Below are 72,089 nucleotides of genomic sequence, written 5' to 3' on the forward strand. Positions count from 1 at the left end.
TCATACTCATAAATTGAGTTAGATGAGGTACAGATAGAGTTAGTTGAATTTTTAGATTGCTACATGTGATCGTGGTTGGTCATTTTGGATGTGTTTGTTTCGGCTGATCAATTTCTGGATTTACTTCATATCCATATAGGTGTAAATACTTTTGGTATTATTCAAATATGCATCGAGGGGATAGTTTTGGATCGGTACGTGTGTGGGTAGATGAATGGTTTTGTTGATAGAAGTTTTGGAAATGTATTTTTTGAAACTATTCATATTGGGTTGACAAAATTATGTTGCTTATATTATTTTGGAAGTGTCCATATGAGTTGACTGTTAGAATTATGTTGCTTAGGTTGTATATATTGACAATGTTAAAGAAGTTAAGTTTTTATAAAGAGATATTGGTGGTTTTTTGTTGATATATAAGTTTTTCAATGCGTGTATATTGTTTATTTAATTGATGAATGTATGTCACATATATATCAAATGTGGTTGTTGGATCAAAATTCAGGAGCAATTATATGTAAAAACATAAACATTGTAGATTTTTTTAAAAAATCACAAACAAATTTCTTCATTTTTTTAAATGTCAAGTTCACAAAATTATTTGACGTTTTTTCCTTATCAAGAATGTCAAGAATGCCCATATTCTTGACATTTCAAAAATGTCAAGCGTCTATATTTCTTGACTTTTTTATGTGTCAAGTTCACAAAATTTCTTGACCTTTTTTCCATGTCAAGAATGCTTATATTCTTGACATTTCAAACATGTTAAGTGTCTGTGTTTCTTGACTTTTTTAAATGTCAAGTGTCACTTATCTTGACGTTTTTAAAATGTCAAGAAAATCGACATTCTTGACGCTGGATTCTTTGACCTTTTTAAAAACGTCAAGAAAAGTCATCTTGACATTTAAAAAACGTCAAGAAACACTGCTTTTTTAGTAGTGAAATCATTCAAGAGATAAGAGACATGCCTTCAAATATGGTTTCAAAGTTTGATAAGTATTGGAAGAAAATTCATAGGGTAATGGCCATAGTTGCCGTTTTAGATCCACATCACAAATTCAAATTGATTAAGTCTTACTTTCTTATAATTTATGGAGACACTGTTTTTCTTGAGGTGAAAAGGATTAAAAAAATTGTTAGATTTGGAAACAGAATATCAGCTGAAGCATTAAGGTGAAGGTGATGATTATTGCTCTAAACAAGTAGGAGTATCACAGAATATAGATTTGATGGTTTTAATGATTATGGCTTGTTTGTATCAAATTCCAATAATATGAATGAGAAACAACAGTTTGATGCATATTTGGATGAATCTGTCTTACCCCTATCATCTGATTTTGACATTCTGGGTTGGTGGAAATTGAATGGGTCTATCCCATTTTACAAGAAATTTGAAGAGACATATTAGCCAACCCGCGATCTAGTGTTGCATCAGAGTTTGTTTTTAGTACCTGTGGTAGGATTGTAAGCTCAAGTCGTAACAAACTTCATCTGAAGACGATAGGCTTTAATATTCGCTCAAAATTGGATTGCAATTTTAACACGTATGTTAGTTTGTTCATTTTGTTTTACCTCTTTTTAGCATTTAATATGTTAACTAATATTTTCTTTTATTATAAATATGTGACAATATAAGGTACTAGCATGGGAAAAGAAATAGTTAAACATTTAGCAATTATTTTAGAAGATGCAGACGATTATGATGATGGGATAGTGACTGAGGTATGCTCAAGGATTAACATTATTTTCTTGACACTTTTTAAAGCTTGTTGTCTAGTTCTTTTTCTTTGTTGTGACATTGTTTGTTAATTATATTTTAAATGTAGGAATAATACTCACAATTAAGAATGGGATGATGTCAAGAAAGAAGAAAATTTTGAATGTAAAGTCATCGGTGAAGAGAGAAAGGCGAGCAATTCATATATTTTAAATGTATAAGACGTTTTCCTTTAATTGACTTCCAATTTTTATTCAAACTTTCTTTAATTTAAGTCGTAAGCTTATTTAATGGATTTGCAAGATTCTACATTATGTTTATTTCATAGATTAGTCTATTAATTTTTGTTTATTTTTTGTGGACTAGTCAAATTTTAAATAAAATCACTCGAATTAAAAAGAAATGAGGAATCTCCGCGGGAAATTAATAGGGAAATTCTCGCGGGAAACGGGGAATGGATCCCTGCAAGGGCCCTATTTCCCCGACGATAAATCCTCGCAAGAAATTAATAGGGGAATCCTCATGGAAAAACGAGAATGGGTCCCTACGGGGACCTTGTTTCCTCGACGATGAATTCCCGTAGGAAATTAATAGGGGAATCCTCATGGGAAAATGGGGAATGGGTCCCTACGGGGACCCTGTTTCCCTGACTAGGAATCCTCGCTGTCAAATGGCGGAGATGGGGTGAATTTTCCCCACGAGGCCGGGGATGGAGGATCTCCCCACCTCGCCCCAGCCCCATTGTCAACCATAGAGATAAGATTTGAATTTTGGAATTAAAATATATCTTGAAATTTAATTTAGGTGATATTTGGATTCTTTTTAAATAACGTTATTTTAATAATTATTAACAAAAATAGGGTGGTAGAAACTATGTAAAAAATAGGTGTTGTAATCGTGTACCCGTACACGATTACAACTAAATCGTGTACTGGGTACATGACTACCTGTGACCGTGCGCAAACTGCCACATGGACAGTCGTTGACCAGGTAATCGTGGACGGGGTCCATGATTACCCTAAGTTGTGTACCAGATACACGACTTAGTGATCCTTACACCCGTGCCCTTCCTCTTCTTCCTCTCATCCAAAACGTTTATTCCTTTTTCTTCCTCTTGCTGCCACCGATCGCCATCTCGCCGCCATTCGCCGTTTCCAATCTTGTTGTTGCTGCCACCTCCGTGAGTCTATCTACCTTGTGCCGTCGTGAGCCGATCTACCCTTTTTCATCATCCGCCCTAGGTAAAACTTTATATATTTTTTTTTCTAATATATGAATTTGTATATTTGGGCTTTTAAAATTTGTTTATTTGGGTTGATTTATAGATTTATTGATTTGATTTTATATAATTGTTTATAAAATTGTATACTTGGGCTGATTTATGTATAGATTTGTTTATATGATTTATGTATACTTTATAGATAGATTTATGTATGATTTGGGCTGATTTATTTATATGATCTGGGCTGATTTATGTATAGATTTATGTATACTTTATAGATTTGACCTGATTTAAATGTATTAGATTTGGGTTGATTTTATTATTTTGTTGATTTAAGAAAATATTTGGATTTCTTTGAAAATAATAAACAATTTTTTTTTGTCGTATTAACATATTATTTTTCAATTATAACAATTGAATTTTTTAAAATAAATATGCCGATGCGAAGATTTAGTTAGTTATTCTTGAACCTGGAAATGATGGAGATAGTGATATTGACATTGAACTTGATGGATTATTTGGAAATGATAGAAGTGAGGAACAAGATCTTGAGTTGGTACCGTCAGACATTTTCACCCAAATAGATTGAAAAATTACTAATTCAACATGTGAACGAAGGTCAACTTTAGAGGAAAGGAGTATATGTGTAGATAATTCTAGTTTAATACAGAAAGAATGTCATTTAATACTAAAGAAGATTTACAACTTGTTGTAAAAAAAATACTGCGTGATAGAACACTATGAGATTATTGTTGGAATCAAATCAAGATATCTGGTATGTGAGATGCAAACAGTGGAAGGATGGTTGTGATTGGAGGTTACGGGCATGTCGGCATAAAACTCATGAGATGTTCAAAATTACCAAACTTGTAATTGTATTTTTTATGTACTTGTGTTTTAATGTAATTGTATTTTTAATGTAATTATATTTTTATTTATTTACTTGTGTCTTTAATGTAAAGGTGTTATTGAATAAATCTATTGTTTGAATAGAAATCCAATAAACCTAAAAGTCCCTTGACTATTGGATGAGTACTTGAACTTTATGTGGAGACATAAAGGTGGATTAGGTTCGAGTAAATAATCAAAATGATCTATAATATATGGATAAGGTTGGGTAACTTATTCTGGTAACACTATTGGATGCGGGCTCTGTAGTTGTTACAAAGAATTGTAAAGTGCTACAAACGAAGTGATCCTAATTTGTTCATGTTGGACATGAGAAGTGGGGATGTCCTTATGCAAAAGAGTTTGTACAAGATCAGACCACAAAATGAGTCACTCTGACTTAATATCGCAGTTTACTGTTTAAAACTGACTATTTCAAAGCGATGACCTAGGTAACTTGATCTTAATCCTGAGCTAACTATGGACTTTTATCTGGAATTACCCTTAGATTTACATAGGTGAGGGTTGGCTCAACAGCACTGGCTCAATAAGACTCCCATTTTAGGGGTAAGACCGAATAGATAGCTGGGGACATAGGTGCAAGAGGGAATTCACTCCTACCCGCTTTAAGGATAGTAGAGAGGTTGTTCTGATTCAGGGGCTTGAACAAGGGATCCCCCCCTCTCATGAGAGAGACTCGGTTTTGTGATTGGATCAAAAAACAATTGTTCATTAGGGGATCAGTGGGGACTTAAGGAATAAGATGTAATTTCGGGGTAAAACAAAGATTTGAACCAGACGTTATTACGAACAACCTGTGAAGGGTTAACTTATATCATGGTTATATCGAGTAAACATAATATATCTACAGTGAAGGAGTTCAACTATAGGCTTTAGTGGAGTGACCCATTAGTTAATGAAAGAGGGTTAGATCGGTTTAATGAGTTTAGCCGATTAATCTCGGATCGTTGGAGCTTATGATCTGTAGGTCCAAAGGTCCCCCTACTAGCTCGAAAATGGATTAGCTCTAGAGTACCGTGATAAGTTAATTTGAAACATTCAAATTATAATAAAATGGAATTGGAGAAAATATATTTAAATATATGAAGATGAATTTGTGTAAAAATAATTTAATATTGGATATTAAATTAATTAGAATTATTTAAATTGTTTAAATAATTATTTATTAATTTTATTAGAAAATTAATTTGTAAAATTAATAAATTTTGATTTTAGAAATAAAATATGATTTTAAAATCAATTTTAGATTTTGGAAATAGAAAAATTACCCAAAAAGGAAAAAAAGTGTTTTTCCATCTTCATCTTTAATAGTAGCTCACTAGATACCCACCTCTTCCTTCATTAAACTCCAAGCATGAGCTGCACACATCTCTTTGCATGATAGTCTGCAATATATTGAAGAGATTGGAGTGAAGTTGAAGGTGATGAACCGATTGAATTTTTGCTTAAAAATTCAGATGAAGAAGGTGTTCTTCAATGGGTGATTCAGTGAGCTTTCTCCATATTCTCTTTGATTCTAGCTTATTTTGAGTTCCACAACTCAATCTAGAGCAACAAGAGAATAGTAGGGAAGATCTTGTGGTGGTCTTCACAAGGATTTGGAGGATTTAGCAGTTGGAAATAGATATTTCAATGGTTCAGCCAATGTATGTTTTTGAAACCCATTAGACTCTGTTTTAGCATGTTTCTTTTCTCCCAAAATTAATCAGTTAGAGTGCTTATGGATCTTGAACTCTTTCGTTGCATTCTGGTGTCGATCCAACAACATTATGTAGCTTATTGGAGGATTTTTGTTTGCTTACAAGTCGAACATTATAGTACATCTCATGTTTCTCCCTCTATTGTCTGATTTTGAGCATGTTGGTATGTACTCGTGGGGTGGTGCTTGTCTTGCATGGCTTTATAGAGAACTTTGTCGAGCTACCAATGCACAAGCGTCGGAAATAGCGGGGTCGCTGCTACTACTATAGGTATGGGCTTATAATAGATTTCCAATTATAATACCACAAGTCCAGTTACAGGCCTCAAGTCATCATCCACTTAGTGTCAGGTATTATTTTATTTATATATTTATTTCGTTATCATTTACGTAAGAATATAAATTTATTATATTTTTTTTATAATTTTAGATGGAGTGGTGTATTAGCTGTCTCTAAACAGTCAACAAATATGTTGCTCGTATACTGAAAAATATTCGACAGACTGATGCACAACCAGGTAACAAAGGTATATATATAAACGAATATTTAAAATATTTGGTCAGATTAATTGGGTGTATAATTATCTTCTTTTTTTTTCCAGATAATTACACGCCAAACACGCAAGATATTTGGTCATCACTACCTGACTACTGTTGTGATGGTCAAGACATCTGGTTGACCGTTAAACCTCTTATATGCTTCCATATAATATAGTGACATCATCCAGATCGTGTGTTGAGACAGTTCGGTCTATGACAAACGGTACCTTCGTTGTGTTATACACTCCCAGAACTATACCATATTGATTTAAGAGGTAAGCACGACCAAGACTGGTGTCAAATTCATGCAGAATATATATCCTATTGACATGCACGACATGAACGTTATGAACGAGGAGAAACAATAAATACACCAATTGTATCAGACGACTACTTTTCCTGGTACGAGACAATTTATCACACCTGATGGCGCTTACTGTTACTACATGGTAAGAGATTTAAAATCAGGCATTTCCCAAATGTATGATATTTAATACAGCACGATTTACTAGAGTTGGGTTCAATGTGTGACCAAACATTGGTCAACATAGAAACTATTATTCAACAAACAAGAAGACTCAATGTTGTTGTCACGGATCAGAGACGTATTCATCGTAGACGACAACGACAACAAGGCGAAGCTAATTTAGAGGCGCGAAGACAACCCCAGTGGGGTAAGGGCAAGGAGTCGTCTTTAAATTTCGTGTAAACTTCTATTTTCAAATTAAAAAAAACTAATTGTAAATCTTCTTTATTATCATGAGATCTTTTATTTATTTATTTACTACTAAGTGAAGTCACATTTTTTTTATTGATTAAAATTAAGGATTAGAGAAATGAGAATTACTTAAAAATTAGAAAATAAACAATTAAATTGATTGAAAAAGAAAGGAAGAATATATAATTTACAATTAAATATATAATTAATTAAAAAAAAAAAAAAAGTAACCATGGACCTAATCCACAAGTACGTGGTTGACTAGTTCATTGTCGGACCTTTAATATTAATATTGTTGTTTTCAAAACTTATTAGAGAAATATTGTTGTTTTGAAACTTATTAGAGAAATATTGTTGTTTTGGGATTTCGAGGCTAGAAGTCGAGAGCTGAGGATTCGACTAATGTAGAGGTTGAACGTTGAGAACTCGACAAACAGAGAAAAACATGGAATTAGGGTTGTCGAGGGTTGAAGTTTCGACATACATAAGTCGAAACTTCAATCCTCGACAAGGAAAGGGAAATCTCGCTAATTTTGTGATGAAGATCTCGCTCTAAAAAGGAATCTCGAAGGGAATCTCGCTAATTTTGTATATTAAGTTGTCGAAGGTTAAAGTTCTGGCATACATAAGTCGAAACTTCAACCCTTGACAAGGAAGATAAGTGGGTGAAGCAGATTGTAAGAGAGAGCGAGATTGAAAGAGAGAGCGAGATTGAAAGCGAGATTGTAGGAGAGAGCGAGATTGAAAGCGAGATTGTAGGAGAGAGCGAGATTGAGTCTGCCACATAGATTAAACGGCCAACCAGTCAGCTGACGTGGTCTGCCACATGGAAATCGTCTTCACTTTATTTACTTTCCATAAGTCTGAAAAAGTGCATATATATCACCAAGCTGCCCTTGCTCTGATTCCCTGCATGCATTGACGTTATCCGATTCCATGCATTCATTAATGCATTCATGCCCCTCTGCCATAGCCTTAATGCCTTTTCAACCACCTTAAACCCGTGGGTCGAGTGTTCAACACTCGACCTACATCCTTTTAAACTACCATCCTCTTCATTTTTCCTCAATCACTCCCTCGATAATTTTTGAAGACTCGCTGCCCTTGATTTTGCTCACTCCTCTCCCCTTGATTTGCCCACTGCCCCTTCATAGCTCACTGCCCCCTCAGCCTTTGAAAATAAGCCTTTGAAATCATCTTCCTCTCCTCCCATTTCCATTTCCATTTCTCTTCTTGTATTTCGTTTAATACAAATTATTCTCACACAACTATACTGGTTCGTTACTCTACTAAATTTTTATTTTTTAAGAATAATTATAAAATTTATTTTTGTTCTTATATTATTATTTTTTTATAGATTCTAGTTTTTTTTTTAATTTTTTGTAATTGTTGTCAGATAACAAATAACAGGAAAAAAGGGCGAACGTTGTCACTTTGAAGGAAAAAAGAGAACTACCGTCGAATCTGTGAGTTGAACTTATGATATTTGAAAAGTTTAGTTTATTCTTATGATATTTGATTTATTTAGTATTAACTTTGATGTTTATAGTGTTAAAATGTTTAGTTTATTGTTATGTTTAAGAAGTTGATATTTATAGTTTAATACAAAATTATTGTGATAGTTAACAAGTTTAGTATAGTTTCAAAAGTTTAATATAGTTTGAAAATTTTAGTTTATTCATATGATATTTGATTTATTTAGTATTAACTTTGATGTTTATAGTGTTAAAATGTTTAGTTTATTGTTATGTTTAAGAAGTTGATATTTATAGTTTAATACAAAATTATTGTGATAGTTAACAAGTTTAGTATAGTTTCAAAATTTAATAATTTTAGTTTATTCATATGAAAATTATTGTTGTTATGTTTATTGTGATAAGTTGATATTTTCTAGTATTAACTTTGAAAATATAGTTTAAAATAGTTTGAAAAAGTTTAATTTAATTTAATTTTTTATTTTGTATTAAATTTGAAAAAATAGTTTTAAAAAGTTTACCTCATTTTAATTTGAAAAGTTTAATTTGTTGTTATTTTTAAAAATAGTTATAAAAAGTTTAATTTATTGCTATGTTTAAAAATAGTTATAAAAAGTTTAATTTATTGTTATGTTTAAAAAGTTGATGTTCATAAAACTTAAAAAGTTTATGTTTATAAACTAAAAAATTTAATATTTTTTAATATACTTCTTATAAAAAGTATAATACAAAAAATTGATGTTTGTCTTTTTTTTTTTTTTTTTTTTTAGAAAATGGCAGGCAAATGCTTGGGATTTTTGTTGTTTACAAATGGTAATATGATTGATGGTATTGATGGAGTTGAGTATGACCAACCACCAAGTGGGAGTTTTACCATAAATGTGAACAATGGAATTATATTTAAACAATTCATTCAAATGGTTGGGATGTTACTTAGTGTAGATATAGGAGCAAATCAGATAGAAATAATATATAGACATCCCAATCTAGAACCATCAAGATCAATAAGATATATGTCATTCCCTATATCGAATGCACAAGCTATGAACTTGATGTTCTCAATGGCAATGGCAGTGCCAAATATAGTGCATTTGTATGTAAATGTAAATATGATAGGGGTGGATCCTGATACATCATTTAACCAGTTTGAAGATCCAACTCAATGTATCGATCCTGATCCGGAGTTAGTTGCATCGCCATGTGATAATAAAGATATGGCGGCTAACAACTTGTACAGAGACTTCAGAACAGAAAAGGATGACGAATTTGAAGAGTTGGATTTCGATGGTCTTGAACATGAAATGCTTTCATATACATTCAATGATTTGGATATGAATGTATTGGATAGCATTCGGGAACATGACCCAATTTTAGCTCCTGTGGACGTTGACAATATGCAATTGTATAAAGGAATGTTTTGTCAAGACAAGGAAATGCTACAACACGAGGTCAAATATTTTGCAATAAAGTGTCACGCACCATACGAGGTTGTTGGATCTACATCGATGATTTAGACAATTCGATGTAAGAAGTGGGAGGAAGGTTACAAGTGGAGATTTCGTGCAATAAAGAAAAAATCCTGCCACTGTTAGTTAACCTCCATGATGCGGGGCGGTATTCGTGGGGTGGAGCATGTTTGGCATGGTTGTATAGACAACTATGCAAAGCAACAAGACCTAAGGGTCGAGAGATAGCTGGGCCTCTCATACTTTTGCAACTATGGGCTTGAGAGCGATTTCCAACAATGGCTCCACAACTACATGTTAATGACGCTCAGTTAGTTGGACGAGCCTACGATTCGCGATATGTTGTTTTAATTCAATTTAATTTTTATATCACTGGTCTAGTTAATTTAAATTCTAAATTATCAATTTAAAAAATTAGGTGGGGAGACAAATTTTGTGTGACTAAGACAGCCACACATGTAGTCAGTATAGATTCATGTTTGATCTGCTTCAACCTGAACAGGTACATTACACTAAACCTAATGGATTATTTTATACACATTTTTATTGTATTTGTCTTTAATATTCTCTAATATAATATTTTGTGTTTCAGGTTATTTGGGAGCCGTACAAAATTATTATGCATACTTTGCCTAATTTTTGTACGAATGGTCAAAACATATGGCGGACGATGAGTCCTCTCATATGTTTTCACATTGGTGAGTGGCATCTTCCTGACAGGGTGATGAGACAATTCGGTTTTCAGCAGGATATCCCATCGCCTTGTAATACTGAACCCGTACTGCATGATATTGACCTAAGGACTGGAGATTGGTCCGAAAAAGTTGCACATTTGGTAGTGCGATGGCACTATCGTGCAAGGTTTATTGCAGTGGGGTTTCTCTTGAACAGTTTGACACAGATGTCACTCCAGAATATATTCATTGGTATAATAATATCACAAGGCGCTACGTCACTCGTCCGGGAGCAGCTGTGGGTCATCTGGTAAATGAATGAATATTATCTAATTTTTTTAATTTAAATTTATTTTAAATATTGTCTAATTGTTTTATAATTCACAGAGATCGAACAACAGTAGACTCCGTGAGGTTGCGAATGATCCGAACCATGTTATTGCTATATGTAATGACAACCAAAGCTATATGGAGGAAATTCATTATATGTACAATATACCTATTGTTCCTCCCCCAACTCTTAGACGTAGAGGACCTGTTCGGGAAGAGGATGAGTTTGATGAGGTTGCACATAATGTGGAAGAGTTGCCTCCTATGATGCAGACGCATAATCAAACTGATTATGTTAGTCCGATGATGATGATGCCAGCATTTGGTTCAGGACATTATGACTCAGAGGCTGGTCCTTCGTCTTCATACGTGCATGGACATGGTCGGGGTCGTGGAGAGCATAATGAATATTTATATTATGAAGCGCCTGCAGAGGTACCAGAGCAACATCAAGAAGAACCCGAGCAACCTCAAGTTCGAAGTCGACGACGACAACCAGCTCGAAATCGACGACGTCCGCCTTGTGGGACGCATTGGTTTTTGTAATTATTTTTATATAAATGAGATATTTAATTTACATTTTTTTTATTTTTATGAGTTAATATTATTTTTAATTTATTATTTTTAGAGTTTAAATAAAATAATAAATATTTTTAGATTTTTTTTTATAAAAATGGAAAATTAAAAAAAAAAAAAATTAGAAAGAAGAAGGTGGAATGTGTAATAATTAAAAAGGAAAAAAAAGAGAAATTTGCACGGTATTCTCGCTCTCTATCAAAATCTCGCTCTCGCTCTCGCTCTCGCTTTCGATCACGCTCTCGCTCAAATTTTCGCTCTCTCAAACTCTCGCTGTCTCTCATAATCTCGCTCTTGAATTTGATTAGCTCGTTAGCTCTTTAGCGGTAAAAAGAAAGAGATTCATTAGCTCGTTATTTAGTCAGACTTGCTGAGATGACAGAATCCGTTTGAAAACAACAATATTTTCCTTTAAAAAAAAAAGGTCGAGGGTTCAAAATTCGACTTATCTAGGTCGAATTTTCAACCCTTGGCTTATTTAAAACAACAATATTTTTACTAAGAGTTGAAAATTTTCAACCCTTGGCTTAACAGATTAAAGCTTAATCTGTTACACGATTTCCCTTCCCAGCAAAACTATCATCCTTTTGTCAATACTTTCTATTTCCACCTATTTTTTTAAAAAAAATTCACATTTTTTTTTAACTTTCTCCTGATATTCGTTAGGATTTAGAATTCTGAAAGAATTGAATGTGAGTTGGGAATTTGAGAATGTGTCTTGAAATTATAAACATACGTGTGCGCGCGCCTCTCGTAACACGTGAAAGTAAAGAAAAAAAAAGAGAGAAGAAAAACTCTCTTCTCCAGACGTGCGACAGGTTTCCCCCGCCCCCCCTGTTTTTTTTCCCTCTTTCACGCCACTCAGCCAACCATTCTCCGCCGCGAGCCCAGCCGCCGTTAGTCGTCCGCCGTCGCCTCGTTCGGACCGTCTACGCCAGCATCCGTTCACGCCGGATCCCAACCTGCCGTCGTTTTCCAGCCTTGCAGATCGTTCGTGGAGCCGTCCTGCCGCGCCAGACCCGGCGTCCGCACCGTCTAGCCACCGCCGATCCGCGCGCCGTCGGCTTCGTCGTCAGCCCCTTTGCTCGCCGGAGTATTTGGATTTTGTAAGGCCTTCTTCAAGATTTGATGAATCCCTTTGAGATCTTGGTTAGTTTTGAATGCCTATCAAGTTTTGGCATGGGATTGATGTTTACCCACAATGTTCTTTTGGACCTTATATTGAAATCTCAAGGTGTTTAAGGTTGCGGCCCAACAAGATTTGAAACGTTTTGGCACATTCTTGAAGTTTGAAGTTGAGATTTAGAGGTGTTTCTAGTAGGCTGTCCAGCACCTTTAACGATGATTTTGGTAAGATTTTGATAAGTTATTTGGAGATCCTTTGAATAAATTTCGTATGTTTTGGAATTGGTCCCCCAGCATGAAATTGAAAGTTTGTGTTTTGCATTGGGGACTTGATGCAAGATTTTTAAGCCAAGAAGGGGATTATTTTATCTTTAAGTAATATTATTTCCGTTGCCTTTGTCAGGTCTAATTTAGATTTATAATGTTATTTAATAATGGACTTCAGAAGCATGACTTAGAATATTTAATACACTTTTTGTTGCATGAAATTATAAGTATTATGAGAATGATTGAATTTATATGATATGTTATGATTTATGCCGTGGGATCACATGAAATTTATGTATGTGATGCATGATTGGACCAGCAGGGGCGATTTACCGTCTTGCCTCGACGCATGTTTTATTTCAAGGGACTAACGGGTCCAGTTTTATGTTTTGACAGTGCGTCTTCAGACCACTAAACATGTGTGAACCGATGGGTTCATCTGCATGACAGGTTCACTTTCATGTTTTTCCATGTTTTGACGGTGTGCTATCGGGCCACTAGACATGCAATACCAATATGAAAAAGTTAAAATATGCTTGTCCCACTAGCCCAGGTATTCACTGCATATGAATGTTTAGCCTGATCTCGGTAATGGATTAGCTACTGAGTATATTATACTCAACTTGTATGTTTACATGTTTTTCAGGTAAGACTAAGGATATTTGGACGACTGACAAGAGGAATCTCTGACAGTGCCAAAGGGACTAGATAGATGCTTTTGCATGAGTTCTTGTGTCATTTTCATGGTTTACTATTAATCTTTCGTGAACTTGATTTTGATAGAGTTGAGGTGTTAAGAGATTTTCTTTTTGGATTAGTTTTTCTTATTTTAAATTTAAGCTTTAGGGGTACCCGACTCGGCATATTATGGAAAATTTTGTTTTAATTCTTTGTTTAATAAAGCAATCATTTCATGGAAAGTCTATGTACAAGTTTATGTATGCATGAAGTAACGACCAATCAGGTGTCTTTGAAAGTCGGGTAGTTATATTCAGAATTTAAATTGATACAATCACCAAAGTTCAAGTGATACAATTCTTAAAGGTTCAAAGATATAAATTGACGGTTGGTCCTAATAAACAAATCTGACGATTATGTTGGCTTTATTAGATAAGTTTTGATATATATGATTTATTGACAATTAATTAAGATTTTAGCTAGGTTATAATATAGAAATTGCTTCTGCTAGCCTTTAATCAATGTCTTATTTTTGTGCATATTTAGTGTTTAAAAATTTTACTAATGGATCATAGTTAAAGTAGATTAGATACCAATTTATAATTCTAAAATTTGATGACTCAATCCTCTCACCTTTACCATGGTTGAAATAATAAACTTAAAATTAAAAATTAAAAAAAAAAAAAAAACAAAATTTAATAAATTCAAACACAACTAAACCAATTGCCATTTCAAAGGACACGATGATTTAATTCTCATCTTGAACTAAAAAAAAAATGCAACTTTTACATGGGCTTAATAGTTTTAATCTTTCTACCCGTGCTTCCATTAAAAAAGAATTAATTTTCCCCCCAAATGATATGGTACTATAATTAATCTTAAATCTTGTCAGTTGGTTACTGCGAGATTAATCACTTGATGATAAATTTCTAGTGGAAGAGCAATGAAAAGGAATCTCCCAATGGAATAGAATAGAATTGCAGAATTTTACTCGTTTAAGATAAGCTGTGTAAGTAAGCTGCTAAATTAAAACTTACAGACTTATACTAATAAAACATAACCTATAATCTTATACTGGGGGTTATAAATTTTTTTAAACAGAATGTCGAAAAGCTAGACATTTTAAATTGACCCTCTGGAAGGATTATATATGTTTGTATCCCGAACACATACTATTATAACCAATGGGGTATAATAACTCACAAACAAATAATAACCAATTCAGCGCACTAAACACCCATACATGTAAATTAATACCAGATTAAAGGAATAGCGATCCCTTAAATTAATTTCCCGATTTAAAAGAAAAATCCACGTAAAAGTTCAAACATATGGGTAAGTTAAGGATAGGACAATACTCCACATTGGAAAAGAAATTCTATCAAGCTCTGACATCAAACTCAAAATGTGGCAAAGCCCTTACCAAACTCCAGTCATATTCTTCTTTAGATTATACTATCATCTCTACGAAATGGTTAGACTAAACTGTGGAGATGTTTTTTTATTTCTCATCTCCCATGAGTTTGAACCGTCAAACCTTTAAATGGTAATGGGTGCCTAAGCCACTCAAACTGACCTTACTTATTGCTAAAATGGCATGATGTATGTCACATAGTTCCAATTTGATGAGTAAGTGTATTGATCTAGTTTTTAGTGTATATATAGACTTCCAACTTTCCATAATAAAAGAGGAGCAATGAGGATGCTCTTTGTAGCCACATACATCCCCCTTTGAAGCATTATAGGGCAAATGGCATCTCCCTAACTTCAAGAAGGTGCTAACACGTGAACGGTGAACCCAACTTATAATTAAGAAGTGTAGCATAGTCAAAAGTGATCATATAATATACCAATGTAACTTTTTCAACAAATGATAGTTTATAATTCATTCCTAAGGTTTCTGAAACCTAACAAAGAGACAACAATGTTACCACTATGCTCAGACCCGGTTATATGCAACTGACTTGCTGAAGAGCCGACGAATGTAAATGACCTGAAGCCCACTTGCAACAGCAAGCAACAAATACTCTCCCACTGTATAGAAAATTACACGCTTTCTTGTACTCTCATTTGCTGCATTCAGAAAGAAAACAATACGTTGTCAACTTGATCTCAGCAATGGCGTGCAAAGAAAAGGTAGCAAAAACAATACCAGAGTCCCATCATAATAGTATTATGAAATGATAATAGGCAAATCAGTCTTGAAGAACTTCTTGTATGCAGTAGAATTGCCCATAAATTCAACTTCAAGTTGATGGGTTAGAATACCACTGTAGACTCCAGACTTGTACGTTAATTATGCTAATTTCATCACGAGTCTCGACATGTGGATTACTAGCATAGAATGGAAAAGGAAAAGATGGAAATTTAAGGAATTTGAACTCAAAATCTCTAGGTTTATTTTGTTGAGCAGCTAAAGTGATAATATTTTACATTCTGTTCAGATTGCTGACATTGGGCTAACTGCATATGATATTAAGATTCTAACAAAAATTTGTGTGGTGGGGGTGGGGCGCTAAAAATATGGTAAAATCAAGGCAGATAGTTATTTCCATTCTAGCTTATATATCTTGGCCAAATTTTAATATCTATTGTACATCATTTTTTCTTAAGTCGTAAGTTCAATCTATAAAACCTCTCATTTTTCAGTTCAATCTATCCAAACAAAAGGATAAAAGAAATTATAATTTATCCTGATATACTTCATTGGCCTATTCTCTTTATAATATCTTATCCACTAGGAAAAAACCAGAAAGTAAGATGGGGTGAGAGCAAGAAAAACTTATTAATTGAAAGCAAAAAGGAAAAACAAAACCATTGTCAAATATACTCTTTTATCTGTTATGTGCCAAGGATACCAGTTCAAACCATAAATATGGATAGAGTTCGTCGTGTCTATACCTCTACATTAATATTAAATTGGAAACAAAAAAGAAATGTAATTTCTTATATAATTTTATGAGATATAATGTTAGTGGAGAATATTCAAGACTAAGCCAATTTCATTAGCTCATAGTTTCAACATTATATACTATATGCATTATTAAAAGATTGATGACTTAGCTATCATGTGTTGGAATCCAACACATAGAATAGTCATGATCAATATGTTGGACCACTGGAGAAGAAAAGACGTTCATATTGTGCCAAAGAGTGAGAGATTACATTTGCTAACAAGAGTTCGAAGAAATGCCATAAATAAACCAATTCACAATAACAGAACCATGCAAAAAAAAAAAAAACCACATACTGTGACGGTGGCGTGCATCACGTGCTTTCAAATATTTCTGCTCAGCAGTGACCGACTCCAATGCCTCTCTAAGCTCTGCAATTTTAACATTTATAGGGTCTAGGTGTTCTGCAAGAAATTGCCACAACAAGATGAATGAGATGTTCTAAATTTTCATAAGCAACCAAGATCCCTAAGAACAAAAGTGTAGCATCAATGCAAAAGTTTATCAATTACCATCTTTAGCAAGGTTATGTTCGTTTGGAATGTGACCAACATGGATGTAAAAAGAAACTGTCTCCGGAGTCGAGTAGGGATTATGAAAACAGAATTTATACATTCCACTGCGAGGAGCCTTAAACTCAAACTTGTCACCAGATGTCTCCTTCAAAGAATGTACCACATTACCTGCGGGAGAAGTAACCTGCACCAAAGTAACCCACATTATGATATCTTCAAAAGAACATATTATTATGATTATAAAACAATCAGCCATCAGATACAAAACTCCTTCAAGAGATTTCAGGTACACTAATATCCAGCCAATCATAACAAAGAAATAACATATCTAGGTTCAGACAGATTAAAGAAGAAGAAAAAAAGGCATCTTTATTAACTTTTCTAAACATATCTAGGTTCAGGCGCGAAAAGGGGATCATAAATGTGAATCTATTGACGAGAAACAGTTCCACACCAGATTATCTCGCAAAATGAATTGCAATTATCAATCTAAAATATCATCGCAAATCCAAAAAAACGAACCCCATACGTGATACGTCCAAATTAACAAAAGGGCAAACATTTCCAGGTTCTTAAACAAGTCAAAATCCTTTACCCTTCTTTCCCAACCCAAATTCACAACAAAGAAAATAAGATGAGAAACGAAAATCTAAACCCTCGCACGCCTCCCCCAATCCAAGATCCAATCTATAAATCAGGAGAAACGAAAGGCATCTTCATGCAAACATGAATTAAAGAACAGAACAAAGAGGGAATTAATGGGGCTTACAGTGAAATCGATGCCGGGATGATCGGCGCCCCAGAAAATATCATGATCGACAACGACAAAATTCCCAGAGACGGTGTCGCCTTCGTACAAAACGTACTCATAGACGCATTCAATCTCGTTCACGGTGACCGAAATGGAATCGATTCTGGCGATTAGGCTCACCAAAAGAAGACCCGCCAACAGATATCCGATACCCTTCTCTCTCGCCCTCCTCTCCATTTTCTCTCTTTCGGGTTTCTTCTTCTTTTTCAGATCTTTTTCGGTCCGAAATCTAAGAATGCCGAAAGGGGTTAGGTCGTAGGCCTTTGCCCCCCTTCAATTTGCAAAACTAGCCTTTGTTCTCTTTGTTTTCGGAAAACTACTCTTCCATTATATCGCGAAATGGAAATTAAGTCCGCGGTTTAATACCGTATATCTATCTATAACGTATTCCTTAAATTCTATTTTTGTCCTCCAAGTCGAGGATTTTTCTTTTTTTGTGACAAACGTTTAAATTTATCCCAACTTTTTTGTTTTTAAAGGAAACTACCGGTTTGTTTGAATGGCAATTTGAAAACAGAAAACATAGTTGTATTTCCACTTTTGAGATATAAATTTGATAGTAGATTTTAAAATAAAAATAATAAAATTCACTTTATTTTTTTCCAAAAGGTGTGATAACATGTTTATAAACCTGTTAATAATTACTCACTAAATATTAGTTTATAATATAAACTGCGACTAATTAATAATACATATTTTAATTTTATAAAAAAAAATAAATTAAACATCAAATACTATATCTATTAGAGCTATTTTCAAATATAGAAAAATGAACCAAAATATTTACAAAATATAAAAATATTTTAGAATCCATCAACTATAGACGTTAATAGACTTCTACCGTGTCTATCACTGACATTGATAGACATTGATAAAAGTATTTATCATCGATAGATTTTGAAATTTTGCTATATTTTGTAAATATTTTCAGTAGTTTTGTCATTTGAAATAATTTTTCATATTTATTATTATTTTATCTTTGCTAATATAATTTTGGATTTTAAAACTTTGAATTCAAAATTTGAATATGTAGAAAACATAAAAACGTTGTTTTTAATATTTGCACGGTTTGAATAATAGAATCTGAAACCAATTTTCAAAAATAGAATCTCTGCCAAATGCATAGTTCCTAAATTTTTAAAGAGTTTCGGTCTCTGATTTTTTTATAAGAGACGTAATTGGTTCTCAAGTTTCTAAAATATAACTTTTTATCCAAAGTTTTTAAGAATAAGTTTAAAATGAATTAAATAAACTGTTTATTATTGTTTCTATAATCATATGACATTTTGAGTTAGAAAATGAGGCAAGAATAAGCCTTTTTAAAAAAAAAAAAAAATGATTGTTCTCATTTAAAATAATAAAAAGATCAAATGCATTACCTTTTAAACCTATTATTTAAAACTCGAAATTAAAATGGTATACTCTAAAACCTCAAAAATCAGATGCACTTATTCTCAAAATGCAGACATTCTTCCAAACTCGAAAATTAAAAAGATAATTTTCTCGATTTTAAAATAATCATTCTTACCTCTCAGTTTTAAAAAAACAAAAGGAAAAAAAATTCCTTGTTTAAGTTATTATTATTATTTTTTAACTATTTTGATTCGGTGAGTGTATATCTCCAAAACTCCTTTCGTACGATTTCTCACCCAATTAGCCATTGATGATGAACCATTTGTTACGCTATGTATTTTCAATGGTTTGAATTCTTACCCTTTATCATTATTATATTTTAATCTCATTCATACCAAACTAGATAGTAAATGTATTTTCTATTCAATTATCTTTCTCAAATGTCTCAATGACCATTATTACAAGATATAAAAAAATAAATATATGGAGAAGATAAATATGGAAAAGATATTTGGAGACATGTAATCTATAAACATTTGTATCCAATTCAAATATTTGTAACACTTCCCTTTAGATGTCCATGGTATATAGAATATATGTCTCATTAAAATCTAACAAGTAGATGGGAAAATAGTGCAACATATTTACTTCTCTCATGAAAACATCACTTAATAGCTCTTGGTTGTCACATGCAAATGTTGTGTATTAATCAAAGTGTTGTTGTAGGTAAAACCTTCGTCAATAAGTCTTCTAAGTCTCTTTTGAAGAAATTTGTTAAATAGTGATTTTATCATTTTATGCTTTATTGTCTGCATATAAGAATGCTCTTTACTAGTCTCATAAATCATCAAGATTTCAGCATGATTTAAAGTAGTTGTTTGTTCAAGATTTCAGCATGATTTAAAGTAGTTGTTTGTTATGATCTATAACGACCTGACTCCTTAGGACTCGAGCTAGGCTGTTACCATACACATGCATGCATAGAATTTAAAATGATATATTTTCATAGTGAAATAAATGCTAAATAAATAAAGTCAAATAAAATATTTTCATTAAAACTAAATAAAAGTCAAATGACAGGATACTCATAAATCATAATTAGAAATTTAATGAGTCTAGAAAACTGTAAAAGTTTGGAAATGAATACTAACCAATAAATTTCAAACATGAAGACTGAAAGTGGAAAAACATTAAAGAAATCTAAACATCCTAAGCGGAAGCATAAAACTGGTCTCAGTAGCTCGATCACGGATTCCGCTTGTCACTCGCCAGTGCGTCCCTGCTCTTACCTGAAACATAAACATGAGAAATGGTGAATATAAAAATACTCAGTAAGTAACCCCACTACTGGGGTCAGGTTAGGCATCTATGTCCTCTAGATACCAACCTCTGGTGGAACATATAAATTGTCCTAGTCCTCCAGGGACTCATACATACATGAAAAACTGATTGTTATCCTACTGTAACTAAATATACCCACTACCTCTAGTAAGTCCTATAGGACCCACAATCTCTGGTGAATCCTGAAGAAAACACAATCTAAACACAATCTCTTACGTATGCATGGTTATACATACACCACTTTCATATACACATAACCCACTTAATATGTGCCTCTTTCGTACACATGGTTACGTATACACTTTTTTCGTATACACATAACCCACTAAATGTGTACTATACACCTCTTTCGTATTCACTTAACCCATTGCCCTTTCATACATCTGGTTATGTATACTTCTCTTTCGTATATCTGGTTATGTATACATCTCTTTCGTACATCTGGTTATGTATACACCTCTTTCGTACACCCCAGATCCCTTCTATAAATGTAGGGATGCGTACCTCTGGTTAGACATATACCTCTTTCGTATACACATAACCCATTGAGGGTGCACCTCTTACGTACACCCCAGTACTCTCTAGGTATGTATCACTTTCATACACACCAGCTCTAGTACATCTCTTTCATGTACTAACGCCCTTGGACGTGCATCACTTTCATATAGTCACATAGTATGGAAAGGAAAAGAGATTGCATCTAACTCCATATTACATATCATGAATCCTCTAAAATCTCCTGATCAGGGTCATGTTAATTAACCTCAACATACGTAATTAATCTAGTATTAATGGATCCACTCTAGTATATCACTTTCATGCACTAACTCACGTAAACAATCAAACATTTGAAATTTCATAATACATCATATAACTTACACACTTTCATAATGAATCACATAAATAAGCACATCAACAAAATGCTCCAACTTTCACCTAACTTACATTCTTGTAATAGTGTCGCTTAACTCATAATTTAGGCTCAATCGTCCTTTTAATATATCTCATAAAATTCTAAATCAGGCTCGTCCTTTTAATATATCTCATAAAATTCTAAATCAGGCTCATACATTAATTATTGGCACAAAGGCGGTTCCAACTAGAGAGTTTAAGCCCAATCCCAACAAATTTATTTTTCTCCTTGCCTAAAAAGAACCTTGAATTGAACCCAAAGTGTTTGTCTAAATCGTCACTTCAATCGAGCCACAAACAGAAAATTTAATGCAGAAACAAGCCAATTTGAGGGGTCTCAATCCAAATCAATTGACCACAAATCTTGATGGACGGCGATTCACAAGGTCCAAGTCTTTTGAATCTGAAATTCGAAATCCAGTGGGTGTTAACAATTTGGAGACAATCGAAAGTGGGTCCACAAGATACCTCTAAGATACCTTTACAAACACCACAACTCACCCAACCAAAGACGAACAATGGAGACTGACGGCGAAACGACTGACAATGTGGCTGGCAGCAGCGGAGATCGACGACTGGGCTTTGGCGGTGGGCTGGACGCGCGGCTCGGCCTCAACCGAACAGGGCTGGCGGCGTCGAGTGGCTGCTGGAAGGAAAGGTGTGGCGGCTAGGCGTGAAGGCAGTGGCGGCGTCGCTCGGCTGGGCTTGCTCGCGCATGAAGGCCGGCGTGGCTCCAATGGGTCTGATCGACGACGTCGAGCGAAGCTAGTATGCGGCTAGGCTTCACGTCTGACCGGCGGCGCACTGAGGAGGCTTCAGATCGCCGACTACTCGTCGGCGTTGGGTTCAACGGAAAACGGCTTGTGGATGTTCGACGGCTAGGGTTTTCTCGGGGGGACAAGAAGAAGAAAATTTTGCTTTTATAAAATAATAATAATAATAAAACTTAAAACTTAAAATCGAAATAAGATAAACTTTATTTTATTCTCTTATTCCATTTTATTTTATTAACTTCTTTCCTTTCCCAAAAAGTGAAAATAACATCTATCATTAATTTCTAAATTGAACAATTTTGTAAAGTCAAAAATTAAATTCCCGCACTTACATTGAACTCCAAAATTCCAAAAATGCCCTCAAATAATAAAATTACTGAAATTGCATTATTACTAAAAAAAAATGCAGGGTGTTACATGATCTGCTTCATAAACTGGTTTAATACAAAATTATCCTTTTCATGTACTAAGTAACTTGTTTAAGATCTAGCTTGTATAAGTTAGATAAATAAATTTCATCTTCAGAACCAACTAGATCACAATTAGATTTAGTAGAATAAAACAAATCCATGTAAGTTAATTCTCCGATAGAACATAACATATTTTTAACTCTACTCCAATATCTTTATTTTTTAGAAATATTATATTTACGTGACAAAAATACTTTAAAAAAAACTACAACGAGCTATATAAGACACTTATTTCTCAAAATTTATGGTTTTTTAGGATATAATATTCTTCGATCATTATCTCTCTAAGGTCAAATGATATATCTTTTTTTCCATCAAGTGAATGAACCACCATGGGAGTATTCAATGATGTACGTAATCCATAAAAGATCTTTGATTATATAAATTGATGTCATCCCATTTTCTTTATGCTTTATTTGCAAGCTAAGGAAAAAACTCATCATCTCAATTTTTTTCTTAAGAACCTTTATTTCCTTCGAAATCTCTGCAGGAATTTCTAGTCAAATCATCAATCTATATATATAAATAATGTATAGTAAATCTCAAGTTGTGTTTTCTTTATAAAAGCATATGGACAAATAAGGCTATTTTTATACCCTCATATCATCAAACATTTAATGAGATGATTATAAGAATCTTTATAATATATATATATATATATTTGAATTATATGATTTTTTGTACCTTTAATCCTTCATAGATATAATTATCAAGAGATTCTATAAATGTATAATAGCTACATCCATAAGTTGTATGTTAAGCTTTTCGTACACAATCACATAAAGTAGATATTTCTTAATATTGTATCAATCAAAGAAGAATATGTTTTCTCATAATCAATACCAGTTCTTTGCGATAATTATTATGGCACTTGTTTCGCTTTATATATTATGACCCAATTCTATTTATTTTTCTTACAAATACTCATTTATATCTCACATATTTGACATTCTCTAATGTTGAAACTATTAGTTCTCACGATTTGGAAAATGAGTTTATTTCGAATAAATTGTTTCTTTCCACATAAGTCAATCCTTTATATGTCAACATTTTTTAGTAGAACTAAGTACATAATACTCATTTTCATAAATAATATCATACGCAACATTATATACAAAACTGTTATCAATTTATATAAGTATGGTCCTGTTGGGTTTTATGCCATAAAATTCGTAGATAGTAAATGTAAATAATTCATTGTCATCAACGAAGAGTCATCGAAGTTATTTCGACAAATGTTATTGATTGAGTTGTATCCTTTTTGTCTTAATAACCTTAAATCCAATAAACCAACATCAAAGACTGTCTTATGAGACTTGAACTATATATGGAGACATATAGGGATCAATGTTCAAGATACAGCCTACGGGGTCTATAGTATAGGGATAATGTTGGGTATCTACTGGTGACACTATGGATACTGTTGGGATTGATGCCATAAATCATATAGGGTCCTATAGTTTGTAAACCTTGTATGAACAAACTTGTAAGTGATTAATAATATTTGATATTTAATTCACTTTGTCTATGAAATATGTGATATTTTAGTTGCATTAACCACAAACCAATAAACTAACATCCAAGGTTATCGTTGTAACTTAAACATGTATGTGGAGACCCACTTTGTAGGTGTTACAAATGTTGTAAAGTGCTACAAATGATTTGATCCTAATCATTCATGTATTAAACATGTGAGCGCGGATATTCTATACAAAAGAGTTTGTATAAGATCGGACCACAAAATGCTTAGTCTCATTATATAACACCGTTCATAATAGAGATTTTCATTTCACTAAGATGACCACAGGTAATAGGACATTAATCCTGAGTGAGTTGTGAACTCCTTCCTATGAGGGTGGTCCTTTGATTTGTATGGGTGAGAGTGGTTAGATAGTCGACTCAACAAGCCTACCACTTTGAGGATTCGTCTGATTGGAGAGTTGAAAACTCAATTGCACAAGATGAAGTTCACTCCTTTCTCGAAGTAGGGGTAAATAGATAAATTACTCCCTTAAGGGCTGATTTCGGGTCTTGAACAATGTGGCGCTACACCCTCTCCTGGCCTGAGAGAGGTTTAGTCATAGTGGGACTATGATCTATTGTTCATTAGAGGAATCGGTGGTACTTAAGAAGTTAGATGTAACTATAGGGGCAAAACAGTAATTTGGCCCAACTGTACTTACGAGCAATTTGTGAAGGGTCATTGTACTATTGATTGGTTATATCCAATGGACACAGAAATACATTTGTAGTGTGCAGAATGCAGCTGTCGGTTTTTAGTGGAGTGCCCGACAGTTCACAAATGGTGGATAATGTAATTAAAGAGCTTAATTAATTATTCACGTACCGTTGAAGCTTCAAGCTACAAGTCTATAAGATCCCCTTGGTTGCTCAAAAGGATTTAGTTGATAATCAGTTTTTGGGTTAATTTGAATTGTTCAAATTAATAAGAGGAAATTTAATTATATATAATACAATTAAATTGATTAAATTATATATGATATAATTGACATAATGTATTTGATACATTATAGTTTAATTGGAGGAATAAATATTTGAATGTGATTCAAATATTTTTTCTATGAATGAGATTCATAGTTGTTAAATTTAATATAAATATGACTTAGATTAAATATCATAAAATAGAGGAAAAGAACTAGAGTTTATATTGTATATAATGCAACATTAAAACTATTGGTTATAAATATAATATGATAAGTTGGTTATCATATTTATTTATATTATTTATTATTTTGGATAATTAATCTCTTTTTTTCTCTATAACCACCTTAGTGGGTGGTTAAGTGATTTTGTGCCGAATGGAATAAATAAAAATATGTTTTTTATTTTTCCATAACTTGATCTACACGACAAAACAGAGAGACTACACGATTAAAGAACTTGGTTATACGATAGTGTTTCTTCCTCAATCTTTTTCCTTCTTCAAACTCTCTAAAACTCCCTCCTAACTAAAATAATCAGAGCCCACAACTCCTGAGTTCTTACCCCGAGTATACAGAGGAATCCATTTGGTTGTGTCTCGTTTTTGGTTCGTGAGATTCTTGAAGAGAGTCTTCAATATTGTTGTGTTCAAATTTTGTTGTTGTTTGAAGAGTTCGTGACTGTTCGAGGATTATGCGAGAAGAAGTGTTTTGCAAAGGTATAATAACTTGAACCCTTTTGTTGTCTAATTAACATGCTGTAATTTTACTAAGAATATATAATCTGTATGTTTACTGTAAATTTTTGTTTCCAATCAAAATGGGATTTTGACGATCCGCTTCCGCTCATGGATCTCTTGTAAACAAGTTCCTTCAATTGGTACCAGAGCCAGGTTGTAGCTCTGATTCCAAATTCCATTTATGTATTGAAATCGTTTATACTTTTGGTGGGTTTTTAGTTTCTGCATTGTGTTTAACTATTAAATGTATATGAATGTTCGTTGATGGATGTTTCGGGGTATTAATCTATGTTTTTGCTTTTTGTTCACTTTTACAAAAGTTAAATTTGCAAGAGCCCCTTGCGTTTTTGGGCATTAAACTTGCAATCGAGTATGTATTCATTTGGTTTTGAGTCATTCATGAAGCTTCAGAAGCGAAGGTTGTAATGCGTTTCGATGGAGAAGATGAAATGATGGTGCATCGTGTAGTTGGAGCTAAACGATCGTTTAGATTTTACTATGCGTTCGTGTAGAATTTTCTATACGATCGTGTAGCATCTGCTAAATAATCCATAGCTAAATTCTACGCGATTGTGTACAGTTGTTACACAGTTGTATTGCATTGGCTGCATGATCACATAGGCGCTCAATGGGTAGACGATCACGCGGTATATGATACTCGACGCAAGGCATGCGTGCTAAATGATCATGTAGATTATCATGTTCATCGCATAGTCAATAGCTACACGATCGCATATTATACGATACTCAGTGCACGTTACTCCATCGTGTAGACTATCATTCTCATCGCATAGTCTTTAGCTACACGATCGCGTGAACTTTCATGCTCATCGCATAGCCAAAAGTTACGCGATCGCTTTTACATGATCGTCTATACTTGATGCACGTTACTCGACGGTCAGGAGTTTGCTACACGATCAAGCTACAAGGTTTCAGGGAGAGCAGTTCAAGACCTGGTTCACTTGTTCCGAACCGATGGACTCAACTTTTGTAATAGTTTAGCCTTTTCTTTTCCAGTTTTCGAGATTAACTATCTCGGTCCATCAATTTTAATTAAATATGCATATGATGTATGTTTATTTTATATGCCATAATGTATGTCATATAGTTTTAAAACCACCATAGGTTATGCATTTAATTTCATGCATAATTTTATATTATAAGTGTTATAATATATTAGTATGCATGATTTAAATTATTTAAGCATGCTCATGCATCATATAATATAAGAGTTATAATATATGTATGCATGCATTATAGCATATCCATGCATCATTTATATTATAATTATTATAATACAAGGTTGAATGTTTTCATGGATTGAATGTTATAGTTTAATTCATTACTTGTTTATATAAAAGTTATATATTAGTAATGAATGAACATTGCATGAAACATGACACTACCTTAGGTTAATTTATAATTGTTATAAATAACTTGTATATGTCTAGCTTGCAATGTTGATTGGTTTTAATTGTTTCATTTCTTATAAATGTTATAATAAATGAAATTAGAATTAAAGTCAATAATAAAGAGTTGCAATAAAACTTTAGTCTTTAATCATTTTTTTAAAAGTCTTTTAAAATTTGATTGAGATAGACCTAATATCACATTTCTAATAAGATTAGAAATCTAAGTTTAATCTTTTGAATCGGTTTAATAGGATTAAATTGATTACTATAAAAGATTAAATATGTAACAAATGTATCTATAAGGGACCTTTTGTCTAAGGTTGGTTATAGCTAGGCTGGGGTACTTAAGTCGATGGAAACGTCGCACCCCTACCTGGGAACCTACCTGGAAAGGTGAATTAGATAGATTTGTTACATGCATGTAAATTTGATGAAATTTTGTTAAAGAGTTTAATAATACTTGAACCATTGTTTAATCATCCAAAGCAAATGTTATTTTTTTAGCAAATTTAACAAATCATTTAGTTAAAATCAGAAGTCGGATTTTTTAAGTTAATGAACCCTAGGTAGAACATTCAGCGGGACTAAAATGGAGTATATGATACTTTACTTTAACCTCTACACGTTTATCCCTAAAAGTTCACATCGTGAGATCTATCTTGGGCCTCGAGGCACCATGGGTGTCTCTCTATGGGTGGCATTTAGGTAGGTCAATACCAATGTGAATGGAGAGAGTGTTCATAGTAAATGGGAGCGGAACGTGGCAACATAACCCTCGGTCTCTCTCATTAGGTTGGATAAAGTTTTATGCATCGCCTCGTGGCATCGTGGGTGTCCCCCCCTAAAGGATGGCAGTTTTGCATAACTTTTTATTTGATCTCCATAAATGGATAGGGTTGCTTCAGTCTCTTGTCCTAATCGGCTTTTCCCTAAGTTTGGCTCATTAGGGCGGGACTCTAGGACCTAAAATGGGGGGTTACACTTACACATAATTGTTAAGGATGTTAACAAATTCTGGACCGAACAATGACGACTATTAAATTCAGTTACAAGGAGTTGTTTCTGTCTAATGATTGAAAATGTCTCATTTCAGTGAAGGAGCATTGGATCACCCTACGGTGACTTTTGTCCTGCCTTATTGAAGCATCATTGCAAAATAGATGTCACTTAGGGTACACTAAACTATTTTCGAAAAATGGTTTAATTCAAGTAGACTTAATTAAGATCATTCATTTTTCAATAATTTAATTATGGCTACCGCGACCTTAAGTTTGCTTGTCGTCGATAAGTTAACTGGCGAGAATCACACTAGTTGGAAAATACAATTAACACAATTTTAATAATCGATGATCTCAGATTCATCCTCACAGAGGAGTGTCCTTCTATTCTAGCTGCTACTGCTCCTCGAAATGTTCGGGAAGCATAAGAACGATGGACATGGGTGAACGAGAAGGCACGAGCATACATCTTGGTCAGCATTAACGAAGTTTTGGCCAAGAAGCATGAGCCCATAGTTACTGCACGCGAGATCATGGAGTACCTACTGGGGATATTCGAACAACTGTCCGTACAACTTAGGCATGACGCTCTAAAGTACATCTTCAACTCACGGATGCAAGAGGGGTCATTTGTTCGAGAACACGTTCTTGATATGATGATCCACTTCAACGTGGCTTAGATGAACGGGTCTAGCATCGATGTGGCCAGTCAGATTAGCATAATTCTGGAATCCTTTCTAGATAACTTCCTTCACTTTCGTAACAATGTTGTTCTGAACAGAATTGACTACAACCTTACAACTCTACTCAACGAGTTGCAAATTTTTGAATCCTTGTTGAAAAGCAAGGGAATGAAGGGTGAAGCAAATGTTGCTTCATCATCTAAAAATTTCTACAAAGGTACCACCTCTGGAACTAAGTCTGCACCTTCTTCCTCTGGCATCAGAAAATGGAAGAAAAAGAAGAGTGGTAAGGGGAAGACACCTGCTAACCCACAACATGCTGCTCCAAGGGGTAGACCATCAGTGAGGGTTGATAAGGGAAAATGTTTCTATTACAACCAGAACGGGCACTTGAAGAGAAACTGCCCCAAATATTTGGCAAAGAAGAAAAAGGCCAAACAAGGTAAATATGATTTGCTTGTTTTGGAGACTTGTTTAGTGGAGAATGATGATTCTGCCTAGATTATTGACTCTGGGGTCACTAACCATGTTTGTTCTTCATTTCAGAGAATTAGTTCCTGGCGGCAGCTTGGTGCTGGTGAGATGATGATGCGAGTTGAAACCGGGCATGTCGTCTCAGTTGTGGAAGTGGGAGGTCTCCAGTTAACTTTACATAATTTTCTCATTTTGAATGATGTATTTATTGTTCCTGGTTTAAAAAGGAAGTTAGTGTCTATAAAGTGTTTGTTAGAATGTAATTATCAATTGATTTTTTCTTATAATAAAGTGTTTATTCCTAAGAATGGTGTTGATATATGTTTTGCTCAACTGGAAAATAATTTGTATGTGCTAAGACCGTTACCAACAAATGCCCTCCATAATATAGAGATGTTTAAAACCATCGTAACTCAAAATAAACGGCTTAAGATTAGGACATATTAATCTCAATAGGATTGAGAGGTTGGTGAAGAATGAACTTCTAAGTGAGTTAAAAAAATCATTCTTTACATGTGTGTGAGTCATGTCTTGAAGGCAAAATGACTAAAAGACCTTTTACTGAAAAAGATCATAGGGCCAAAGAGTCTCTAGAGCTAGTGCATTCAGACCTTTGTGGTCCGATGAATGTAAGAGCCAGGGGAGGTTATGAATATTTCATCACTTTCACTGATGATTATTCTAAATATGAGTATGTTTATTTAATGCAACAGAAGTTAAGTCTTTTGAAGAGTTCAAAGAATTCAAGGCTGGAGTTAAAAACGCATTAAATAGAATGATTAAAACACTTTGATTTGATCGAGATGGAGAGTTTTTGGATTTATCTTTTCAGAGCTATTTGATAGAAAATGGAATAGTTTTCCAACTCTCAGCACCCAGTACACCTCAGCAGAATGGTGTATCAAAAAGGAGAAACTGAACCCTGTTGGACATGGTTCGCTTTATGATGAGTTACGCTTCCTTACCTGACTCGTTTTGGGATTATGTAGTGGAGACTGCAACTTATATCCTGAACTGTGTTCCCTCCAAGAGTGTTGCTAGAACACCTTTGAAGTTGGTGTTATGGAATGGTTGTAAAGCTAGTTTACGTCATTTCCGGATATGGGGTTGCCCAGCACATGTGCTTGAGGCTAATCCTAAGAAACTGAAACCATGTTCAAGGTTATGCCTATTTGCAAGCTACCCCAAGGGAATGAGAGGTGGTTATTTCTATGATCTTAAAGAAAACAAAGTATTTGTATTGAAAAATGCTACTTTTCTTGAGAAAGACCACATAAGGGAGCACAGACCCATAAGTAAAATCGTGTTGAATGAGCTTTTCAAAGAAACTACTGAATCTTCAACAAGAGTTGTTGAAGAGCCTAGTACCTCAACAAGAGTTGTTGAAGTAGATTCATTTAGTATGTCAAATCCACCTTAAATGTTGAGGGAACCTCTACGTAGTGGGAGGGTTGCGAACCCACCTATTCGCTATATGGGTTTAACTGAAATCCTAGTTACGATAGTTGATGGCGAAGTTAAGGATCCATTGTCTTACAATAAGGCAATGGAAGATGTTGATAAAAATGGGATCAAAGCCATGAATCTCAAAATGGAGTCTATGTACTTCAATTCAATTTGGGATATCGTAGATTAACTTGATGCGGTCAAACCTATAAGTTGTAAATGGATCTATAAGAGGAAACAGGGTGCTGATGGGAAGGTACAAACCTTCAAAGCTAGACTGGTGGCAAAGGGTTATACCCAGGTAGAGGGAGTCCACTATGAGGAGAATTTTTCGCCTGTTGCCATGCTAAAGTCTATTTGGATCCTCCAATCCATTACCTCATATTATGACTATGAGATATGGAAAATGGATATCAAGACTACTTTTCTGAATGGCAATCTTGAGGAGACCATTTATATGGTGCAGCCTGAGGGATTCATAGTCCAAGGTTAAGAACAAAAGGTTTGCAAACTTAATTGGTCTATTTAAGGACTGAAATAGGCATCTCAATCTTGGAATATAAGCTTAATTGGCTTTGATCGGAATGTTGATGAGCCTTGTGTCTACAAGAAGATCATCAACAGCTTAGTAGTTTTCCTAGTGTTGTATGTAGATGATATCGTACTAATTGGGAATGATTTAGGTTTACTAACTACAGTTAAGAACTGGCTAGCGACCCAATTCTAAATGAAAAATTTAGGAGAGACTCAGTTTTTTCTTGGTATTAAGATCTTTCGAGATCGTAAAAACAAAATGATAGCACTATCTTAGACATCGTATCTTGACAAGATGTTGATCAAGTATTCGATACAGAACTTCAAGAGGGTTCTCTTAACTTTCAGGCACAGAGTTACTTTGTCTAAGTAACAATGTCCTAAGACACCTCAAGAGGTTGAGGATATAAGACGGGTCCCCTATGCTTCTACCATGGGCAACTTGATGTGTGCAATGTTATGTACCAAACTTAACATTTGCTATACAGTGGGGATAGTCAGTAGATATCAATCTAATCTAGGATATGATCACTGGACAGCTGTTAAGAACATCCTCAAGTATCTACGGAGAATGAGAGACTACATGTTTGTGTATGGTTCTAAGGATTTGATCCATACAGGATACACGAACTCTGATTTTTAGACTGATAGGGATTCTCGAAAATACACTTCAGGATCAGTGTTCACTCTTAATGGAGGGGTTGTAGTAGGGCAAAGCACCAAGCAGGGGTGCATCGCAGACTCTACTATGGAGGCTGAGTATGTAGCGGCTTGTGAAGCTGCTAAGGAGGTCATTTGGCTCAGAAAATTCCTGATTGATCTAAAAGTTATTCCAGACATGTCAAAGCCTATCACACTTTATTGTGATAATAGTGGTGTTGTTGCTTATTCCCATGAGGCTAAAAGTCATAAGCATGATATCATCTCATCCGAGAGATTGTGAATCGAGGGGACGTGATTGTCACGAAGATAGCTTCTGATCACAACATTGTTGATCCGTTTACGAAGGCCCTCACGGCTATAGTGTTTGAGGGTCACCTGCAGAGTATGGGTCTATGGGCAGACCACAGCTAGACGAAGTCAAGTGGGAGATCTTGTACTTGAAGGAGCTCTAAAACTAGAAAACATGTGAGCTGAAGCGGATCGTTCCAAACTCCATTGTGAAAGAATTCAAACATTCACAGTCATACAAAAACAATTATGCATTAAAGATAAATTACAGTATGCTTCTTAAATTATACAAGGGATCGAGTGACAATACCTTTGAAGAACTCTTTCTTCACATATTTCCCTCGATCAAACAACTCGAACACAATAAGTAACTAGAAATTCCTCAATCATCTGCGAGTAAAACTCAATCCTCAAACGAGTACTATCGTATGGTGAACTTGACGCGATCGTTTAGTCTCTCGAAAGTTATCTGATCACTTGTTTCTCGTTGAATAAATAATGAAAAACCATTTTTTTTTTTATCTTTATCCCATAATTTCTATAAATTGTCTAAAACCACCCACTAAGGTCGCTTATTGGAGAAAAAGAAAATTAATTATCTCATAATTAATAAATTATAAATAAACACAATAACTAACTTATCATATTATATTTATAACCTATAGTTTTAATATTGTATCATATGCAACATATAAACCATAGTTCTTTTTCTCTTTTATGGCATTTAATATAAATCATATTTATATAATTCCTCCAATCAAATAATAATATATTAAATACATTAAATCAATTATATCATATATAATCAAATTCCTTTTTGTTAATTTGAACATTTCAAACTAACCAAAAAATTGATTCTCAAATTGAATCCATTGAACTACCAAGGGGACCTTATGGACATGTAGCTTGAAGCTCCAATGATATGTGAATAACTTACTAAACTCTTTAATCACGATATCTACCATCCGTTAATTACCGAGCACTCCACTAAAAATCGACAGCTGCACTCTTCGCACTACAAATATATTTCTGTGTCCATTGGATATAACCAATCAATAGTACGATGACCCTTCACAAATCACTCGTAAGAACAGCTGGGCTAAATTACCGTTTTGCCCCTATAGTTACATCTAACTCATTAAGTACCATTGATTCCTCTAAGGAACAATATATCATAGTCCCACTATGACTAAACTCTTCTCAGGCCAAGAGAAGGTGTGACGCCACATTGTTCAAGCCCCAGAATCAACCCTTAAGGGAGCAATTTATCTACTTACCCCTGCTTCGGGGAATGAGTGAATTCCATCTTGTGTAGCTGAGTTCCCAGCCCCCCAATCAAACGAATCCCTAAAATGGTAGGCTTGTTGAGTCGGCGATTTGGCCACTCTCAGCCATGCAAATCAAAGGACCGCCCTCATAGGCAGGAGTTCACAACTCACTCAAGATTAAGGTCATGTTACCTATGGTCATCCTAGTGAAATGAAAGTCTCAATTATGAACGACGTTATATAACGAGACTAAACATTTCGTGGACCGGTCTTATACAAACTTCTTTGTATAGAGTATCCCTGATCGCATGTCTAATACACAAATGATCAAGATCAGATTATTTGTAGCACTTTACAACATTTATAACACTTAAAAAGCGAGTCACACTCGTGGTGTCACCAGGATAAGGTATCCCTCATTTATCCATATACTACAAACCATTTAGATTATCACTTAAAGCGCAATCCACTTGTATATTTCCAGATACATGCTTAAGTTACAACGATAACTAGGGATCTTAGTTTATTGGTTTGTAGTTAATGCAACTAAAATATCTCATATTTCATAGACTGAAGTGAATAAAATATCATATTTTATAATCACAAAGTGTATGTTCATACAAGTGTTTACAAACTACAGGACCCTGTGAGATTTAGGACATCAATCCCAACAGTACTGGGCGTGTTATGCCCTAGTTTTTTTTGTTTTGTATACTTGTATTTTATTATCTTGTACACTCCACTAGCTTTAGGACAAGTGGGAGATTGTCGGGGTTGATGCCTTAACTCTCGTAGGGTCCTATAGTTTGTAAAACTTGTATGAACAAACTTGTAAGTGATTAATAATATTTGATATTTTATTCACTTTGTCTATGAAATATATGATGTTTTAGTTGCATTAACCGCAAACCAATAAGCTAACATCTAAGGTTATGGTTGTGAAGGAAATCAGACATGAGGATTTCCATGAGTAGCGGAATGATCGTTCCAAATTCCATTCGAAATTGAACATAAATAATTACAGTCAAGAAACGGAAACTTACCGATCATGCACAATACGAAATTACAACATGTTTTAGATAATCAAGGGAAAGATTATCATACCTTTGAAGACTCACTCCTCAAACTCCCTCGATCAAGGACGCTCGTTCAGTCTCCAAGACAGCAACACACGAATGCTCGAACATATGACCGTAACATAGCACGATCAACAGCAAACACGAATATAACAAACTTCAAGATCACGTACCCAACAAACGACCTCCAAAACCTCGAATTCAGTCGAGTTGAGTGAAGAAACCACCACAAAAGCTACCTTGGTATTATCGGTATGAGAATCCAGAAGTGTGGGCTCTATATGGACTTAGTTAGAGGAAGAGACCAGAGGAATAATAATCGTGAAAACGATTAAGCAAGTGGGAGATGACAAGAGTCTATAGTATAGAAGAATGTTCAATGTGTAGAAGAAGGCAAGATATCATATAACAAATGCCCTGCGATTGTTTAGCTACGACCAGCTGAGTGAACTATCATATAGTGTCACTCCATGATCGTTTAGTCTCTCTTTCAGCTATCGTTTAGTGAATCCAATTCACCTGACAGCAAATTGTGAGTTCCTTTCCGAGAATGGCAACTCTACTAAATTTAGGAAAACATTTTTCCTTTTTATCTCACGGTTACCATGAAAAGCACCAATAACTTTTCACTCAATTGGTTATTAGAGAAATAGATATAATTACCCAATAATTAATATTATTATAAATATATATGATAACCAACTTACCATATTATATTTATAATCTATAGTTTTAATATTTCATCTTATGAAACATATAAACCATAACTCTTTTTCTATTTCATGGTACTTAATGTAAATCTCATTTACATTAATCCTCCACTTGATATATCTCATATATTACACCGATCATATCATATATTATCGAATTTCCTCTTGTCAATTTGAACATTTCAAATCAACATCAAGAACTGATTCTCAACTTGAATCCATTGAGCTATCAATGGGACTTTATGGACCTGTAGTTTGAAGCTCCAACGGTACGTGAATAATTTACTAAACTCTTTAGTCACGGGATCCACCATCCATTAACTTCCAGACACTTCATTAAAGACCGACAGTTTCACTCTTCTTACTACACATATATTTTGTGTCCATATCAACCGATCAACAGTGCGATAATCCTTCACAGATCACTCATAAGTACAGTTGGGCCAATAACCGTTATGCCCCTGTAATTACATCTAACTCCTTAAGTACTATTGATCCTTCTAAGAAACATAAGTCATAGTCCTACTATGTCTGAGTCCTCTCTTCTAAAGATAATGAGTGAATTCCATCTTCTGTAACTGAGTTCCCAGCTTCCAAATCAGAAAAATCCCCAAAAAGGTAGGCATGTTGAGTTGGCAATCTGGCCACTCTCACCCATATTAATCAAAGGATCGCCCTCAAAGGAAGGACTTTCCAAAATACTCAGGATTAAGATCATGTCACCTATGGTCATTTAGGTGAGATGTAAGTCTTAAGTATCAACAGTGTTATATAAAGAGACGAATCATCTTATGGTCTGGTCTTATACAAACTCTTTGTATAGAACACCCCCGCTCGCATGTCTCCACATGAAAGGTCAGGATCAACCATCTGTAGTGCTTCACAATACTTGTAAATCTCTACAAAGCAGGTCGTACCTATAGTGTCACCAGGATTAGGTATCCCTCCTTAATCCTTATACTATAGACCTATTTAGGTTATTACTTAAGACATGATCCACTTGTATATCTCATATACATGCTTAAGTTTACATACAATAACCATAGAGTTTTGTTTATTGAATATGAGTAAATGCCAAATAAAATAACTCTTATTTTATTCATAACAATGTGTACAGTTTACAAACTACGAGACTCCGGGAGAATTAGGACACCAATCGTAATAGGTTGTAACTTAAACATGTATGTGGAGACATATAGGTGGATCATGTCTAAGTGATAACCTAAATGGTCTGTAGTATATGGATAAGGCTGGGTACCTTATCCTGATAACACTACGAGTATGGCCCATTTTTTAGGTATTATAAATGTTGTAAAGTGTTACAAATGATCTGATCCTGATCATTCATGTATTAGACATGCGAGCAGGGATATTCTATACAAAGAAGTTTGTATAAGACCGGACCATGAAATGCTTAGTCTCATTATATAACACCATTCATAATGGAAACTTTCATTTCACTAGGATGGCCATAGGTAACATGACCTTAATCTTGAGTGAGTTGTGAACTCCTGCCTATGAGGATGGTCCTTTTATTTGTATGGGTGAGAGTGACCAGATCTCCGATTCAGCAAGCCTACCACTTTGGGGATTCGTCTGATTGGGGAGTTGGGAACTCAGTTGCACAAGATGGAATTCACTCCTTCCCCGAAGCAGGAGTAAGTAGATAAATTGCTCCCTTAAAGGCTGATTCCGGGTCTTGAACAATGTGGCGCCACACCTTTTCCTGGCCTCAGAGAGGTTTAGTCATAGTGGGACTATGATCTATTGTTCATTAGAGTAATCAGTGGTACTTAATAAGTTAGATATAACTATAGGGGCAAAACGGTAATTTGGCCCAGCTGTACTTACGAAAAATTTGTGAAAGGTCATTGTACTGTTGATTGGTTATATCCAATGGACACATAAATATATTTGTAGTGCGAAGAGTGCAACTGTCGGTCTTTAGTGGAGTGCCCGACAGTTAACGGATGGTGGATAATGTAATTAAAGCGTTTAATTAATTATTCACATACTGTTTGAGCTTCAAGTTACAGGTCCATAGGTCCCCTTAGTAGCTCAAAAGGATTTAGTTGATAATAAGTTTTTGGGTTAATTTGAATTATTCAAATTAATAAGAGGAAATTTTTTTTATATATGATATAATTAAATTGATTCAATTATATATGATATAATTGACATAATGTATTCGATACATTATAGTTTAATTGAAGGAATAAATATTTGAATGCGATTCAAATATATTTTCTATGAATGAGATTCATAATTGTTAAATTTAATATAAATATGATTTATATTAAATGTCATAGAATAGAGGAAAATAATTATAGTTTATATTGTAAATGATGCAATATTAAAACTATAGGTTATAAATATAATATGATAAGTTGGTAATTATATTTATTTATATTATTTATTATCTAGGATAATTAATTTCTTTTTTCTCTCTAACCACATAAGGTGGTTAAGTGGTTTTTGTGGCAAATGGGATAAATAAAAATATGTTTTAATTTTTCCATAACTTGATCTACATACAAAACAGAGAGACTACACGATTGAAAAACTTGTTTATACGATAGTGTTTCTTCCTTAATCTTCTTCCTCCTCCAAACTCTCTAAAACTTCCTCCTAACTAAAATAGTCAGAGCCCATAACTCATGGATTCTTACCCCAAGTGTACCGAAGAATCCAAGTGGTTGTGTCTCATTTTTTGTTCGTGAGATTCTTAAAGAAAGTAGGTTGATGTGTTCAAGTTTTGTTGTTGTTTGAAGAGTTTGTGACTGTTCGAGGGTTATACGAGAATAAGTGTTCTTCAAAGGTATAATCACTTAAACCCTTTTGTCGTTTAAAAAGCTTATTGTAATTTTACTTAGAATGCATAATCTGTATGTTTATTGTAAATTTGTGCTTTCAATCAAAATAGGATTCGGACGGTCCACTTCTGCTCATGGATCTCTTGTAAATGAGTTCCTTTAGATACAACTCATTTTGTATTTGATACAAATGCAATGATCCAACGTATTCGTGTAGATGACATGTGAGTGGAGATATCTTATGCAATAAGTTTGCATCATACCAAACCATAAAATAGTAATCATTAGATGTAACACCATTGACTAGTTAGGTTTCTATTTTAATAGAATGACCTAGGCAACTTAGTCTTAATTCTGAGTGTAAACTCTCTTCACGAGCGATTGTCCTTTGATTTGTATAGGTGAGAGTGGCCAGTTTGTTGACTCAATAAGCCTACCATTTTGCGGACAAGACCGAGTGAAAAGCTGGGAACATAATAATACAAGATGGAATTCGCTCCTTATCGATTTTAAGGTAAGTAGATGAGTGTTTACTTAAGTGGTGTGTTCGAGACTTAAACAAAGAGTCTTGCCCTCTCATTGGCTCGATAGGGGTTTTGTTTAATGGTTGGACCATAAACATGTTGTTAATTATAAAAACACTGGTACTTAAGGATACAGAGGTAACCAGGGGTAAAATGATAATTTAACCTAATTGGTGTTACAAACATTCACGAAGAACTAACTTGTTGTTATCTGTCTATATTTGTGGACATATAAATATATCTACAATGAGAAGAGTGCAGCTGTAGATCTTTAGTGGAATGTACTCACATTTAACGAATATTATTTAATTTGGTTAATGAGTTTAATCAATTAATCTCATATCGCTAAAGCTTTTGATTTGTAGGTCCACTAGGTCTCCTTGTTAGCTCACTAAAGGATATTAATGAGGAATGATTTGAATTGTTCAAATCAAATTGAGGAAATTTTATATTAATATGATTGATATATAATTAATTTTATATGTGATCTATAATTCAAATTATGTTGGAGAGAAAAATTTGAATGAGATTCAAATATTTAATTCATGTGAATTAGATTCATGAAGAATTAATTAATTATACTGTTAGAGAGGTTGAAGCATATAAACATGTGATGTTTATATATTAATTAATTAACTAACTATATATTAAATTAGATTTAATATGTGGTTATTTAATTAATGTGCCAATTAACTAAATAAGGGGTTATTTAATTAATTGACATCAAGTGTGAGAAATGAAATATTTGGAGAATGGTTAAACTCAATAGTGCCAGACATACAGATGCTTGTATATAATGAACAGTAATGTATGGTTGAAAAGAAAGATCTAACAATACAGATCATGCAAATACTGGCTATTATTTACCCAAAGTTAATTCATCAAGTTGGAGAGGGATCCTTTCTCAGAGTCGGTATGTGCGAAAGCGGCTCAAGCCACTGAGGTGTTCTGGTCAGTGCTAGATTGAAGGAGGTGTCGCTCTGGCAGAAGGCTAGGGTGAGGTGGCTAGAGTTAGGTGATATGAACACGACGTTTTTCATCGTTGTGTTCGCTCTCACCGTAGTTGCAGTGGTTTACTCTTAGTTGTGGATGCTGAGGGGGCTCGCCAGACGGTGCATGATAGAGTGTCGGGGTGGCAGTGGATTTCTTTCATGGTAGTTTGAGGTCTCAGCGTGTGGGATATAGGGATCTTATAGCCCGGATTAGGGATATTATGCAGTTTAGCTGATCCGCAGAGGAGGTGGAGGCGCTTGGTCGCCTAGTAAGTCGGGATGATATTTATAAGACTTTATTCTCGTTGAAGTCTGAGAAGGTTGCTAGGCCTGATGGGTTTTCGATGGATTTTTACAAAGCTGCTTGGAGTGTGGTTGCGAATGATTTTTGTGATGCTGTTTTGAATTCTTTTTAGTCCTGTTATCTGTCTAGTGGAGTTAACTCTACTGCTATTACTCTTATCCTAAAGAGGTAGGGAGTTGAACGTATGGAGGACTTTCGTCCTATTTCTTGTTGCAATGTTGTGTATAAATGTATCTCAAGGGTCCTAGCTAAGAGATTGCGGTTGTGGTTACCTTCTTTCATTAGTGGTAACCAGTCTGCGTTTGTTTCTGGTAGGTCAATTTTTTATAACATTTTATTGTGTTAGGAGCTTATGGGGGGCTATAAGGTGGGTAGAGAGAAGTCGCATTGTGTCTTGAAGCTTGACCTTCAGAAGGCGTATGATTCAGTCAATTGGGATTTTTTGTTTGGTGTGTTGCTTGCTATAGGTAGGCCCCTTTAGTTTGTTAGTTGGGTGAGGGCTTGTTTTACTTCGCCTACGTTCTTTGTGATGATTAATGGTTCTCTTGAGGGGTTTTTCCCTGGTAAGAAGAGGTTGAGGCAGAGGGATCCGTTGTCTCCATTTTTGTTTGTGATGGTGATGGAGGTCTTGTCCAGGTTGTTGAATAAGCCTTTTGTGTGGTTTAGGTTCCATGGTTGGTGTGAGCGTGTGGACCTGACTCATTTGGGTTTTGCAGATGATTTGATGATTTTCTATGCAGTTGGGAGGGGTTCTTTGGAGTTTGTGAGGTAGGTTCTGTAGAGTTTGCAGAGCTGTCTGGGTTAGTTGCGAATGTTAGGAAGAGTTCTATGTTTGTTGCGGGTGTGGAGTCTGGTGAGGCGGAAGAGCTTGCTCCTTTTATGGGTTTCTCTCTTGGTTCGCTACCTGTTAGGTATCTGGGGTTACCTTTATTTGTTGGTCGGTTGAGGGCTGTAGATTGTGCGCCTTTGATACAGAGGATTACAGCTCGTATTAGAAGTTAGGCAGCTCGGTCCCTCTCTTTTGCTGGGAGGTTGCAGCTTGTCAGGTCTGTCTTACAGTCCTTTCAGGTGTTTTGGTGTAGCATCTTCGTGTTGCCTATGTGTGTAACTCATGAGGTTGATCGTCTGTTGCGTAGTTATTTATGGAAGGGTAGTGCGGAGAGTCGAGGTGGTGCACGAGTGGCGTGGGATGACGTGTGCTTGCCAAACGGTGGGTAGGCGAGAGGAGGGAGGGGGTTAGGTGTGAAACATGTGGCTTCATGGAATCAGGTTGCTATTATGCACATGCTCTGGCTTCTTTTAATTAAATCGGGTTCATTATAGGTGGCGTGGGTGGAGGCGTATGTTTCGCATGGGCGGTCTTTTTGGGTTGTTCGGTGTGAGTTTGGAAGGTCTACGGTAGTCTATAATGCAGAGAGTAGTATGAAGGTGCGGTTGTTGGAGTTTATGGATGGTGAGGCAGGTTGGAGATGGCCTACAGTTTCATGGGGGTTGCTTGAGATCTGGGTCTTATTCAGGCAGTGGGGCCTAGGGTGGGGGGAGGATTATTGAGTTTGGGTTTCGGGTGCTAGTGGTCGATTTTCTATCGCTAGTGCATAGGAGAGTTTGTACCCTCGTCATCCTAGGGTGTCGGTCTTTTGTGGTCTGTGGGTGGTATTCCGCGTCACTCATTCTGTACGTGGTTAGCTGTGAGGGACAGGGTGGGTACGTGGGATTGGTTGAGGAGTTGGGGTGTATTGTCGGATGGGGGTGTCTTCTATGTGGGGGAGGTGTGGAGTTGCGGGATCATCTACTTTTTGAGTGTGGATTTGGGGGAAGAGGTGTGGTAAGGTGTGTTGCATTAGTTGGGTTCAACTCATCGGGTGGCGGGTTGGGTTATGGAGTTGATTTGGTTATGTTGAGTGGGGTCGGGTAAAGGGGTGCGTAGTAAGCTGTTCCGTGTCTTCTGGTGTGCTTCCATCTACTACATTTGGCAGGAGCGTAATCGGCGGCTTCATGAGGGTAGTCCAAAGACGATGTCTGCTCTGTTTCACCTTGTGGTCTCTACGGTTCATGCTTGTGCTACTTCCTGGGGGTTGATCTTCATGGCCTTATCTAGTACGTTTACGGATGTTTTTCCTCTTTTTGTACTTTCTGTTGTTCTTTGTTTTGTTGTTGGCCCCGGGTTGTGGGGTTTTGTTTTGTTTTCTTTGTTTTTCTCCCAGGTGGATGGTGTTGTTTGCATTTGTTTTGGCTTTGTTTCGGTCGAGTCCTATCTTTGCTTGTGCTTTGTTACTATGATGCCTTGATCCTGGGTTGTGGGATCCCCCTTGTATAATAATATCACCTATTCTAAAAAAAAGAATGGTTAAACCATTCTCCATATAAATTCATCTTATTAGCCCATTTAGGGTAAGCATTCTTATATGAAAATGATACCCTAGCCTCCAAAATAATTTCTCTCTACACTTTCTTTACAATCTCTCTATCTTTTCCCCTTCCAAATGTAAGAGACCACTCATCCAACTCTTGGAATCATAGAAAATAACAAGGTTATTTTTATGGTGGTGTCGATGATCGTTGAGAAGACATTCGTGTGAAAAACAAGAGGGATCTCCAGAAGTTTGGGAATCTATGAAGTTAAGAATTGTTCATCTCTTTGTTTCTTCTTTATAATGCATGCTTACTACGACGTTTATAATATTTCATTTTGCTTTAGTTTACTGTATATTGTCTCTTTAAAATGGAAAAATCGAATGCAAGGCAATCTTACACTTTCACTCGGGATTCAATCTCTACGATTGGTATTAAAGCCAATTTCTTGCATCTTGTTTTTCACATTTTGGAAACAAAAATCAATGTAGAAAGCTGTGTTTTAACATGCATTTTGAAAATTAGGTTTGCAATATTGGATGTTTACATTTTTTGGCACTTAGCTTTATATTTTAATTCGATTAAAATGTGAGGGCCCGTTGTTTTTTTTTTTTGGGTATTTATGTTTTTCTATCAAGTCTGTAAGTCTGTGTTGATAAAGAAACGAGAGTTGTTGAAGAGATCGATGAAAAATGGAGGTTTTCGGTCCAAGTTTGAAGTAAATTGCAGCAAAAGGGAGATTTCTGGACTGTAGCTTCACAATGTTGCTATCAAATCGTTGCGATGTTGGGGGACCAGGCGAAACGAACAAAATCTATAGCGTCAACATTACCCCTAGCTTTGCAATGCTCCGAACTTCACAGATGCGTGCGCGCAAGGAGTCCGACGATCTTAGGTTCGAACTTCCTCTCTAGTCTTTGCAACATTTTTTTTTTCTTTTTTAATGCAATTTTATTAATTGAATTAATATGAATTAGTTATATTAATTTAATTAATTTTTTAGGGTGCCAAAATTTGGTCCAATTTTTGCTATTTATTTTAATTTATTATTCATTAGATGTATGTTTAAATTAATGTTTGAATTTATATTACATAACGTATGTCATATAGATTCAAAATCCCACCTTAGAGTAAACATATCCATGCATCATGATTAAATATAAGTGTTATCTTTTATGGATGCATGATTTTAATGCCCATGCATCATAATATAAGTGTCATATTATTTTGATGTATGGTTAATTAAGCATGTTCATGCTCATACAATGTTATAAATGTTATAATATATGGTAGAATGATGAATATGTATGTTTAATTTTCATGGATGACAAAAATAAATATTAAGGTCAATGATAAGGTCCAAGTCTATATCTTGGCAAGTTTGTCTAACATTCTTACTAAGAAACACAAGGCCATGATCACTGCATCTTAGATCATGGAGTCCTTCTAGGAGATGTTTGGACAACTGTTCTCTCAAACCCAGTACGAGGCCCTCTAGTACGTTTATAACGTGGTCATGAAAAATGCCATTTAGTGAGAGAATGTGTTCTCGACCTGATGGTCCCCATCAATGTTGTTGAGACGAACGATGCAGTCATGAACGAGCAAAGTCAAGTGTCCTTTATTCTATAATCTATTCCAAAGAATTTCCTTCAATTTCGCAATAATGCAGTTATGAATAAAATAGAGTACACCATAACTACCCTCCTGAATGAGTTACAAACTTATCAATCTCTTATAAAAATAAGGGACTGATAGAAGGAGAGGTAGATATTGCCCATTCCAGAAGTTTCACAAGGGTTCATCCTCTAGAACTAAATATGTTCCCTTATCTTCTGGTTCTAAGAAGATCCAGGACAAGAAATGAGGGAAGGGGAAGGCTCCCGCTATTGGAAAAGGCAAGGACAAAGACAAAGTGGCCGAAAAGATTAATACTTTCACTGCAATGTAGATGGTCACTCGAAACACAATTGCCCCAAGTACCTCATCGAGAAGAAGAAAATGAAGGAAGGTAAATATATTTTACTAATCCTAGAAACTTGTTTAGTGGAAAATGACCATAATGACTGCATACTTGATTCGTGAGTCACTAATCATGTTTGTTCTTCTTTACAGGAAATTAGTTCCTTCTAACAGCTCAAGGAGGGTGAAATGACGCTCAAGGTTGGAACAAGAGACGCAATTTCAGTTTGTGTAGTGGGAGTTGCTAAGTTGTTTTTTCAGAAATAGATATTTAATTTTGGAAAACTTGTATATAGTTACCAAAATTAAAAGAAACTTTTTATCTATTTCTTGTTTGATTATGAAGGAACCTGTGAAGGACCTGAGTGGAAACGTGGATCGTCCCAATTTTTTATTTTCACATAATACAAAATTAAAAAACGAAAATTATGCAAAAAATAAAACAAAATAAAATAAACATTTACATCATGCTTAATAAATTAATAAACGAAAAAAGTAATTAGGGCGTAAAAACCCTTACCTTTAAAGATCCGATCTTCTTCAAGAATTTTCTCTTCTCCAAAATTGGTCACATACTGTCATGAACTCAAAACTCTCGAACAATCTAAATGGCCACCACCAAATGAAGCCTTCTGTATTCTCTGGGATAAGAATCTAAGGAGTTGTGGGCTCTTAGAAAAATTGGAAGAGAGTGAGAGATTGGGAGGAGGGGAGATTTCTTTTGAAAGATTTACATAGAGTCTTTTTGGTTCAGTCTTTTGTGAAGAAAATGGAGACGTGAAAAAACTAACTCCTCATCTTCTTCCATCTGAGAGAAAGAAGGAGGAACTCCCTCCCATAAATTAATTTCAAAAAGTTAATTTAAAAATCAAAATTAATTTAATAAAATAAGTCAATGAATTATTTATATATATATATATATATATGATAACCACCTTATCATATAATATATATTAAACTACATGTTATATCAAATATAACACATAACCTATATATTTAATATTATATCAAATACAATATAATCTATAGTTTTATTTCTCTAAATAATGCATGGAATTAAATATAAATCACATTTATACTAAATTTAATTATATGAATTCAATTCACATAATTAATATTTGAATCATATTCAAATATTTATTTCCTCTCAAATAAACTTTGTATTATAATGTATTAAATACATTATATTAATTATATCACATATAATTAATTCTCTCATTTAATTTGAACAATTCAAATTAATCTAAAATTGATTCTCATTAAATCCCTATTGAGCTATAGAAGGGACTTCATGGACCTGTAAATTGTAGCTCTAATGGTACTTGAATAATTAATTAAACTCTTTTAATTAAATTACTCAACATCCATTAACTGTTGGACACTCCACTAAAGATTGACAACTGCACTTTTCGCACTACAAATATATTTCTGTGTCCATTGGATATAATTAGTAAACAGTGCGATGACCTTTCACAAATTGCTCGTAAGTACAACTAGGCCAAAATTACCGTTTTGCCCCTATAGTTACATCTAACTCCTTAAGTACCATTGATCCCTCTAATGAACAACAATTCATAGTCCAACGATGACCAAACCCCTATCGAGCCAGGAGAGTGTGTGGCGCCATATTGTCCAAGCCCTGAAATCAACCCTTAAGAGAGCAATTTATCTATTTATCCCGACATCGAGGAAGGAGTGAATTATATCTTATGTGGCTATATTCCTGGCTTCCCAATCATACGAATCCCCAAATCAGTAAGCTTATTGATAAGGGGATCTGGCCTCTCACCCATACAAATCAAAGGACCGCCTTCATAGGCAGGAGTTCACAACTTACTCGGGATTTAGGTCATGTCACCTATGATCATACTGGTGAAATGTAAGTCTTTATTGTGAACGATGTTATATAATGAGACTAGTCATTTTGTGGTCCAGTCATATACAAACTCCTTTATATAGAATACCATCGCTCACATGTCTCCACATGAATGATTAGGATCAGATCATTTGTAGCACTTTACAACAATTGTAACATCTACAAAGCGGGTCGTATTTGTAGTGTCACCAGGATAAGGTATCCAACCTTATCCATCTACTACAGACCATTTAGGTTATCACTTAAACATGATCCGCCTGTATGTCTCTACATACACGTTTAAGCTACAGATGATAACCTTGGATGTTAGTTTATTGGTTTGTAGGTATAATGCTACTAAATGTCAAATAAAACATCTCATATTTTATTAAATAAATAAAATATTTGTACAATACAACTACAAACTATAGGACCCTACGAGATTTAGGGCATCAACACCAATAGATTGAACAATCATATTCTGTTTCTTTTCATACAATGAAGCGTTCATTATGAAAAATGATGTCATGATTTATTCAGCTAAACTAGAAGACAACATATATGTGTTAAGAGAGCCTGAATCAAAAGCACTTTTAAATCATGAGATGTTTAAAACTACGAATACTCAGACAAAAAAGGCAAAAAATTTCTCCAAGTAATAATAATACGTATCTTTGGCATTTGAATTAGGTCACATAAATCTTGATAGGATCGGGAGACTGGTAAAAAATGGACTTCTAAGCGAGTTAGAAGATGATTCACTACCTCAATGTAAATCCTATCTGGAAAGAAAAAATGACTAAAAGATCTTTTAATGGAAAAGGTTATAGAGCAGAAGAGCCCTTAGAGCTCATACATTCAGATATTTGTGGTCAAATGAATGTAAAAGCTCGAGGAAGGTACAAATACTTCATCTCTTTCATAGATATTTATTCGAGATATAGTTACTTATACCTAATGGAACATAAGTCTGAAGTCTCTGAAAAGTTCAAGAAGTATAAGGTTGAAGTTGAAAACCTGCTAGGTAAAGCGATTAAAACACTTCGATCTGATCGGGGTGGAAAGTACATGGATTAAAATTCCAGGACTTTACGATCGGACATGAAATTCAAGCCCAACTTTTAGCATCTGGTACCCTCAGCAAAACGGTGTATCAAAAAGGAGAAATAAAACCCTGTTAGACATGGTTCGTTCTATGATGAGCTATGTTCAATTGCCTAGCTCGTTTTGGGGGTATGCAGTAAAGACGACAATTCACATATTGAATAATGTTCCCTCAAAGAGTGTTTCTAAAACATCTTTCGAGTTATGGAAGGGGCGTAAACCGAGTTTATATTACTTCAAAATCTGATGTTATCCTGCACTTGTGTTAGTGACAAATCCTAATAAGTTAGAACCTCGTTCAAGGTTATGCCAAGGTTACCCTAAGGAAACGAAAAGTGGTATGTTCTATGACCTTTAAGAAAATAAGGTGTTTGTATTAACAAACGCTATATTATTGGAAGAAGACCACATAAGAAATCATAAACCACCAAGCAAATTAGTATTAAATGAAACTACTGAAGAATCAACGAGGGTTGTTGATGCAACTGGTCCTTCGTTCAGAGTTAATAAGGAAGCCAACACTTCAGGACAGTGTCATACTTCTCAATCGATGAGAGTGCCTCAACGGAATGGGAGGGTTGTGATACAATCTGACCATTATTTGGGTTTAATAGAAACTCAAGTTGTCATACCAGATGATGGTGTTGAGGATCCGTTATCCTATAAACAGGCAATGAATGACATAGACAAGGACCAATGGGTCAAAGCCATGGATCTTGAAATAGAGTTTATGTACTTCAATTCAATATGGGAACTTGTAGATCTATGTGAAGGGGTTAAACCCATAGGGTGTAAATTGATCTATAAAAGAAAGAGAGATGTAGCTGGGAAGGTACAGACTTTCAAAGCTAGACGTGTACCAAAGGGTTATACCCAGAGGGATGGGGTTGATGATGAAGAAACTTTTCCCCTGTTGCTATGATTAAGTCTATAAGAATGCTTTTATCCATAGCCTCGTATTATGACTAGAAATATGGCAAATGGATGTCAAAACTGTTTTTTTGAACGGCAATCTTGAAGAAAATATCTTTATGTCTTAGCTTGAAGGATTTGTAGCCCAAGGTCAGGAGCAAAAAGTTTGCAAGCTAAATCGATCCATTTATAGGTTGAAGCAAGCGTCCAGATCTTGAAACATTAGATTTGATACTGCGATTAAATCTTTTGGTTTTGATTAAAATGTTGATGAACCTTGTATCTATAAGAAAATTATCGACGATAAAGTAGCTTTCTTAATACTCTATGTGGACGATATCCTACTCATTGGGAATGATGTAGGGTGTCTTACTGATATTAAAAATTGGCTTGCAGCCCACTTCCATATTTGGGAGAGATCACAATAACAATAACAGAACGCTGGCTTTATCTCAAGTAAATCATATCGACAAAATGTTGACTCGATATTTGATGCATAACTCTAAGAAAGATTTATTACCTTTCTGGCACGAAGTTCACTTGTCTAAGGAATAGTTTCCTAAGACAGCTCAACAAGTTGAGAATATAAGATGTATTCTCTATGCCTCAGTTGCGCTTAAAACATACTGCAATTACAAGATTACTTGCAAATTAAGCATAAATTTAAATGCCAAAACCAAAATTCATCCATTTCATGCAACTCATGAAAAACACCCACCATACTAAAATTAACGTAAATTGAGTACTTAAAACATGCTCTGATCCCATTTTTTGGAGTTAATAATCAACATTCAAAAGCAATTAAGGATCTAAACACTCTAATTATATCAATTTTAAAGAAAAAACATGCATGTTCAAGAGAAAACCAGAAATAAGGTTTTAGCATATAACCTTTGTAGTTTCCACCAAATTATTTGAATGCTCCATGTAAATATTCTCCTTTTCTGTAGTAGACCACCATCCAAGTCTTCTCTACTATCCTCAGGCCTTATATTGAATTGTGAAACTCAGATTGAGATGAATTTGGTGTGATTTTAGGAGTTAGAAAGAAGGAAAAAAATTGGGATTTTTTTCTTCCGATTTTCAATTTGTATAATCCCTTCAATCTGATCTCAAGCTCTCATTATAAAGTGCTAATCCATGCAAATTAGGTTGCCACTTCATTTTCCATTTGAATAGTGGCATGAGGTGTAATTAAGAGTGAACTCACTTTCAATTAATTTTCCATTTTTCCTCTTTTAAAACATAAAATATATTTTTATTTTAAAAATTAAAACTTATTTTCAAAATCAATTTTAATGAAATAAAATTTATCAATTTCAATTTCATAAATCACACTTTTAATTCAATTAATTCCATAATTTTTTAATTTCATAAATTCACAAATGATAGAAAATTAACTAAACCAATTAAATTAAATTAAATTAATATCCAATATTAAATTAATAAAACACCTCATAAAATATTTAAATCATATTTAAATATTATCAACTCTCTATAATGTTTAATTCGTTAATTAAACATCAATTATATAAATAATAATAATCCAAACCCTAATTTGAGTTTGAATATTCCAAATTCTCTCAACATGCTATTCTAAGGTTTAATACTTTTACGAAATAGAAAATAGACCTAATGGACCTACAGATCATGAGTTCCAATGTTCGAGATTAATTGGCTAAACTACTTAAATCGAATTAATCACTATTTGTTAACTACCAAGATACACCACTATAGCTCAGTAGTTGCACTCTCCTCACCGTAGATATATTTTTGTCTACTTGATTTAACCATAATCAGTAAGTCAATCCTTCACAGGTCCTTTGTATTTATAGCTAGCCAAGATTACCGTTTTACCCTGTAATACATCTTGCTCCTTAAGTCTTAACTGAACTTCTATTGAATAATTAGTTTATGGTCCAACCAATAAACCGAATCCATCTCTGCTACAAGAGGGTGGGGCCCCATTGTTCAAGACTAGGAGTCAGTACTTAAGAGAACAACCTATCTGCTGACCCTAAGATGGGTAGGAGTAAATCCCGTCTTGCAAGACTATGTCCCCAATTATCTATCCGCTCTTACCCAAAATGGGAGGCTTATTGAGTGGTGATGTTAAAACACTTTCACCTATGTAGATTAAAGGATAATCCTGAATAAGCAGGAGTTCATAGTTAGCTCGGGATTAAGATCGAGTTACCTTATGTCATCGAATTTGAAATAGTCAATTTTAATAGTAAACAATTGTTATAAAGAAAAGTGACTATTTCATGGTCCCGTCCCATGCAAATATCTTTTGCTTAGGATTTCCCCACTTGCATGTCTCCACATGAACGATTTTGGGATCACATCGTTTGTACCAATATACAAAAAGGGTCGTATCCATAGTATCCACAAGACAAGGTGTCCAACCCTATTCATATACTTAAAGACCTTTTTGGTTATATACTAAAACTTGATCCTCTTTTATGTCTCTACATAAAGTTTAAGAATTCATATTATAGTCATACGTTGGTTTATTGGATTTATAAAAGAATGCAATTCAATAACACCTTTATTGGTAGAAAATTTTAATAATAACTTTATTGTGAATATAAAATGTTTAATGTTTACAAACTACGATTTTTATAACATATTCAACAAAATTAACTATATATTAAATTAGATTTAATATGTGATTATTTAATTAATGTGTCAATTAATTATATAACGTGTTATTTAATTAATTGGTATCAAGGGTTAAAAAGGAAATACTTGATCATTCTCCATATAAACTCATCTTATTAACCCATTTAGGGAAAACATTCTTTTATGAAAATGGATACCCTAACCTCCAAAATAATTTTTCTCTGCACTTTCTTTATAATCTCTCTACCCTTTCCTCTTCGAAATGTTGAAGCCTACTCATTTAACTCTTGGAATCCTAGAGAATAACAAGATTATTCTTGTGATGGTGTCGGTGATCGTTAAGAACACGAGTGGAGACATGTAGGGGCCAGGAGGCATGTGCCCCCTCTCAATTTATCTGTATTTTGTATAAATTATAAAGTAATATATATTAAAAGTTCAAGTTGAATAACAGAAATGAAGCTGATTTATTGGCGTGTGGTGTTATTTGGATGGCATCAAATGGAAGTTTGACTTTTACTATTTGCAACATTTTATTTCAGTTTTTTGTATGAGTTTTTCCCATATTTTTCATCTCTAATGGGCTTTTAAAGCCTAAGTCATGTAAAGAATAATAAAGGAAAGTATGTCAAATAATGTGACATTTAGAATATATAATGTGTTTTTTTAATAAATAATCAAACAATATTTTTTATCAACAACGAGATTGGACACTTTCAAGACTTTTTTCCTTCTTTCCAAAATTCATTTTTCAATCTCAAGAACATTCGATTAAAAATGTATCGTTCATTTTTTGCACATAATTTTTATATTCATATTACACATTACATATTTTTGTTTAATTCCATGTTATTTTTACATTCACATTTACTTGTATAGATTTTAAAAATTATTTTCCAAGTTCAAATAAGAGGATTATTTGTTGCCACTCATTTAGATATACAAAATTAACAAGTAAGTTTTAAAATCTTCTTAGAGTTTAAATTTTTTATGTCTTTAAATCTATATAATAGAATTTAATATTCTTAATATTAGTACTTTTGTAGAGTTAATTCAAAATTAGTATGGAGAGATATTAGAAAAGAAAAACAACAATAGAAGATGTAAAGGTATCATCTTTAAAGAAGAAAAATGTTTTAGATTCCGATCGATCTTATACAGAAATCAATCTAGAAAAACTACTTGCACATCCTAGTCAAAGAACCAAATTTATGATTATAATTATACTATTTGAGAACAAGTTCATATAGCATATTTACTAAAAAGTCCTTGTCAGCCTCGAAATCTTACTTTTCCACTTAAGAATTTTGGTAGAAAGTCAAGACGATTTAATATAGTTTGCTTAAGTGAATATTATAATTAGTTAGAATATGACACTTCAAAGTATGCTTCATTTTATTTATGTTGTTATCTATTCAAACCGGAAGCAAGTGAAGAATTAAGATCGATTTCAAAATATAATGTCCCTATATAAAATTCCTGGTTTTGCCACTGGTTGAGAAGACGTTCGTGTGAAGAACAGAAATTTCGAGAAGTTTGAGAATCTACGAAGGTAAGAATCGTTCATCCATTTATTTCATATTTATAATGCATGCTTAGTATGTTGTTTATCTTATTCCGTTCTGCTTTAGTTTGCTGTCTTTTGTCTATTTAAAATGGACAAATCGAATGCAAGGCGATGTCACGCTTCCGCTCGTGATTCGATCCCTATAAGTTTTATCTTTTTCTTATCATGACATATAATTTATTGAGATCTCTTTTATTAGCCTTATTTATTTCAAGATTCTTATGAGTCCTCATATTTATAATTTTTTTGGAACATCCATATTCTTAACTGAATCATTTTGGTTATTGGCTACTTATTTTTTGAGGATTTTTATATTTACCACACTTTAAGTGTGATTCAAACTCATTAGTAATAACTACTTGTTACATTGAGATATTACTTTTATATGATCTATTTGGTCCACTAGTGCGGTTACCATTTTTTTTCAATTGATATTATACAAAATTTAGAGATTAAATTGATCAATTTAAAATATAAAGAACTAAACGCACATATTCCTAAAATTTATCTACCATTTTGCTTAAATATTTTGGTACGTGAGAAAAAAATTAATAAAATAATCACCCATCTTTCCACTGATCTGGAAACTTCTTCCAACTACTTTCACAACACTGTACAAAAGTTTCCTTTGTTCCTTATGGTTAATTAGGAAGCCACGTCATCTCCCTTTTCGTGTGTGGACAAACCAACCCACGTGACCATCTTATTTGGCAGTAATTAGAAACTGCTGACGTGGAACTTAAATATCCACCACTCTCCTCCCCCATCCTCCGCTATATAAACCCAGCCGAGGTTTGTAATTCAATCACCATTATCATTTCACTGATCGCTTCATATAGAACCTTCACAGCTATTTCTTCAACCACCGCTACCGTCACCGCCAGTAAGTTTTGCCGTTTTCTTTGCTCCGACGTCGTTTAACACCTCAGAACAGTTCCAATGGCCGCTTCTGCCGTGATGCAGTCCATTCCGGCGAGCTCGGCTAATCGAGGTATTTCCAGGACATCAACGAATCGCCTTCTCCCGGCGGCGATTCGACCGTACTCCCGGCGTATGGCCTCCTTTCGAGTGCGATGCACGGCGGAGGTATTCGCTTGGCTATTTCATTCTCTCGGTGACTGATTGCACTCTTTTTTTATAATCGAATCTCATAGGGCTTTAATAATCGTGGAGTAATCTGTTTTTCTGCTTTGATTTAGGAGGATCAGAGAGAGCAACCGATTTCAACATCGATCCCACCGTCGTCTCTCAAACCAGAACCAACTCCCTCTCCCTCGCCACCGCCAAAGGTAAATAAACCTGCAACATCACTGGCTGTTTCTCGATCAATGGATCGAATCGTAATATCTCGTTAAATAGAGTCTGGTAATTTCCGCAGGTGAGTACGAAGTTTACAGACATTTTGGCGTTCAGCGGGCCAGGGCCAGAGAGGATCAACGGGCGGCTTGCGATGATCGGGTTCGTGGCTGCCCTAGCGGTTGAAACATTGAAGGGACAAGACGTGTTCGAGCAAATCGCAAACGGAGGGATTCCATGGTTTGTGGGAACGAGCGTAGTTCTAACATTGGCATCGCTGATTCCTTTGTTTAGGGGAGTGAGTGCTGAGTCGAACTCGAAGGGGATTATGAATTCAAACGCGGAGCTGTGGAATGGGAGGTTTGCGATGTTGGGCCTTGTTGCTTTGGCCTTCACTGAATATGTTAAAGGTGGAAGCCTTGTGTAAGTTGTTAATTTGAGTTGTAGACATTTAATGTAATGTTTAGTATTGTATCTATGAAAAATCATATTCATATAAATGGGATATGGGATTTAGGAATGAATGTCAACAAAGTAAGCCATTGAAGTGTAGTAAGAACTTTTATGTTTTATATCGTGACATATATTGATTTTTTGCTGCAACATTTCGCTTTTATGTAACAACTACAATTCCGATAAGTTAACACTTACAGTTTTCAATTCCAACTTATTTTTATTCTCTCCTATTCCCCTCATCCAGGAAAATGGTCACATTTAATTAGAATTTCTATATATTTATATCATTTTAAAAAGTTTGTTATAAAAATATAAAACACATGCTCACGAAATCAGAATATATATATATATATATACACATTTATTCGAAATATAAGATACGCATGTGAAAATAATAATATTTATTTCTTAAATTCATAGTGCGAGTCTTCAAAGTGGGGGACCATGAGGTATTTATTGATCACCTTGTGCAACATGTATTTCTGTCTCATATTAAAAAGGGCAATATTCAATACACTTATTTTACACATTTTTTTCTCACTCCAATCTTACTAAAAGAGAAATTTCAAGTATATTTATCTGGAAAAAGAATATTTGTACCGTATGATTACATTCCAGGAACATAAAAAATTGAGTAAATTTTTTTTATAAAAGTGCTGCCCAAACTACATAGAAAAATAAAATTGATCTGCTATTTAAAAAAAAAAAAAAAGAAAAGGTGAGTTCTAAACTAGTAAAAATGTCTGATTTTAATTTTAAACTATTTCAGTTATAATTATTGGTATACCAATTTTGATATGTAAATTGTATAAAGTTTTTTAGAGTATTTTTGTAGTCAAGCTTCCATTGAAAATTGTGTGAATGTAATAATTATAGTAGAATTTCTTTCAAATGAGCCATTGTTTGATTTTTGAACTTTTCACGTAGTTTTCTGCTTGGTAGGAGTGGAAAGTTTGTTTTTCGGAAACACGACATTATATTTATATATTTTTTAATAGTTTTTCATTCCAAATAGTCGATGGCTTATGACATAAATCAAAGATAGAAATAACATTTTCAATTTTGTAATTTAACTTTCTTTATATTACAAAATTCAAAATGTATCATTTTTTTTTTGGAAATTATTCATTTTTGAAAATTATTTTTGCATGATCATTTGTTATTCAATCTAGCATTAATATATTAACCTATTATATAAATCGAACAAGAAAGAGTATACGTGGGTCTCTCAAAATATTTTGTGTTTGTATTTGATCTCCGACTATAATTGCTTATTTTGGATAAAAAAAAAATATATAAAGATTATACACATCCAAAGAAAATCATGTAAAAATGCTTTAAATGCAGAAAAATTTATGAAAATATTAAAGACAATCATAATCTTGTTGCTACATTTCTAAATATGAGATCATAAATATCCGCCCGTCAAAATCTTTCGTTCAAGTTTTTACACTAAAGTGGTCCACTATCCCACCACTCTAAGCATTACTCAACACATAAAACACAAATTACTATCTCAGATAATAATTCTCTCAAACCTCACAACTATATAATTCAAAATAATAATAAAAATAAATCAATATCTCCCTAAATCCTTTAAGCATTATTACATAATGTTAATCATATCCTCGATTATTATTTATGAACGTGGTACAAAGAGAAACGTGAGAGACCAAGGTATTTGAAAAACAAAAATAGCGTGCATTTAAAATTGCCCTCCCTTTTACAATCACAAATAACAATAAGACAATTACAACAAGTGGCTATATGATGCATTTCAATGGGATGCTTGCATAGTGTACGTGATTCCTAAGACTGTAACTATGTAAACACAATGATCTCATTTTCGAAGAATTAAATCACTCATCGATCCAAAAATTTAAACTTAAATTTATAAGTTTCAATAAATTTAATTTATAAATACATTTTAATATTCTCCCTTGTTTCTAGACTAAAGAAATTCTAGAAGAATAACAAGTGAAAATCAATACTAAATAGAAAAAGAATGATATTATAAGAGTTGAAATACAGAACTTTTCCTCCAACTATATTAAATCATCAGATAATCCAAAAATGATGGTAAGATGCAATAAATTTAACTAAATAAATATTTTAACACAGTAGCCCATGCATGTTTAACATTTAAATATCAATGGAACTAAAGGGGCACTTATCTGGGTTTATTCTTTAACCATAAAACTTTCATCTTGATATTATATTGCTCGCAGTCTCTTATTCATTACACAATTTATCTTATCAAAATAATTTATCTACAGTGGGCTTGCTTCAAAACATATATAAACAGAAAAGAATGGATGAATATAATTTCATCTATATACATATTCACCTTAAACCATCCACATCTTTACTGGGGGTAGCGGGTATTATCTTACCTTACATCTCTGCTAAGGATCCATGTAGATCGCCAACTTCTGAACCTCACCATTTGCTTGCTTATAATGTTGCGTTGGATCTTCATCATCGTCTTTCTGTGATATTAAATGTGTAACCATACAATTCAATACATACTATTCTCACATCAGTAATATTCGCTGTAAATTCAATTTTAGACAGATTTAAGGATTTGTATTCCGCTTTATTATTGTCCTTGAACATGTTCTTGAAATTTTAGCCAAACTTGGCTAAGATTTATAAACATTTTTAAAAGGTAGAAAACTAAACAGGCCAATTTTCAAAAAAAAGAGAAGGAAAAACAGGAGAAGTCGGATCATCTGGTTAAAGTTAACTATATATTGAAGGCACTTACTTCTGAAGGTAGATTGGCCGGAAACAAATTTATTACTCCAGCATTGAAGTTGAATCCACTGAAAAAGTCAGATATACAGAGAAGAGAAGGATGGATTAGGTACATGTGCTACATTGACGTAAAGAAAAGCAAGGGAAAAAAAGATCTGATGAATAAGAAATACGTTCATATGATTTATAAGCAGAAAATTAATTTTAAAATCTGGTCACATGAGAATTTCATGAAATACGATGAGGGACAACCGACTTTGTTTTGATTTCTCCAACAAAAGTATGTATAGATTTTGCAAAAAAGGAGGATGAGGGAAAGATACCAGGTTGATAGCACAAGTTGCCACACATATGGAATGAAAAACTCTTCGGGATGACTCTCTTGCTCATACGTGAAACGTAGTTGAGTAAACATCTACAATAATATCAATTCATATAGAAAATCAAAGCAATAAGGGAAGTGATCTTCAAAAATCATCTTGGAAGAGGCTATTCAGCTAAACACTGGATTTCTTCTCACCTTCAAGCCTTCCCCACGCCAAGATCTGCAGTTATTAATGATAACCTGCAGCACTTTCTCTACTGACCAATCATCATCCATCCTTTGAGCATCTATGCGGCTATTGAAGAAATCTAATACCTACACAATATTAACAAGTAAATAAGTACCAGCAACTGACTGACAAAGCCTAATATGTAATAAGTCAAATTGGAATATTAACAGATATGGATCGCATAGAAAAAAAAAAAAAAAAAAAAAAAAAAAAAAAAAAAAAAAAAAGCTATAGAATATTCTGAAGTATAGTCCCTTGTGGGGGCATCCGATAAAATATTCAGAATCATACAGTGTAAATATTCTCAAGAAGTTCATTAAACCGTGGGTGATTCTTGAATGGCTGAAATACTTCCTGCCGGTGCATTATTGCATATATAAACTGCGGAAGTGTACATATTCCATAACAAAAGAGGTAAGTTAATATGAATAAAGCTAAATATGCAACCAGTAATTGAAATCAGCTTCTACGATGTTACCTCAGGATTCCGTGGTAGAGCATAAGACAGAATTGCATTCAAAATTTCGAGGACAAGTCTCAAGAAGTCGGTATAAATTTGCAACTCAGTTGACTACCACAAAAAACAATTTACCTCAGCAACACATGAAATAATAAATATTGTGCAATTATTCATATAATCCATGTAAGAATTTAACTATGACCCTACAAAGTATTAGTGAAATACCGCATCATCTGCTGGGAAATTGACTTCTGTGGAGTCAATTTTAGCATTATCGGCCTTAATGTTTCTGAGTTCTGCCGATCTGTTATACCTACACCCAAAATTACGGCAGGAACATAACTTAAGATTAAGTACAATACAAGAGTCGTCCCATGAGAAAAGGTGTCCATAAGTTGGTCATAACCAAAAAATGTTCTAAGAGTATCCGTTTCAATAAAAAGATTTACGTGGAAGTCAGCCCATCTGATTATAACGGCATTGTGTATCGCCATGGGAAAAAAAATTCGAAGGTCAAAATCAGCCAACAGAAAGAATTAATGACATACTTTCTTGAAAGCATATCAAAAAGGCTGACCAGCCTCTGAGATGCATATGAACTCAAACGGTGGACATGAGGAGCCATGTTTGCTAATGTCGCAAGACAAGTTGTATGGAGATAAACATCCTGTCAAAAAATTACCAAATGCGTTATAATTTTTGTGTATGTATCGACAAAATGAGAAAAAAAAAAAGAAAGGGAACATATTCAGGAATAGTTTGAAGTTGAAATATTTTGTGCAAGTTGGTTATACAACTTACTACGAGCTTAAATACAAATCCATGGTATTTGTCACTCCATAAGCATATTTTTTTTAAATATTATCCCAAGCATTTAAGACTTCGAAATCAGATAAAAAGGGCATCTGAAAACAATTATCATCTGTACATAAAACCACACAGAATGCATTGTCATTACTCCAATCTGACTTTAACTAGATGAGCTTGTCAAGTCATACCCGCAACTTAGATAGGTTGAACTGTACGGTCCTGATCAAGATTATCACCATCAGAGAACCGAGAGATGTTTGATGAAGAAGACGCTCCTTATACCAAGGAACCGCAGGAAGCATCTGTGCACGTAGTAATAAAACTTAAGAGAACCTCATAAATGCAGGAAACCATGCAAGAAGACAAAAAGACATCAGCCTTACTAGTTTGTGAATGCTTGCATTGAATGATGAATCTTGACTAAGAATTAGAAGTATGATCAACAGCATGTAGATTTGATTAGATGACCTCGTTGAAGCATTATACAGTGCTTCCAAAATTGGCATCAACTGTTTATAGATTATCAAACAGATGACAAATATGAAACAGTCGTTAAATTACTGCATCAAGTGGATATGTATTGATTGTAATCATAATACAAAATTAACATAGTAACAGTATTTTAATAAAGTCACAAACATGACTATATCCAAATTGAATCACCGTCAACTGCTTGAAGAATAATCTTAGTTAAAACATCACACTAACGGAGTGTTGCACTTGATCAATATACAGTAAGATGTAGCCCAAGATATTGGGAGATGAACAGAAACTTACCAACGTATCCAAATCAGTTCGCACCAAAACATATTCCAAGAAGTCAGCATTCCCTTGCAATAATGAGTAGAGCAGAAGCACAGCACCCTCATCAGCCAAGCACCTGCAGAAACATAACCTGTTAAGTTGCTCAAAGCAAAAGGCCATCTCATGCCATCAACCTTTTCGTCTAAAAATAGTATATAGATGCAGGGATATGGAGTATGCATGTATTCCAACTTAACCAGGTACTACAGCACAGTAAAATGATATATGAGCTGGACAATACAATTAAATTGTGGTATGAAAAAAAATTTCTAAAACCATGCAATTATTAACAACGTTTGTTCAATAAGAAAGCAAATACATACATTCCAAGAGTATCAAACAGCGAAGCAAATGGTAGCCACACAAGTGGACCACTATGTGCATTACCATCTGAATCAACACGATCAACTGCAACCACAAGTATTAATAAACCAGCATCAAACATACATAAACTGGCTAAACCATAAGAAGGAAATAGCAGCGGAGAAAAGAAAGCTTAATATCTTACATTCAACATCAGATGCATTTTCTAAGGCCTTGCAATACGGATTATCATAAAAGGTTGCATTCTCTTTCAGAAGATAATCTGAGCTAACGTTATCACCACTTGCTAGAGATTCATTACTAACAAAACACTTGCGATAATGAATGAGAATGAGAAGAACGTTTAGACTGCAATCAGCCAATGGACTCCCAGAGCCTTGGGAAGTTGAACTGACCAGGTAGTTGAATGGCATTAACACGAAATTTGCTGTAGAAAGGTACACATGTTAGCAGAGGCTTATATAAGCAACATGAGCTTTGAATGGTCTCCCAAACTCAACAATCACGTTCACAACCAAAATACAATAAACCACATGCCATGCCAGCGAATGAAGCTTAATTACTTTCAGTGAATGAAAGAAGGAAAAAAAAAATCGTCTACTGAAGAGTTGGGGCAACAAAATGACATGGGCATGCGGATGTTAGAAACTTATCCATGAAAGAACAAGAGAAGCACTAAACGTAGCAACATGGTAATAGAGTCGAAGTCAATTAAACCCAATCCTGGATGACCAGTTTCACTGTGCTTAATGAAGAACCAAAGAATACAGAAAAGTATATCTTGAAGACTAATCCGACAAAAGCTGCCTTTTAAGAAATGACATTTTCTTTTAACACAACAAAATCAGAGAACTAAAACCAGTAATTGGACGAGAAATAACACCAAGTGTTGCACATGGACTCTCCAAAATCAGCTCCAAAGACACGAGTGAATGTAACCCATTAAAAATGACACTAAAGATAATCCTTATCCACTAAATGTCTGTTCACAAGCACTCAAAAAGTGAAAGAAAAGGTGTCATACCTGCTGCAGAACTGACTCTCTGTAAGACACCGGACTGATTTCCATCAGAAAATATAGGATAAGAACTATTTAAAGGGACGTTGGGCCGACTTATAAAATTAAGAAGTAGTTTGCGCATGACCACAATAACCAAGGCACTGTCCTGAAAATTTCAATAAGAACTTAGCAGCAATAAACTTCGAAATTTTAAAGTATTAATTAAGTTAAAAATCCAGTTACCTGAGCCATGGCTGCATCAATAAATGGGTTAAAATCCTTTGGTCTAGGAGATGGACCAGAAAGAAGTTGAGTTGACATGGCAATCAACATAAAGTTAAGTAGCTCCACGTGGAGGAAGTATGTCTCGTCACTATTAAGAAAAAAGTATAATCAGAATACTAGGCCCCTAAATATCTCTCCATCAAGGGAGGAATAAATGCAACACTTTACCTTAAATTAACTGAACCAATAAAGCTAAGAACAGCATGCATTATGAAATCTTCAACATTTTGATCTGCAAGTATAAAATGAGGCAGAGTGAAGCCTGTGGTACTTCAAAGAGAACTAGAGAATAAGGCTAAAACAGCTAGACATGCTGGTTGAGCAACAGATTATGAAATGGAAGTTTAGTAATAGAAATAATCTCAAACAGCTATACAGATTTGGCCAACTTCATACATGCACAAGCAACTGAAACGATGAGAATGTATTGGCCTTTTTCCAAGCACAAAAGAAATTTCTTCTATAGAGAGAATATTTTATGATGTGGAGACCAAGTTAGTAAAATCATCAACTCCCATCCTACAGTGCACAAGATACAAATAAAAGAGTATGATACCCAAAAAGGTTTTACCTGCTATGAATTCTTTTGATGCTAATTCGTTATCGTTTAGGGACAGATATAATTCTTCAATCCTGTCACTTTTCGTATTTTCAATCAAGTGCTTCAAGAAAACGGATGAGATATAAACGGCGTTAATTGCCTTCTCGTAAGTCAAGGAAGATGCTCCAGAGTTCGTAATGCACTCTTGTAAGCACCATGCCATGTGGATTAAAATCTTTGCAAGATGTCTTGTCTTGTAGTTGTTTGTTGCTGCACAAGTAACGCAAAGTCAAAAAGATGTAAAGATGTACAAGGTTGTTAAAGCCTTTCAATGCAGTTATGTTTAAACATTGAAATGGGATTTAATAAGTTCCACAATTGCAAATGTAGTGGAAGGCAAAGCAAATTTCAGAAAAAATGTCTAATGCCGCAGCCCACCCTAAAAAAAGCCAATTGCAAAGAACTGAGTATTAGCTTAATTACAACAAAAAGAATGTTATGCGCACAAGAATCAGTCAGTTTGAAACATAGCACATAATAGCTCCAACATGGCACCTACGCACTAATCAATGGCTAATGGAATCTTATGCGGCACATATCGTGTCCACTAACATAAAATATCCAACTAATCCAGAAGCTAGATCACATTCAATTTGGTATGCAGTCTTCCCTTAGAGCCAAACCAATAGCATGACAAAGTTTAAGAAAACGAAATCCTACTCTTAAACAATTTAAATCAATTAAAAACACGACCGACCTAAAAGCTCGCAAGCTTGATGAACGCGGTGAGTCGGCCATTGCAGGCTAGGAGGAAGCTCGAGCAATTTCTGCCAGAAATCAGAGGAAATAGGAAAAGACTCCTCTCCTACAAAAGTTCCAATTAAGTACTCCGCCGTATCCTGCGGCCGTGAGTTGGTCCGACGCGGCGTAGAAGGCACAGCCCCCATCTAAACACGAAAAAACAAAATAGAAAACCCTAGATGCTCAGATTCTCGACTCACTCCTTCAGTACGGTGCCAATGCCGATCAGAATCCAAAAACAGGCAAATTCAAGGCGTAGTAAATTCACACCGACGGCATTAGAGCCAAAGAAACTCAGAGACGTTCGATCAAACTTGCTATGAACAAAACAAATGATCCTTTCCCGTTAGTAACGAACAAGGAGAAATGGTGAGAGACCGGAGGAGCTTCCAATCGAAGGCTTTTCAGAACTGAACAAACAAAAATTATAAAAATTAAAAATATAATTAAAAAATGGTACTATCGGTTTTACGACGTCGATGCGTCATAATGATTTACCCAATTTCCCGAATTGTCCTCGAAGTAGTTCCTTTAATTTTTTGTTTCGAAAAAAATAAAAAGAAAAAGTTCCTTTCATTTTTCAAAAATTGATAATTCTTTCTATCCCATTAATTTTATTTACCTAAATATTTTCAAAATTACGCGTTTTCCCTTTCTCTTGATAATTAACGCTCATTGGACTCATTTCGATTGATTTCGAATCTGATTCCGCGGTTTTAAAGGCATATTTCTAATCTTTTTTCCGCAAAATAAATTTTTTTGAAGGCCCATAAATATGGAGGACAAACTTTATGATTTAGAATTTTTCGAATTATTTATAAAGGACAAACAAGACAAATACTTGTTTATTGTTTCTTTAATTTTGTTGTTTTTCCTGTTCTAAAAAAAGGAAGAAGAAGAATAAGAACAAAGACAAAGACTTCTGACTTCTGACTTTAATTTTAATTGTCGAGAGGTTAAATTTTGGTTTATCTATGAGTTAATTCTTAAAGCCTCCGATAATGATACTGTTTTTTTAGTTATACTTTCTCTATATTTTTTTAATTACGGTTTCACCCTTCTTAAGAAAATCCATGAAAAAAAAACTACTCTTGGAATACTTTTTTTTAGTTTCAAAAACTCGATTTAGTTTCTAAAAATATTATTATTGTTGATGTCAAATTTTGGGCAAAGAAAATGCACCTACCCTCTACATGATATCAATGGTAAATCTGGACCAATAAAAAAAAAAAAAAAAAACTATTTTAAATACGGAGTCATAATGGACTATTGATGGAGAATTCGATATAGTATTTTATCTAATTTACTTTGGTTAGGATATGAATTTCCTAATTCTTAGCAAATTCGGATCAAATTTCATATTATCTTTTATTATTTTATATTATCTTGATTTATTTACTTTATTCCATCTTATCAAAATTCACCCACAACAATGGATAACAAAAGAAAAGAGAAAAAAATAAAAATTTAAAACTATTTTAAATTTAGATTCTAATACGTTTCTCGACTATCAATTTTGTGTTGGGTAATTCCAAAAAAATTGTCAAAATAAAAAATAATAATCTAATAGATAAAGACTTAAAATTTATGTCTACTGGGAGGTAGAATTTTCAATTTAATATTTAGTTGTCTACGATTTTTTTTTTAAATGAATAAAAAGATTACATATTACACACAAACTTAAACTTTTAAAAGAGTTCAAGGAATTCACTGAACACAAAATAAACATTATGGAAACTATATTAAAATTTTAATTTAACCTTAAAAATGTTCAATTAGCCAATTTAATAAATCTGGTTTAGCGGTTGACGTGGGATCAACTCCATTGGACATTGAACTTGGCTGCACGCAGTGAGATTGTTTTCTTAACTATAAAGACATGTGGCTTTTACACGTCAAATTAAATTTTTAATTAAAATAAAGTATAGTCAAAGTCGTCTTCTTACCAAGTTCGAATCAGGTGCGTGCGCGTCTACTACATTGATTTGTGTCTACTACGTGAGAGAAGCGACGTTGACGGTTCGAGGGCTATTGATTGGACCAAGAGAGGAGCTTCGTCAAAAACACGAGAAGTCGGGTTGTCGGTTGATTAATGGGCCCATTATGTGGGCCTTTTGGAAAGGCTTTCACTTACTAAATTATTTTTCTTTTTCTTTTTTCCTTTTTTGAAGCCATAGAATTCAATTTTTTCTAATGATTTTTTTTTTTTTTTTAATAATAATGGAATTATGCACCCAACCATTTCAAATTATATTGTTGGTTAAATGTAAGACTGAAATATTTGAAAGTGATTTTGAACGGATTAAAAAGGTATTTTTATTGTTATCAAAATCAATAGAAAAATATTTTTAATCATTCAAAATTAATTTTGATAATATGAATATAATATTTTAAATTATAGAATTAAACAATGGATTTTGAATGATTAGAGATGTGATCCAATGTCATTTTAAACCCAACATGAATGTGATTGTAATTATATTAAAATCGCTCCCAAAAATACAAAAATATTTTAATTTCATAGTTCAACCAAATGATTGTTTTTACTCATTTTAACTTTATAGTTCAACCAAATAAGGTCACTGTACTAATACTCTTACGTTTTGTTCCTTTGCAGCACTCTTGAGTATATATTTATAAAGAGGTGTTAGATGATATAATATTAAATTTTCCTTCACTCATCAGCTTGAGTTTTGAAGTCAATCGACGATTTAAGATGGTATCTGAGTAAATTGTCATTTTCTTTCTAATTAATATTGATTTTCACTTGTTGAGTCTTACATATTCACCCATCAACTTGAGCTTTTGGCTTGATGATTTAAGAAGAAGAAATGTTTCGTATAGGTTTCATATTGTTTGAAATATTAAAATAATAAATACACATTAAAACTAGTTCTTACTGCTATGTTGTATTTCTTTCATTCCCTTTTCCTTTTGAGTGGAATGAGGAAAAAAAAAACCAAAAAAAAGAAAGAAAAAAATGTTTTAAAAATCAATTTGCTTGAACTTTATTGTTGGGAAAATTATGGTATGTCTATGAAGGAAATCGAATACGAAGATTTCTATGAGCAGCGGAAGGATCATTCCAAATTACAATCATATATAAACTTTACAATTACAATCACAAATGGAAATATATGGTTATGCAAAAAAACATAAATTATAGCATGTTATACATATGATCAAGGATAAGAGTAACACACTTTTGTTGACTCATTACAAAGCTCCTCGATCACCAACGCTCGATCACAGCTACACAGCCACACACGAACGCTCGTCCAACACGATCGCTACACTGCACGAACACCACGCACTCGAACTAAGCGATCGCCAAGGTCACGAACACCCCGAACACAACGAACAACATCCACAAAACCCCGATAGTGTCGAGTTGAGTATGACACTACCAAGAAGGCTATCTTGGTATTCTCGGTGTGAGAATCCAGATGGTGGGCTATATGTGGACTTGGTTTGAGGCAGAAAAATGGAGGAAACACAATCGTGTAAACGATTGAGCAAGTGGGAGATGGAAGAACCTATCGGATAGGTCAATGCCCAATCGTTTAGGAAAAGCTAAGCGATCGTCTAGCAAAAGTTATTCGATCGCTTAACTCATCGCTTAGCTGAGTGTCTATCGCCTACAAACACTTCACGATCGTTTAGCTAACTCCAAGTTGTCGCTTAGTAAATCCAAATTACTTGACAACTTCCCGTGAGTATTTTCCGAGATTGGAAATCTCAAAACAATAATTTTCAACATTACTTAAATTAGGAAAACATTTTTCCTTTTATCTCACGGTTACCATGAAACCACCAATAACCTCCCATTCAATTGGTTATTAGAGAAAAAATAGATAATTATCTAATAATTAATATTATTGTAAATATAAATGATATCTAACTTATCATACTATATTTATAACCTATAGTTTTAATATTTCATCTCATGAAACATACAAACCATAGCTCTTTTTCTATTCCATGGCTCTTAATGTAAATCTCATTTACATTATCCTCCATTTGATGTATCTCATACACCATACCGATCATATCTTATATAATCAAATTACCTCTTGTCAATTTGAACATTTCAAATCAACACCAAGAACTGATCCTCAACTGAATCCATTGAGCTACCAAGGGACCTTATGGACCTGTAGCTCGAAGCTCCAACACTACGTAAATAACTGACTAAAATCTTTAGTCATGGGATCCACCATTCGTTAACTGCCAGGTACTTCACTAAAAATCGACAGTTGAACTCTCTTTACCACGGATATATTATGTGTCCATCTTAACCAATTAACTGTGCGACAACCCTTCACATATCGCTCGTAAGTATAGCTCGGCCAATAACCGTTATGCCTCTGTAGTTACATCTAACTCCTAAAGTACCACTGAATCCTCTAATGAACATAAGTCATAGTTCTACTATGACTGAGTCCTCTCTTCCAAAGATAATTTGTACCCACTATGTTCAAGCCCTGGAATCAGCCCTTAAGGGAGCAATCTCTCTACTTATCCCTGCTTCGGGAAAGGAGTGAATTTCATCTTGTGTATTGAGTTCCCAGCTCACAAGTCCCCAAAAAAGTAGGCATGTTGAGTTGGCAATCTGACCACTCTCACCCATACTAATCAAAGGACCGCCCTCAAAGGCAGGAGTTCTCAAAACACTCAGGATTGAGGTTGTGTCACCTATGGTCATTTAGGTGAGATGTAAGTCTCGAGTATCAATGGCATTATATACAGAGTCTAGTCATCTCGTGGTCCGATCTTATACAAACTCTTATAGGACATCCCCACTCACATGTCTCCACAGGAATGGTCAGGATTTACCATCTGTAGTAGTTTACAACACTTGTAAACCTCTACAAAGCGGGCCGTATCCATAATGTCACCGGGATCAGGTATCCCACCTTAATCCTTATACTACATACCTATTTAGGTTATCACTTCAGGCATGATCTACAAAATGGGTTGTATCCATAGTGTCACCGGGAGACTAATGTACAATACAATATAAAACATGTGAAACCCAGATAGCGAACGGGTGGGTTCGCAAACCTTCCACTACGTCGGGGTTCCCTCAACTCTTGAGGTGGAATCGACCTACTAGATGAACTCCCACCAACAACTCTTGTTGAAGTTTTAGTAGTTTCATTGGAAAACCCACACAACACAATTTTACTTCGTGGACTGTGCTCCCTTATATGATCCTCCTCCAGGAAAGTAGCGTTTGTTGAAACAAACACCCTATTTTTTGACAAATCATAAAAATAACCCCCTCGTGTACCTTTGAAGTAGCCTACAAAGAGGCATAACCTCGACTATGGTTCTAACTTCTTAGGATTAGCTTTAAGAACATGTGTAGGGCAACCCCAAATGCGGAAGTGACGTAAACTAGCTTTACGCCCGTTCCACAACTCCAAAGGTGTTCTCGCAGCACTCTTGAAGGAAACACAGTTGAGTATGTATATCGCAGTCTCCACTGCAAATCCCTAAAACGAGTTTGGTGAGGAAGCGTAACTCATTATCAAACGAACCATGTCCAACAATGTTCTATTTCTCTTCTTCGCTACACCATTCTGCTGAGGTATACTCGACGCTGAGAGTTGGGAAACGATTCCATGTTCTATCAAATAGTCCTGGAATCTCGAGTTCAAAAACTCTCCACTTAAATCTGATCGAAGTGTTTTAATCCGTCTATCCAATGCGTTTTCAACTTTAGCTTTGAGCTTTTTGAACTTTTCAAATGATTCAGACTTCCGTTGCATAAGATAAATATACCCATACCTAGAGTAATCATCAGTAAAACTGATAAAATACTCTAGCCACCTCGGGCTCGCACATTTATAGGATCACAAAGGTCAGAATGTACTAACTCAAGAGGCTCTTTGGCTCTATAACCTTTTCAGTAAAAGGACATTTATTCATCTTACCCTCAAGGCAAGATTCGCACACCGGTAAAGAATTTTCTTCTAACTCACTTAGAAGTCAATTCTTCACCAATCTCTCGATCCTATGAGATTGATGTGTCCTAAACGAAGATGCCAAAGATGGGCTTTTCTTTTGGAGAAATACGTCGACGTTTTGTTTGAGTTACGACAATTTTAAACAATTATGTCTTATGGAGGGAATTAATGGCTAACAGTCTTAGCACATACAAATTACTTTCCAGATACGCTGTACAAAATAGTAACATCATCTTTATGAATAAACGTTTTGTCCACATTAAAACTAACAGTGTATTTACATTGTAACAAGCACTTTACAGAAATGAAGTTCCTCTTAAGTTCAGGAACAATATATACATCATTCAAAACTAGAAACCTAATCTGTAAAGCTAACTGGATCCCTCCCACTACCACAGTTGAGATGATGTGCCCGGTGCCTACTCGCATCGTCATCTCACCAGCCTTCAGCTGTCGCCAGGATCTAATCCCCTAAAAAGAAGAACAAACATGATTAGTGGAGCTCGAATCAATTATCCATGCAGAATCATCATTCTCTACTAAACAAATTTCAAGTATAAGTAAATCATATTTACCTTTATCTGCCTTGGCGGCCTTCGTTTCCTTTAGCTAGTAAAAACAGTTCCTCTTCCAATGTCCAACCTGGTTGTAGTAGAAACACCTTCCCTTTTCAACCTGTGGTGGACGCCTTCTTGGAACGACAAGCGGCGGGTTAGCAGGCACATTCCCTTTTCCCTTACCACCATTATTCTTATTCCTCTTTGTGGAGTTAGAAGTAGAAGATGCAAACTTCGTTCCTGAAGTCGAACCTCTATGGAACATCCTAGAAGATAAAACAACATTTGCCTTACCCTTCTTCCTCTCCATACTTTTTAGCAAAGATTGGTAGGTATGAAACTCGTTGAGGAGAGTTGTAAGGTTATATTTCACTTTGTTAAGAATCACAGTACTAACAAAGTGCATGAAGCTCTCCGGAAAAGAATGCAGGATTATGCTAACCTGGTTGCCCTCATCGATGGTAGACCCATTCAACTTCGCCACAAAGAAGTGGACCATCATGTTAAGCACATGTTCACGAACAAAGGTGCCTTATTCCATTTTGGAGTTGAATATATACTTAAGAGCCTCATGCATAAGCTGTTCAGGTGGTTGTTCAAACATCCCCCGCAGGGACTTCATGATCTTACGCGCTGAGACCATGGGCTCATATTTCTTGGCCAAGACTTCAAAAAGGCTTGCCAAGATATAGGCTGGGCCTTCTCATTCATCCATGTCAACCGCTCGTATGACTCCCAAACATTTTGAGTGACATTGGGAGTTGAAATAGGAAGACAGACCACCGTAAAGGCGAACATGAGATCCTCGATGATAAGAATCATCATGATCATGTGTTTCCATGTCGAAAAGTTATCGCCAGTTTATTTTTTCGCACTCAATAAAGCTAACGTGGCTGTGGCCATTTGGAAAAGATTTTTGCTGAAAATACGAACAAAACTTTATTAGATTTTGCTAAACCACATTTAACCAATTAATTTTACAAAACAATTTCAAGTACCCTAAGTTAAAAACTTCTATTTTGCAATGATGCCACACTGAGGCATGACAAACATCACCGGTGGGGTGATGCTCCTTCGCTGAGATGAGACATTCTCAACCATTAGGCAGAACCAACACTTGGAATTGAACCTAATGGCCACCATTTATTCGGTCCAAAACTGTTAACCTTTAACAATTCTGCGTAAGTGTAACCCCTCGCTTTCGGTGCCAGAATTCCACCCTAATGAGCCCACCATAGGGAAGAAGCAGATTAAAAAGACTAAGTTACCTTTCCTCTTATAGGAGATCAAATAAAGAAATGCGCAAAACTGCCATCCTTTAAGGGGACACTTCCAGGGTGTCTCGAGATGATGTGTCGTAACTTTATTCAATCCAACGAGGGAGACCAAGGGATATGTTGTCGTATTTCCTGCTCCCACTTACTATGAACACTCTCTCCATCCACCTTGATATTAACGTACCCAAACACCATCCGTTAGGGGGACATGCCAAAGGTGCCTCGAGGCTAAGGGTAGATCTAATGGTGTGGACTATTTAGAAGAAACATGAAAGAGTTAAGTGAAGCATCTCATGCCCCAAGTACCTCCCACTGAATGCTCTACCTAGGGATTCATTAACCTAGACAATCCGACTACTGATTTTATACCAACCAAAAACTAATTCTCGACTTTATCCAAGCCATGAGGGAGTACATAATAATCTCACGATATGAACCAATGACAGAGACCATAGGACGTGTTGACACACACCCTTCACCCACTTACTATAAACACTATCTCCGTCCACCTCGATATTGACTCATGCAAACACCATCCGAAGGGGGATGCTTCCAGGAAACCACGAGGCCAAACTTGAATCTCACGATGTGAACATACAGAGAGAAATGTGAGTGGAATCATATACATATCAGATACATCTCTTCCTTCCACTGAGTATTTTATAACCTAAGGTTTAGTTTACTTAGAGAAAACATGGCTAAGGATTTTAACTAAGTGACTTTTAGGTTTGCCAAAGAGTAACTTTTACCTTGGATAGTTAAAAAACTTTTGAACATCATCCATTAGACTTTTTAACAGAGTTTTTGACATAAATGTCGCATGCTTGTTGAAAATCTATCTAATTCACCTTTCCAGGTAGGTTCCTGATAATGGACATAAATGCACGTTATCATAGTGCTAAGTTCTTAAACAATGCTAGCTTGCGTTGATAAAACATGTTAAATTATGTCCAAAAAGAATCAGATTCATAATATTACGGTCGCATGCGTTCATCGCATTAGAACAATTGATTTTTGTATTTTTGTTCAGAATATGCGATTAAGCAAGGTGGAAATTGCGATCATAGGAAATCACTGGTTGAGTGCAACAACATCACAAGGCTTTGCAGTGATCGTGTTCGCAAATAGTCTCCTGACAATGATTGCTACAACTTGGTCAGCGCAACATGGTGGGCGCATTTGGGTGAAAGGCTAATTAATCGCGAAAGGACAGAAAGCTGATGACAGCCGAATCCGAATTAAGTTGACAGCTGATAACGATCACAAGTACAATCAGCTTTTTGGTGACAAATATTCGGCGCATCGGTCAGGAATTAAAGCAGTTCCATCTGTACAATCATGAGAGAGAAGCCGACTTTCACCCTGGATGCTCTATAAATACCAAGGGCATCCTTTAGAAAATGGGTTAATCAGTTCACGAGTTCACCATCTTACGAGATTAACCTGGTTCTTAGATTTTTTTTACTTCAAGGCGAACGCAAGAGAATAAGGTTGTGCCGACAGATCGTTCCGGTAAGCTTGGGAGAGTGCCGGAAGCTGCAAGGAATTGCTACCAGGCTCTCTACCTTTAACTTCTGTTGTTATTTTGTACTCCACTCATTTATCGAAACATAATTTCCTTCTCTATATCTGTTCACTATGTTATTTACACATGCGTAGCTAAATTAGTTGAATAGGTTGAGAAGCATTTAGCTAGCACAATTAGGGAATCTTCATTCTATGTAATTATCTTGTATTATGTTTGCTTCATTCGTCTATTAGATATACTCGAGAGGGTAGACTAAGGACAAGATCTAGGCTTGGGAAGGTCAGGTTAGAATCTAGGCTCGAGAGAGTCAGATTAGAATGCATAATCAAGAGATATGAGCTTAGGAATAAGCACTATTTGTTATCAACGCATTGCATGCATCCTAGAGATAAGATATGATTG

The 72,089-nt window shown here is 34.6% G+C and overlaps 3 protein-coding genes and 2 long non-coding RNA genes across 5 annotated transcripts; 2 read left to right on the forward strand and 3 right to left on the reverse strand.

Annotated features, from left to right (window-relative positions):
* The first annotated feature begins 12,078 nt into the window (after positions 1-12,078).
* Positions 12,079-13,635, forward strand: LOC120089588 (uncharacterized). Its single transcript, XR_016528610.1, has 4 exons — positions 12,079-12,429; positions 12,558-12,673; positions 13,112-13,268; positions 13,362-13,635. It is a non-coding gene; the product is annotated as an uncharacterized LOC120089588 (long non-coding RNA).
* Positions 13,636-15,172: 1,537 nt separating this feature from the next.
* LOC120085492 (emp24/gp25L/p24 family/GOLD family protein) lies at positions 15,173-18,122 on the reverse strand. Its single transcript, XM_039041524.2, has 4 exons — positions 17,632-18,122; positions 16,860-17,046; positions 16,644-16,751; positions 15,173-15,466 (listed from the first exon to the last, which is right to left on the reverse strand). The coding sequence occupies exons 1-4, from the start codon at positions 17,848-17,850 to the stop codon at positions 15,333-15,335; spliced, it is 648 nt and encodes a 215-aa protein (XP_038897452.1). The 5' UTR covers positions 17,851-18,122; the 3' UTR covers positions 15,173-15,332.
* A 3,077-nt stretch (positions 18,123-21,199) lies between these two features.
* Positions 21,200-22,207, reverse strand: LOC150038291 (uncharacterized). Its single transcript, XR_016525475.1, has 2 exons — positions 21,781-22,207; positions 21,200-21,682 (listed from the first exon to the last, which is right to left on the reverse strand). It is a non-coding gene; the product is annotated as an uncharacterized LOC150038291 (long non-coding RNA).
* Positions 22,208-53,059: 30,852 nt separating this feature from the next.
* Positions 53,060-54,164, forward strand: ELIP1 (Chlorophyll A-B binding family protein). The gene is made up of 3 exons (XM_039024393.2): positions 53,060-53,351; positions 53,465-53,554; positions 53,644-54,164. The coding sequence occupies exons 1-3, from the start codon at positions 53,205-53,207 to the stop codon at positions 53,986-53,988; spliced, it is 582 nt and encodes a 193-aa protein (XP_038880321.1). The 5' UTR covers positions 53,060-53,204; the 3' UTR covers positions 53,989-54,164.
* A 2,032-nt stretch (positions 54,165-56,196) lies between these two features.
* On the reverse strand, positions 56,197-62,935 carry LOC120070263 (dyggve-melchior-clausen syndrome protein). The gene is made up of 18 exons (XM_039022159.2): positions 62,310-62,935; positions 61,583-61,822; positions 61,180-61,243; positions 60,970-61,099; positions 60,751-60,892; positions 59,911-60,153; positions 59,726-59,810; positions 59,376-59,478; positions 58,982-59,107; positions 58,787-58,900; positions 58,337-58,455; positions 58,014-58,101; positions 57,807-57,899; positions 57,620-57,709; positions 57,295-57,414; positions 57,098-57,189; positions 56,785-56,842; positions 56,197-56,506 (listed from the first exon to the last, which is right to left on the reverse strand). Exons 1-18 carry the CDS (start codon positions 62,497-62,499, stop codon positions 56,423-56,425), a joined length of 2,181 nt encoding a protein of 726 aa, XP_038878087.1. The 5' UTR covers positions 62,500-62,935; the 3' UTR covers positions 56,197-56,422.
* Positions 62,936-72,089: the final 9,154 nt, after the last annotated feature.

The sequence above is a fragment of the Benincasa hispida genome, chromosome 1 (assembly GCF_027475165.1).
Source record: "Benincasa hispida cultivar pf3 chromosome 1, pf3_genome.v1.1, whole genome shotgun sequence".
Taxonomy (NCBI): Eukaryota; Viridiplantae; Streptophyta; class Magnoliopsida; order Cucurbitales; family Cucurbitaceae; genus Benincasa; species Benincasa hispida.

What these genes read in the sequence shown, in the direction of transcription:
- LOC120085492 (XM_039041524.2), bottom strand. Translation starts at nt 17,850, where the DNA reads ATGGAGAGGAGGGCGAGAGAGAAGGGTATCGGATATCTGTTGGCGGGT. An exon ending in ATCCCGGCATCGATTTCACT is followed by an intron (nt 17,047 to 17,631) that starts GTAAGCCCCATT and finishes ACTTTGGTGCAG; the next exon opens with GTTACTTCTCCCGCAGGTAA. An exon ending in TGATGCACGCCACCGTCACA is followed by an intron (nt 15,467 to 16,643) that starts GTATGTGGTTTT and finishes TTCTGAATGCAG; the next exon opens with CAAATGAGAGTACAAGAAAG.
- LOC120070263 (XM_039022159.2), bottom strand. Translation starts at nt 62,499, where the DNA reads ATGGGGGCTGTGCCTTCTACGCCGCGTCGGACCAACTCACGGCCGCAG. An exon ending in ATGCAAGCATTCACAAACTA is followed by an intron (nt 58,901 to 58,981) that starts GTAAGGCTGATG and finishes CTACGTGCACAG; the next exon opens with ATGCTTCCTGCGGTTCCTTG. An exon ending in CAACTTGTGCTATCAACCTG is followed by an intron (nt 56,843 to 57,097) that starts GTATCTTTCCCT and finishes TGACTTTTTCAG; the next exon opens with TGGATTCAACTTCAATGCTG.
- ELIP1 (XM_039024393.2), top strand. Translation starts at nt 53,205, where the DNA reads ATGGCCGCTTCTGCCGTGATGCAGTCCATTCCGGCGAGCTCGGCTAAT. An exon ending in GAGTGCGATGCACGGCGGAG is followed by an intron (nt 53,352 to 53,464) that starts GTATTCGCTTGG and finishes GCTTTGATTTAG; the next exon opens with GAGGATCAGAGAGAGCAACC. An exon ending in CTCCCTCGCCACCGCCAAAG is followed by an intron (nt 53,555 to 53,643) that starts GTAAATAAACCT and finishes TAATTTCCGCAG; the next exon opens with GTGAGTACGAAGTTTACAGA.